We start from the raw sequence: 68,692 nt of genomic DNA on the forward strand, positions 1-68,692 counted from the left end.
AGAGGCCTTTCAAATTTTACCAAGGGGGCTTCCCTGGTGGCGCAGTGGTTAAGAATCTGCCTGCCAGTGCAGGGGACACGGGTTCGATCCCTGGTCTGGGAAGATCCCACATGCCGCGGAGCAACTAAGCCCGTGAGCCACAACTACTGAGCCTGCGCGTCTGGAGCCTGTGCTCCACAACGGGAGAGGCCGTGTCAGTGAGAGGCCCGCGCACCGCGATGAAGAGTGGCCTCCGCTCTCCGCAACTGGAGAAAGCCCTCGCACAGAAGCGAAGACCCAACACAGCCAAAAATTAAAAAAAAAAAAAAAAAAAAAAAAAATTTTACCAAGGAGGCAGTCAAAAAACTTACTGACTCAGTATAAAGGGAAATAATTGGCCTGAGATGATACAGTCTCAGAATGAGCAAACATGCATCGATCTGAACTCATCCTGCCCGTCTGTGCTTGTTTCTGGTACTGGAATTTCAAGGTAGTGAGTTGGATGTATCCCCTCCTCCACATCCTCTCTCCCAAGACCATTCGGGAACCAGCAATAAACCACCCCCCATTCTCCAGGGCGGCTTCATTGCCTGGTGCCAGGCGCCCTCTTGTGGACAGAATCAGACCTGCTACCTCTGCTGCCTCCATCCACAAGCCAGATTCCCATCCAGAGTGCACACCCCAGCACCTTTTGCCTTCCCCTTTGCACCAGCCTTTTCTGAGGCTGCCTGTCTGCCCCATGAATTCAACTGACTTTCTCTGGGTGCCTCCTAGGGAGTTGCAGAAATGATGAGTACTCAGCACCCGCACCACCTACCTTCCAAGGGCTGATCTCTGAAAAGCCCACATCAGATCCACCCTCCACCTCGTGCTGTGCTTCCATGGCTCTTCTTGCTGCCCCGTCTGCCATCCTGCAGCCCCAGGGCTTGGCCTCACTCCCTCCTTTGTTAAAGCTGCCATCGTCCTCCAGCGTCTCCATTACCAGAGGATGCCTGAAATTTTGCTCATTGATGTTCACGTTTGACGGCAAGTAGCTCTTGGTACCAGACAGTAGATCCAGTTGTGTGATTCAGAGCAAGCACTTGCTTGCTGAGCTTCTGGTTCTTCATGTGTAAATCGGGGATGCTAATGGTGCCTACGCCACTGGGCTGTTCTGAGGTGAAATGTGATCCTATGGGAGTCACCCTTAGCATAGGGCTTAGCACCCAGGAAGCCCCTGTAAACAGAGGCTGCCATCACAGCCTGCTTTTCTTTCTCTCTGCCAATATGTGATGTCCTTGAGGACTCACCTTTGTCCCAGCATCCCGCTGGGAACCTGATGCCTTCCTCAAGTAGTATTTGTTTTGAGAATAACTTTTTTTTTTTTTTTTTTTTTTGGCCACACGGCGTGGTATGAGGGACCTTAGCTCCCCGACCAGGGACCGAACCCATGCCCCCTGCAGTGGGAGCGCAGAGTGCTAACCACCAGACCGCCAGGGAATTCCTGAGAATAACTTCTTGAAGGCCTTTTGTTTCGACCCATCAGGGTCTGTGTTAAGGGGATTTGGTGTGCATATTTCTCTCTGAGAGCTGGAGGGCAGTGGCAGCCACCTAGACTGTTGCTGTCTCTCCAGCACCTGGCCTGGCACTGACCCAGTCCCTAGGACAGTTTTGATGTATGCAGGTGAGTCACGAGCACAGGTGGGAAGGAGGTGAGGAGGCAGGTGCGGGGAGTGGGTGAAGGGGTAGAGGTGGCAGCTGGCAGAAGGAGTCAGGATCTCCCAGCTTCAGTACTCTGCCTATCCTTGACCTGGGTGCTGTCACCAGCCCTGGACATTTTGCCATCCCCAGCACCTGGCACAAAGCAGGTGCCCAGTGGTTGTTTTCTTGTTTGTTTGTTTTTTTTGGATTTATTTATTTTTGGCTGCGTCGGATCTTCGTTGCTGCATGCGGGCTTCCTCTAGTTGTGGTGAGCGGGGGCTACTCTTCGTTGCAATGCGCAGGCTTCTCATTGCGGTGGCTTCTCTTGTTGCGGAGCACGGGCTCTAGGCACATGGTCAGTAGTTGTGGCTCGCAGGTTCTAGAGTGCAGGCTCAGTAGTTATGGCACATGGGCTTAGTTGCCCCGCGGCATGTGGGATCTTCCCTGACCAGGGCTCGAACCCATGTCCCCAGCATTGGCAGGCAGATTCTTAACCACTGTGCCACCAGGGAAGTCCTAAGGAGGCAATTCTAGAGTGGATGGGGTAGAGGATGCGAGGGAACAAAGTTCTAAAGGGGAGTTGCAAACCTAGGGACTGAGGTTGCAAATAGCCCAGCTCAGCTGGATTGTTTTAGGGGGATGAGGCTACACATAATGCGAGTGGGTATTGATTGCTAAGGGCCTTGAATGCCAAGTCAAGAAATCAAACGTGATCTTGGTGCTAAAGGTAGGGGGGTGCCATTGAAGGGTCTTAGCCAGAGGAGTATGGTCACTACGTGATGTTTTGAAAACCCCTTCTTTCTGTTCCTTTCTGGGGAATGGACTGTTGCGGAGTGGAGTACAGAAGGGAAGCCCAGTGAAGAGGCTGCCATAGTCTTTCAGGCCAGAGATGATGGTGGCCAAGACCTGGGAGCCTGGGGGGATGGCAGCATGGAAATGAATGTGGGCTTGCGAGAGATAGGTAGACACACCTAAAGACCTGGGGCCCTCAGTACCCCCATAGCCCCAGCTCAGAACTTTGTTCTCCCTGTAGCTGTAACTCCAGGCTCCTGTCTGCAGTCCAGCTCCACACCTGCCCACAGCACTCCCCTGTCTGGCAACCCCCCGCCTCCCCGTTACCTGCAAGACATCATTCGAACTCCCTCTGGCCTGGCCTCCCCACTCACCTCCAATCCCTTACACTCTGCAGTTCCTCCTTCTGCTCCCTTTGTCTGCAACATCCTCCCTGCTTGTCTGCCCCTCACATCTGTCTGGAGACTGCTACACTATTCTTTCACAGCTCAAACCCAACATCACCATCTCCAAGAGGCCTTCCCCAACCCTGTAGGACTGACACTCTCCCCTCCACGTGCAGGACCCTCCCTGGCGCCGTCAAGCCTTCAGCAAGGAAGGGAAGATGCAGCCCATCTTAAAAAAAAAAAAAAAAAAAAAACTGTTAACTTTCAGAACACCATTGCAGGGTGAGATGAGACAGGCAAAGGGTGGCACCCACTTAAGAGGTGTCAGCTTGGGCTTCCCTGGTGGCGGCAGTGGTTGAGAGTCCGCCTGCCGATGCAGGGGACATGGGTTCGTGTCCCGGTCTGGGAAGATCCCACGTGCTGCGGAGCGGCTAGGCCCGTGAGCCATGGCCGCTGAACCTGCATGTCCGGAGCCTGTGCTCCGCAACGGGAGAGGCCACAACAGTGACAGGCCCGCGTACCGCAAAAAAAAAAAAAGATGTGTCAGCTTGAGCTTAAGAATTTCAGCATCTTTGTTCAAAGAAGGCAATGGGAAGTTTTTTTAGTTTTGAGGGTTTGCTGTTGGTACTGTTTTCATAAAGGAAACAGAACGGAAGGAATTAGAACACAGGACAGAAAGCAGGATTATTTCCTCCTGGATGGCCTTCTTCTCTAGCAAAGACACACTGACACCTCCTCCAGCCACCCAGACCTGAGAGACTCAGGTGCCAGCAGCACTTTCTAGAAACTGCCGAGAGTCTAGGAAGTGGGGTGCAGCCTGGTGCAGTGCTGGCCGAGGAGCCCCCAGGGACCCCCGTGCTGGTTCTCTGGCCTGGGTGGCTAGGCCAGTGGGAGCAGCTCTGTCGGTCCCTGCCAAGTCTGAACTCCTACAGGGGTCACTGGGGAGAAACCTCCCAAACTAGGACATCTACCCTGAGCTGCCTTCCTGGCCAAGCCTCAGGGCCCAGCCACGACCTGGCGCCACCAGGGCAGTCAAGCACATTGGGGAAATGTCACTCAGCCCACGGGCCAGTCACCCCTTAAAACCTACCACAGCTTCCTCAAGACCAAGTGCCTTTGAGGCCCTGCTGCCTCCCCGCCTTGGCCTCAGCCCGCCTCTGGGCTTCCTTCAGTTCTGAGGCAAGCTCTCCTCCCGCTCAGAGCCTGAACCTGTGCATTTCTTCTGCCTAAAAACTCCTGACCCCAACACCCTCCAGACGAGGTCAGAGGCCAGCCTCTGCTCTTGTGGTGCCGCGTACCTCCCCTTTAGAGCCCACATCCTGTGTAGCCACCTCTCACCTCCCTCCGTGTTGGTCACCTCCCTCCATGCCCCAAGTCCCTTCCCCCAGGATGGCTCACAGGAGGCTCCACCAATAGCTGGCAGGACCGACTCAGCCATTGTTCTCCTGGAACTGCCCTATGGCTCTGTCAGGTGGTAGGGGTGGTGACAAATCCAGCCTGGAAGGGCGGGGGAGTTTCTTTCTGGGGACAGGTCTTCTCACAGGGATCGGCCATGCTATTTGGGACCCTGAGAGGGCTCTGTGGCCTGTCCCCAGCTCCATGCCACACCCTGTTGGCAAGCGAAGGGGGGGTGAAGCTAGAACCCCCAGGATTTGGGGTGGATTAAGGCAGAGCCCATGTCCATTCTCCTTTCCCAGGAACGACCCTAGAACCAGGGTTTGTGGGGTGAGAGGGTCCTGAATTGAGGAAACCTGGATTGGCCGTGATTAAGTTCCCACTATCAGCAGGAATGGGGGCCTGGCCTTCTTGCCAAGGGAGAGAGAGGACACGATGCCAGAGGTGACTACTGCCTTTATTGCCTCTGGGCTGGGGTCCTGGGCTGGGGTTCAGAGGTATCTGGGGGCAGCAGGTGACTCTGGAGCCAAATTATTGCTACTTAGCAAGGTCACCTTGGGGCTTCCCACAGTGCCCTTAGTATGGGTGGGCGTGAGCATGCAAATGATATGCAAATGACATGCAAACCAACCCAGGATCCTGCAGAGGGCTCTGGTGCAGCCGCAGGTGCTGGAAGAGTCAGGAGCCTGCCAGCCCAGGAGGGTGATGGGGACACCCAGGTCCTTGCAGACTGCAGACTGATCCAGCCCAGCCTCGGGGGTCGAGGTTCGGGGGTATGGACAGTCCCTGAGCATCAGCCCTGGTTCTGCTGCTGGTTGGGGAAGAGCAGAAGCCTGGCCCCAAGATAGCAAGAAGAAAGCAGGCACCCACTAGGTAGCCAGACAGCCCAAGGCCCACTCAGAGAGGGAAGGGACCTGCCCTGGGTCACACAGCAAGGCAGGGGCAGAGGGGACCAGAATCCAGGCCTCCTGAGCTAGACAGATGCCAGAGTGCCTCAGAGGCCAAAGCTGTGAGCAATAAAATACACTGTTAAAGAAAGAAATACAAAGCGAGCAGCCCAGTCTCTGATCCCCGGGCTGAGAGACTCTCCACCAGCTGGCTCTGGGAGGGGAGGCCTCTGAGAGCCAGGCCCCAGGTATAGGAGGTGGCAGCGTTCTTGGTCTTGAGCTGAGCTGACCAGTCCAGAAGCTCCAGAAGGAGGCAGGCAGGGCTCCAGGGTCCTTGGCTTATGCAGGTCAGGCTCAGTTATTATTCATAATCCACCAGGATGCTGAGGGTCAGAGGTGGGGAGTCAGAGGCCATCAGGTGCCCACTGCCCTTCCCCCCAGTTCCCAAGGCTGTGGAGAGGGTTAGGAGCTGAAGCCCACCTGGGAAGAACACAGTGGTGAGGGTGTCTGGAGCCTGCAGGTGGTCAATGAGGATGCGCTGGAAGGCCTTACTGCAGGCGGACTGCTGGTGCCTGGGGAGGGCCGCAGGTGGACCAAGGCTGGAGCTGGTCCCCAAGGATCAGGACCACATGGTTAAAAGCTCCCCACTCCCACCCAGTCCTGCTGCCTGGTTTCAGATCTGAGTCCTTCCTCGTAGTGGCTCTGAGCCTCAGTTTTCTCCTCTGTGAAATGGGGACAACAGTGTCCACTTCACTGGGATACTGGGAGGATTACATGAAATAACACACAAGGCGTGTGGCATAGGCCCTATGCCATAGGGTGTGGCACAGTGGTAAAGGTGTGTGTTCATTGTGCACCTACCCTGCACCTGGCACTGTGTTCAGTTCTTTACACGTCATCTCATTTAGGTGACAGGAGGATGGAACTATGATCACTCCCATTTTGAAGAGGCCACTGGGGCTCAGAGGGCTAACTCTCCTGAGGTCACACAGCCAGTGAACAGGAGAGGATGATTTGAACCCAGGCTTGACTCACTCCAGGGCACATACTCTATAAACATTAGCTGTTAGACCACCACTCATACCTTCTCCAGGAGGCCTCATCCTGCCAGAACTCGTACAGGGTGAAGGAGGCATTGTCCAGCATCTTCTGGGCAGACACACTGCAGGGCCAAAGAGACGGCCAGGCCAGGCCTGGGCTGCCACCACCTCTGCCCCCCTAGCCAGGGGTGTCTAACGAGAGCCCTGGCCCGGGACGCTCAGTCCCAGCATTCCTCGTGCTCACCCCCCACCCCGACCTTGGCCGGCCCACCACCCAGCTGAGGACTCACTGCAGGCAATGGCTCTGGGCCCCTGTGAAGTCCACGTAGCAGCACAGGGCATGGTGGAAGTCCTGCAGGGCTTCCTCTGCCACCTGCACCTGCCTTTGGGCCACGAGGATGTGCTGGCAAGAGAGGCAGCCTGGTCAGCTGGGGTGCGGTAGGGCAGGGCATGGGGTGAGGGACTGCTGTGGCCTCCAGGACGACCCCGCCCTTCTTGTCCTGCACCAGATTCAGCCAACCCTGAGGTCGGGCTCCTGCCCCAGCCTGGCCCCCAGCTTCCCTGACTCCATCCTCCTCTTCCCATCACCAAGGTTGCTGCCTTGATCCAGCCACTGTCCCACTCTCCTGCAGTACGGCACCACTTCCTCCTGCCCCCTTTAGCCTCTGTCCACACTGCTCCAGACCCAGCTTTCAGAACTGTAGACAAGGGACACTGACGCCCATGGAAGGACAGAGTTCTGCAGGGTCACAGAGCAAAGGGCCAGAACCCAGCACCTGCCTGCCAGGCCCAGGGGACAAGGGCTGGGTCAAGCCTGGAGAAGGGGGCATATGTACAAGACAGAGGCTGGGGGCAGCTGGCCGTGAACCTCCTCACCTCATGATCTCCTCCCGAACTCCCACACCCAGCTGCCTGCCCCTCTCACACACTCACCGAGTTGGGCCCCCGGGTAAACTCCTCTTCATGCAGGGGTTCCAGCCGGGGGGCCTGTGAGGGACGCAGAGCGTGGCCAGGTCCCTGGCGTGTGCCTGGCTTGGGTGGATTCCCAAAAGGTCCACAGGCACGGGGCACTGGCCACACGGCCACTCACCTTGCACTCCAGCTGGTCGATGAGCTCCTGGAGACGGTTGATCTGGAGCCGCCAGTGCATCTCAGCCTCTGAGCTCTGCCCTGGGGGTCAGGCACGGGCCCCCTCAGGCTGGGGGCTTCTTGGGATGAATTGAGGGAAAGTGGAGGAGCAAACACTGGGGCCCTGGGGGATGCCGTGCCCTCCCATCCCACCGCAGGCACACCCACCTGTGTCAGAGGAGCCAGGAGACCAGGTGGGTGACCGACTGACACTCCGCAGGGCCCTGCGCCCTGCCCGCCGGCTGCCTCGGGGCCTGCTCTGCACCTCCACCCTCTCTTCATCTGACCTGAGGGGAGTGGAGGGTCAGCCCACTGCTCCCAGACTCACGGGGCCAAGCTCTGGGGCCCCAGCACGGGCCTGGGTGGGTAAGACAGGCTTCCCGGGACACTGAGGCCCAGCCTCAAAGCCAGCCACCCCTGCTCACCCCTCTTGGCCTCCCTGCCTAAGAACAAGAATTTGGGCTCCAGGATGCTAGAACATGGAACATGATAAAAGCTGAGGGCCTTGACACATGGAGATAAGGGGCATTCATGAACCGGACCCACAGGTGGGCAGAGCTCCTCACACACCGTGGGCCATGGGCCTGGGCCTCCAGGGTATCTGATGCCCCCTCCAGCGAGCTCTGCAGGGCTTGGAGCTGGCTCACCGTCTCCCGCAATAGGAAGCGTGTCACAAACTGGTCCACCTTGGAGGCCCGCTCATACTCCTGGGGGCAGAGGGGGCATGGTCAGCATCTCCTGGCTCCAAGCATGTATTTCTGAATGGGGAGCTGCCCCCTGCGCCCCACCCCCTGCTCATCAGAGCAACAGTGGCAGCCTAAAGAGCAGAGGACATGCAGACCTGGCATAAGCAGAAAGGCACTGGGACTCGGTGGGGAGCAGACCCCGGACCCCCTCCTTGTCTGGGCCTGGCCTCTCTTACTGGGAGGTATGAGGCCAGCTCACAGAGAAGCATCTGCCATTCTCTGGCCCTCAAGGCCCTTTCCCTGTTGGGGCTCCCACCTTCAGCCATTGAGGCCGCAGGCACAGCTAGACTGGGCTGGGTCGGGTGGGGCAGGGCAATTTTGACCCACAAGGCAAAATGACAGTGTGATATGGTGCCATACTCACCAGCTGGCCCCAAACTCACAGGCTTAGTATTCATTCATTCATCCATTCATTCATTCACTCATCCATGCAACAAACCTTTACTGAGCACCTCTTACTAGGAGCTGCAGATACAAGACAGCAGGTCGCTGGCCTCACACACACACACACCAGCACTGATCCCCGTCTACACTGCCATTTGCCCCCAGCCCTTGCCAAGGCAGGCAGAGACAGGGAGGACCACCATGTGCCAGGCCCTGTGCTGCCCACCTGGAACGCTCAGAGACTCCCCAGCTACCTTCATCTCCTTGTGCCTCAGTTTCCTCACCTATAAAACAGGGATGGTAATAGCCATCTCGCTGAGCTGTTGAGAGGCTCCAGTGAGTTATCTCCTACCTAGGGCTCAGCCTAGTACCTGGCACATAAGTTCTCAATAAAGAACTGCCATTGTTTTCATTGTCAAACATAATTCTAACAAGAAACCTGCCCACTCCACCTACACACACAGTACAGGGTGGGAGTCCTGGGGAGCTGTGGTGCCCCCCTCCACAAGGGGCTCCAGAGGCACCCTACATCAAGGGCTTCATCTTCTGCCCATAACCTGCCTCAATTCAGCCATCAGATGGGCAGGGACAGAGGTGGGGCTGGGACCCCTCATTCTCAGACAGGCCAGTGGTTTCTCCAAGCCTGATCTCTAGACTTCCTGGCCGTTCTTTGAGCTTCCCGAAATCCTTCCAATAAATTCCCTTGCTGGTGCTTAAGATGACTGATCCGTTTCTGTTGTTTACAACCAAAGAACCTGGCTGACACAAGCACCCATTCTGCGTCAGGCCCTGTTTCTAAGCAGAGTTTCATTTAATCCTCGTAATAATTTACAGGAAACATAACTGACCCCATTTTGCATATGAAAAGACTGAAGCCTACAGAAGTTGATTACCTTGGCCAAGGTCACACAACTAGTTAGCGGCAGAGTCAGAATTCAAACCCAGGTCACAGAAATTCCTCTCCTCACCACTAAGCACCTTACAAGCATCGCCTCACTTACGGTCATTAGCCCAGTTTTACAGCTGAGAAACCAAGGCCAGAAGTCACAGACAGAGTAAATGGAGCCGAGCTTGGCCCGTGTGTTCTGGGAGGAGCAGCTCGGAGCCCGGAGCTGGTAAGGTCGACCCATGAGGTCACAATGTGGCCTCTCTGGGACAGAGCCTGGGCAGGGACCCCCAGCCAGAGAGAGGGCAGGGCAGAGGCAGCATGGGCCGGGCCCCCCCAGTGGTGACCAGCCCTGCCATGGGAAACAACAGTTCCCACAAGAGGACCAAAGTGCCCAAGCAGGCCCTCAAGGAGAGGCCACCTGACATGGACAGGGCCTGGCGGAAACAACAGTTCTTCAACCACCTCAAGTGGAAGAAGCCAAGTGTGAGTCCCAGGGGGGCAAGGGGCAGATGGAGTTCAGGGGACCTGGACAGGTGGACAGGAGGGGATGCTGAGACTTTAGGCCTTGTGGGGCATGGAAGGGGTTAGAGAACCCCTTCTGAGGATGAGGATCCCAGGAACCCACGTGGGTGTGGATGGGGTCCTAATAACCCAGAAGGGAGAGCAGGTAGTCCAGAAACCAGGAGGTGGATGAGACTTGGGAGCCTAGGAGGGGGAGCAGGAGGGGATTCTCCCAACAGTGGACAGATGGGTGGAGGTCCTGGCATGGCGAATCAGCCCTAGCTGGTGCCACTGGGGCTATGGGCACAGGGAGTTCCCTTATGCCCCCTTTCCATTCCCCCTCCTCAAGTGGGCAGAGGCCCTGGACAGGGGCCGGGGTGGGTGAGGGTCTCAGCATCGAGGCTGGGAGGGCAGGCAGCGTATTTTATAAACGTGACCGGAGTGAGGTCTCAGGAGGTCAGCCTGGCGGGGGCGGGGGTGAGGGTTTCCAGAGGGGAGGCAGGATCCCGGGCAAGGGGGGCAGGGTGCCTGCCTCCCCCACCTCCCCCTGCCCGGGCTGGGAGGATGGCAGGAGTCCCGGAAACGTAGAGGGGGCAGGGTCCTGGGAGATAGAACCCGGGTGGGTGAGGGTCCCCGATAGGAAGGTGGGGGGTGCTCTTTCCCCTCACGCCCCTGCCCCACCCCCAGACCAAGATCGTGCTGCTTTTCTCCCTGGACAAGCGGCAGCAGCTAGCCGAGGCGACGGCGGGCCCCGGCGCGCGGCCCGGGCGGCCGGGTGAGGACGCTGCGGGCACCCCCTTGGGCTCCCAGGCGGCGGCGCCCACGTTGCAAGGTGCGGGCGACGGCGCGGAGCGGCGCGAGGGCGCGCGTGGGCGCGAAACGAAGACGATTCTAGTCAAGCTGCTGCTGCTGGACGCACGGCTGCAGCAGAAGCGCCGCGTGGCGGGTGGGCCCGGCGCGGGGGGCGGGGCCAAGGCCGCGCAGGGCTGGCGGTGGCTCATCGCCCGTCTGCTGACCGAGAGCAAGGCTGGCCGCTACGCCTACCCTGCCTAGGAGCAGCCGAGCAAGCGGCGCCGCTGCCCTCGCCCGCGGCACTGAGTGCCTGGCCCGGACCTCTGGACCCCAGTCCATACCAATAAAGAGCGCATAGCAACCCTGGCGCCTGTAGCCCTCCCTGTCTGAGGCATCGGGGCGTAGAGCTGGGGTGGGGGAAGCTGAGGCCCTGAGCGAGACAGGGGAGAACAGGCGTATTGAAGGCAGAGCCACAGCCATGGCCTGGAGCCAAGGCGGTTTTTGCTTCCTCCTTTCTTGTGACCCAAGAGTCAGAACCCCAATTCCGGGCTGGCGGGGCGGGGTGGGGGGTGGGGGTCACCGTGCCACAGTGGAGGGAGGCTGCTCCTCTCCCCTCCAGCTCCAGGCCCGGGAGCTGACGGCTCTGCAGGCCCAATGGAAGAGAGCTTGGGCAAACCCAGGCTTGGCCACGCTAGGAGGAGGGGCCTGTTTCCAGCAGAGGCCAGGCAGCTCCAAGAGTCTCCAGCACTCACAGGTCCTTCTTAAGCTGAGGGAAGGTCCCAGGCAAAAAGCCACCACCTTGGGGAAGAACTGTGAAGGTCTCATGGTCAGCATAGTTTGAGGCTTAGACTCAACGTCCTGCCTGTGAGAGCACCCAGGAGGAGAGGCTGGGGTCCCTGGTCCTCTGACCCCTCACTCCTAACCCACTCTGCTTGGTAACCCTCAAGGCACCTCAGTGACTTGTCTCCCAAATTACCCTGTCCCATCCTCTTCCCCACATTGCAACCAAAGCCTTCTTCCACACCACTGATCTGTAGGGCAGGTCACGCTCCCGCTCAAAAGCTCACACTGGTTCTTCGCTGTGCACAGGGAAACGCCCAAACTTATTACTGGGATGTACAGGTCCAGACCCCCAGCTTTGGTCTTCGCCTCTAGGGCTTCTGAGTGACTTCCACCCTCACCCCTGCTCTGGCCATATTGCCACTTGTGGTCTTCAATTCGAGGTTCACCTCCCTAATTCACCCACAGAGGCCCTGCATGCTTTCTGTGGGCGGGACCCAGCTGCTTCTCTCTCTCCTGTGTCCCAAACCCAGCTCCGGACCCTAACCCCTCCAGCCCTGCCAAACCTGCAGCCTGCATTCCACTGGAGACCAACATCAGAATGCCCCCTTTGGGGGCAGATGCATCAGGGGTGAAGGTCCCAGTTCACTAAAACCACAGGCACAGCCTCTGCTGAAGATACACTTTTGTCAGTGTCAACACCACATCACCTGCATCAGGCTGGAGGCTGTACTACCCATAGCATCTCCCCTGCTGCTTTGTGAGAACTGACCCTTTCCTACCATCCACATGGTTATAATCAGGGTAACCACGTTCCTCAATGTGGCCACACCTCCTGGCATAAGCAATTGGCCCAAGCTGGTCCTATCAGCCCCTTCCCTAGGTCTGTAATTTAGGAGCTGTAGGAGACTATGTTTTCTACAGGAACGTGCACAGGCTGAAGCCAGTCTTGAGAAGAATATAACCAGAACGCAGAGCCAGTGCACATCTTGGGTCCCCCACAGGCCGACAGTCAGGCCCTGATTCTAGTCTTTTCCTAAAACCTGATTTCACCCTTGCCTTGGTATCCATAAGACATACAAGACCCTTGTGATAAAAGTCCGTATTTTAGCTTAAGCTCACCGGAATGGGTCTTCAACTTGCATCCAGAATGGTCCTAAAGAGAATAAAGAGACTCTGCAGAGACAAGACGTGGACTATTTCCTGTGTGTGAGGACGACCGCCTTTCGGAGGAAGTAACTGAGCCCAGAGAGAGATTAGGACTTGCTCAGTGCACAAGGAGTCAGCCTCAGAACTGAGTCTCAAACTCAGGTCCATGTTTGTAAGCCCCTGAAGGTAGGATCCCTTTGTGGGCTACCTGGGCCCTTGAAGGCTAAGCGTGTACACAGAGATCTTCAGGGTGGCTGGAGATCCACAATTAAGAGCTTTCTCTTCAGCGTTGAGAGGGAAGGGGCCGCACATTTGGCCAGAGCACATCAGATAATCCGAAGTGGTTTGGGGAAGGAATCAAATTGGTTGGGCTGAGCGGCTGAGGCCAGACCCCTGGATGTCAAAATCACTGCCCTTGACTCTGTCCCGGGAGAGAGGATGGGTCTGAGGTGTTTTCATCAGGGTAGAGGCTGCGAAAGCACGGCAGGTGCTGAGAACTGAGGTCACAATGAGTCCAAGTTCTTTTCCTTCTCTGACCACCCCCTCCAAACTCCACGACCAGGAGCTACAATACTTGGGTCAAACCCAGTTGAGAAGTGCCAGGAGACCGCCAGGGTCTCAAGGGCTGGGCTGGACTCCTGGGTCCCCAAGGGGGATATATGTCTGGAAAACATTGCCACAAGACCCCTTCATTCTCAGAGCTGCTCCTGGAGGCTTCTCAATCTCTTAAAGCGGCCCTCTCTCATCGTCCACCTCAGCAAGGGCTTACTTAGGGGGCGGAGCCGCACCACCCAGGCGAGTCCTCAGAGAGGGGGTGGGGCCTTGAGCCAGAGGAGGACCAAGAGGGACTGAGCCAGAGCCCAGTTAGGGCGGAGACTGACACTTGAACCAAAGGTTGGGCCTCAGGCCCAGGGGCGGAGCAAAGAGCTGAAAAGAGACCTCCACTCCGGCCAGAAGAGTGGGACTTCAGGACCAGAGGGCGGAGCCCAAGAAATGAGAGCGATAGTTCTCTAGCGCAGAAAGGCGGGGACGTAGGCCCACGAAGCAGAGCCAAGAGCTGAAAGGCGGGCCACCAAGTCCAGCTGAGGCGGGGTTCTCACGCCGGGGGCGGTGCTTTGGGCTGAAGGGCGTGGCCGGCCCGAAGGTGGCGTCGCTGTCCGGGAGCCGCCGGGTCCGCCGGCTGCCCTAGCTGGGCCGCGTAGCGGTGGTGGTGGACCAGGGCTCGGGCTTCACCAAGGCGGGCTTCGCGGGCGAGGAGCAGCCGCGCCTGGTACTGAAGAGATCCAGCCTGGTGCCCAGCTGGGACCGGCCCGTGCTGCCCGGGGCGCCCGGCTATGAGCTGGCGGGCGGCGTGGCGCGGGCGCACCCCATCCAGCACGGCGTGGTGGTGGACTGGGAGGCGCTGGAGGGGCTGTGGGAGCGCCTGCTGGTGGGCGGCCTGCGGGTGTGCCCAGAGCAGTGGCCGGTGCTGGTGAGCGACTCGCCGTCGGCTCCGCCCGCGGGCCGCGAGAGGGTGGCCGAGCTGCTGTTCGAGGCCCTGGCAGTGCCCACGTGCCACATAGCCAGCACCGCGTTGCTGGCGCTCTGCTCTGTCGGCGCGTTCAGCGGGCTGGCCTTGGAGGCGGGCGCTGGCGTGTGCCACGCCACACCCATCTATGCGGGCCACTCGTGGCACGAGGCCACGTTCCGGCTGGACGTGACAGGCAGTACTCTGTCGCGCTACCTGCGGGACCTGCTGGTGGCAGCCTGCCCCGATCAACGACTGCATGCCCTGCCCCGCAAGGTCATCACACAGCTCAATAAGCGCTGCTGCTATGTGTCGCTGGACTTCGAGGGTGACCTCCGTAACCCTGCCCGCCACCATCCTGTCAGTTTCTACTTAGGCAATGGGTGCTCTGTCTGCCTCAGCAGTGAGCGCTTCCGCTGCCCGGAACCTATCTTCCAGCCGGGTCTGCTAGGCCAGGCTGAGCCGGGACTGCCCACCCTGGCCTTCCGGGCACTGCGGAGGATGCCCGCAACACTACGGATACGGCTGGCCAAAACCGTGGTGCTGGCCGGTGGCTCCACGCTTTTCCCTGGCTTCACTGAGCGCCTGGAGATGGAGCTGGAAGCCCAGTGCCGGCGGCATGGTTATGGGGCACTGCAGCCTCGCCTGGTGGCCAAACCCGGGCGTGGCCCAGCAGTGTGGACAGGAGGCTCCATGGTGGCCTCACTGCATTCCTTCCAATGCCACTGGATGACCCGGGCCATGTACCAGGAATGTGGCTCCAGGCTGGTGCATGAAGTGTTCAACTGACTCATGTTGGACTGGGGGTGGGGTGCAGAGGCAGACACCTGGCAGGCTGAGCTGCAGCTCTATCAGGGGCATTGAGTGCCAGATAAAAGGCTCAGTGATCGGAGCTGGCAGAGTCGTGTGGTGATGGGTCACGCTCTACCCCTTTCTGGGCCAGGAGGAGGTGGTCAGGACCCCTGGGGCCCTTACTTTGACCTGCAGTTTGAATCCCCACTAGCCAGTGCCAGTTCAGAGAATGCCAGTCTAGGGGCCCACCCCCAGGGCCCTGTTTCCATGGCAACAAGGAAAGCGATGCCCCCACCTGTGTCCAGGCCACAGATATGGAAGTCATCATAACATACCAACCCCTCATCATATACCATTTGGATTCCCATCCCATGCCAGGCCCCAAGGGGTGACCGTTTGAAAAACTACTAAATCCCATGTGAAAGCAACCAGAAGGGGAAGCCCTGTCCTCAGATGATCATCAACTTGCTGAGCGCCTCAAAGTGAGGTCAGGCACAATCCCAGGCCTGCTCACTGTTCCCTCCTCACCCCCTCAGGTGGAGACATTTCTTAAAAAGAACACAGAGGGAGGGGCGCCTTTTGGTGTTTTTAAAATACCATCCAAGGGCCTGGAGCCTGGGCCACGAGCACTGTTTATGCTGTGCGCACGTGTCCATACACAGACACCAACACATGGGTGCACACATGCCTGCCTACTCACGCATGTCCTTAGGCTGCCCCCCAACCAAGCTCCACACTCCAGTACGAGCGTCTGGATGTGTGTGAGCGTGCCCTCCCCCACAGCCCATCCCTGCTGGGAGCTGGCCTTCCTACCCCACAACAGTTAGGTCTGGTCAATAATAAAAGCAGTAGCAGCAGCAGCTCCAGGTGTGACGTGGCTACTGCGTGCCAGGCAGAGGTCTCGGTGCTGGGAATAGAGTAGAGAACAAGACAGACAAAAATCCCTGCCTTCATTCTCGTTTAATTGTCACAACAAATGTCTGGAGGTAGGTTCTATTATAATGCCCAGTTTACAGATGAGGAAACTGAGGCCCAGAGAAGTAAAGATGCACAGCCAGAAAGTGGGAGCCGGGATTAGAACCCAGGCCTCTAGCTCCACAGCCCTGAGCCCAGTGGTGGAGGCTGCCACAGCACAGCAGACACCCCGTGCCCTCATTTTGGGCCACCCACCATCAGCCCCTCCACTCACCAGCTTGGTGGTGTCCATGGCAGTGAGCACTGCACAGTTCAGCGACTCCAGTGCAGCCAGCACAGGCCGATAGACGCCCAGGTGTTCAGAGAAGTAGTCTGAGGGCAGAGGAGGTGCTCAAAGGTTCCCAGACCCCCCACGCCCCCACTTACAAGCTGGAATTCCCCAGCAGCCAACCAGGCCTCATACCCTGAGCCCAGCCGATCCTGTTCCATGGGACACCAGCAACAGCCTCTCATCACACCCACCTGCCCAGGGGTCCCGGGAGACAAGAGCTCCCATGGGCCTACTCACCACACAGTTTCTCCGTTTCCAAATTGCTACAGGGAAAAGAGAAGGCGCCCTTCAGACCCACTGACTTGGGCCTGGTAAACTGGGACTTTGAAGCCAATGTTCCTCTCCTCTTCCTGCCCAGCTCAGGCTGACAAGGAGGCAACTTCTGACTCCACCCCAGGTTAAGTTGCTCAGTGGACAGAGAGGGGGAGCACGGGTACTATCAGCCCGCCAAACGCTCCCTGAGGGCAAAATTTCAGTCCCACTCTCTGCCTCCAAAGGGGTTTCAGGCCGGGGAGGCAGATATGAACACAGGCCAGAGAGGAGTGGTTAGAGCTGGGAAGGGGGAGCCAGGTCCCAGGTCTGTGGAAATGCAGAGAAGGCATGGAGTATTACTTGGTAGGTCAGGGAGGGCTTCCAGGAGGAGGGGCTGCCTAAGTTAGGCCTTGAAGGAGAAGAAATCTAACTGGAGTATCTGGTGGTGGTTAGGTGGTAGCACTGCAGACAAAGGGTCCAGCCCAAGCCTGAGGACATGGGAGGACATGGGAGCCTAGGATTTATTCTAAGGAGATGGGGGGAAGGGGAGTAAGAGGGAGGGATAGCTGTGCATGTGTGTGCACCCATGTGAGGAAGCAGGAGAGAAGGCAAGCAAACTCGCACTAAGGCCTGTAGATGTGGAAGCACCTGCATCCATGGATGGAAGCAGGCGGGGGCCAGCTGTCCCCAGGCATCCTCTGGTCCCTGCAGGAGGCAGGAGTTGGAAGAGGGGACACCTGTGGGCTGAACCATAGGTGATGACTCAGGCCTGGCTATTTTGGGGGTCCCAGCTGGAAGCAGTGTGATGAGCAAGGCTGGAGCCAGGGAGGGGGTAGGTGGGTGGGTAAAGTTGGCACTGAGCCCTGGCACCCCTCTCCCTCTGCCCCCCTCATCCTCCATAAGGAACCAAAGCAGCAGGAGACACAGTGGGGTTGGGACAGCCTGGCCTCACATCTACATGCGGTGCACACATCCCCCTTGAGTACTCACTCCGCGGGATGCCCATCAATACTGCTGAACAGCTCTCGCAGCTCCCCGGGGCTGAGAACCCCATCGGCAAAGTAATTCTGGAATTCTTCAAATGAGAGCTTACCATCATCTGGGCGGGGTGGGTGGACAGAGAGCCGAGTCAGTATCCCTGACCCTGGCTGAACCCCTGCCACAAGATCCAGGCCCACTGAAGGCTTTGCAGCATCTCACAAACACCCAGCCAAGTGGAATGGGATTCTGAGCTGATGGGAGGCCTGGCCATTGGGAACAAAAGGGCTGGGGCCCCCAGAGGTGCCCATTTAAGGCAACAGGGCCCACTCTGCAGGCACCCGAGGGACAGGGCAGTACACATGTGGCACTGGGTACGGACTCAATGTTTGCCAAATGAAGAAACAAATGAACAACAGCCTGGGTCACAGTCAGATCATGGCAGGGCCAGATGTCACTTGGAGGACTCGGGGCGGGGTCTCTGCCCCACATGCTGGCCAGTGTGGCTCCAGGGTGGAGGGGACCTCCGTGCTCTGGACCCAGGCCCTTCACAGAGAAGCCACAGGGAGTCAGATAAGATCTTCCTAAGAGTGGAGCCCCTGTAAGTAGCAGCAGGCTGGCTCAGGAGGGAAAGGCCTCCCCATCCACAGGGCACATGTAGCAGAGGCCGAGAGTGTTACCTGTGAGGTCTCTAAGCAGATGGGGTGGGGAGAGTGGAGCTGGGGGAGGGTCAGAACTTCCCCAGACAAGATGCTGTGATCCAAATGAGACCACGTGCCCTGATGAACCGGTTGGAACAAATGGTCTCCACCAATTTGAAGAGACCCAGGGAGAAGGGGCAAGGGGTGGGGACACAATCCTCTCTCAAGGAGGCTGAAACATAAACAGGTCTGAAGCCCCCAGCTGAAAGTGAGGTCAAGGCTGACGGGCTGTCTCAGCTCAGACCCTCCACTGGCCAATCAAGGCACCGTGGGCTGCTCTGAGTCATCTATGCACAGCAACCTGCCTGCAGGGTCCCCTAATGGCTCCTGCTTTAGCTTTCAAGGTTTTGCCAGACCACAGTCTGAGACTGCCCAGGACCCAGGGCAGGAGGAGCTGATTCCCTGGACCTAGCTTTATCCTGCCCAAGCCCTCCCTGTGTCCAGATGGTTGGTAATGTGGAAAGTTACTGAGCACTCTAAAAATCTAAGATAAAACCCCCCACAGGGCCTCATCTCCGTGACCACACCCTTCCAAGCCCCTCACACAGGGAGCCTGGGACCAAGCATCACATTAGACCTGGGTTCAAGGCCCACCACCTCAGGCAGCCTGCTTTACCTCTCTGGGCCCCTGCTCCTTTGTCTGTGAAATGGGGTGAAGAATTCTCACCTAGCTTGCAGTTGTGAGGACAACATAAGGTCATATACGAGAAGTACCCCCCAGTGTGCCAGGGCACTGCATGAAAATAAGCCCCCACCTCCAGCCTCTGGCTAAGTTACATTTCCTCCACTCTCCATCCTGCCAAACTTGATTCAAAACAACACTTCTTCCGAGAAGGACACCTGGGTTCATTCTCCTGATTTGGGTCCTCTCAAGATTTTTCTCCATTCTAGACTGTGCCCCCAAACCCCCAACCCTCCCCTGAGCCTCCCTGATGTCCGTCACCCATGCCCCCACTGTGGGACCCAGGGGAAACCACACTCACCATTCTTGTCTGCTCTGCGGAAAACCTAAAGGACAAAAGGGCATGGATGGGAGCTGTGAGCTGGGAGGCAAGAGGCTCCCACCCAACTCAACAGAGCCCCAGGCAGCTGGCCTGCCCCCTGCGTCTCCCTTCCTCCTGCCCAGCTCGGCCCTGCAGGAGCTTTTCCAGCAAGGTGAGCACAGGAAGAGCACACAGCGGGCCCCACTGCTTGCTCACTTCTGCGGGCCTGGCCTCGTGGGGGGTGCTCCAAGCCAGCTCTCTGCACCTTCACCTCCCACACCCAGAGTCAGTCCCAAGTTCTGTCTGATGCATCAGCCCTCGAACGGTCCCAGCTTGAGGAAGGTGGGGAGATGGGCCAAGATGCGGCTTGAGTATCCTGGGCACCCATCCCAGACCTGAACCCCAACTCTGCTGTGTGGCTATGGGCTGTCCCAGACTCTGCCCACTCCGGGCTGTGTCTCTGTGAGCTTGTTGAAGACCCTGACATGCAGGTAGTGGCTAGTCCTTTCTTTGTGGGTGACTGTTTTCCCACTAGCACACAGGGGAGCAGCCCAGGGTTAACCCTTCCAGGGCTGGGGCTTCCTATGAGGCCAACTCAGTATGAGGGTCTTGGGCAGGCCTGTGTGCGTGCGTGTGTGCGTGTGTGTGTGTGTGTACGTGCAAGGGTGGACAGACTGTATTCATGGAGAAGCAGACAGGAAGGGCAACAGAGGCAGTAAGAGCGGAGCAGAGTCAAGACTTGGTCCCTGTCTCCCCTAGGGACCAGAGACTCCCAGATCACCCAAAGCAGCCCAGCAAATAGGACACCAGCAGGCCTGGCAAGGAGGGTCAGGCCAAAGCCTGGACATAGAGCCCCTATCGGCTCCAGGTCCTGAATACCTCTTCCCTTTGGCTGTTTTCTTGGGTCAGTGAGGCTCAGGGATGAATGTAATCCCTAGCCAGAAGCCTGACTCAGAGAAGGTCTGCCACTGGCTCGGGATCCACACAGCAGCCCAGCAGCCTGGAGATACACGGGGGTAAGAGTGGGGGAGGGGTACTAAGCTGAGAATGAGGACACCTAGGGCCACACCCTAGTGTGCCCCTGCCTCCATGTGTGATCTCGGACATATCCCTAACCCTCCAGGCCTTGGTTTTTCCATCTGGGAAGTGGGAGGGTCAGGTCCCTTCCAGCTGGGAGGACTGTGGCCAAGTGCTGAGTCACTAGGGACAGTGGGGAGGGGGCAGGAGTACAGCCTTTCCCACTGGCAGGGACCTCTGGGAGTGGGGGCATGAGAGGCACAGGACGGACTGAGGGCTGGGGTGAAAGGTGGGGAAGGGGCTCAGGGCAGTGACCGAGGTTGGGCCAGGCTGCTCCACGCTGGTGTCCATAGGGGCTGCAGGGCCACCTGCCAGTCAGGAGAGGGTGTACAGACCACAGAGAGTGACTGTGGGCAGTCCTGACCAACTGTGGGATCCTTGGGTTGGATCTAAGGGACTCTGGGTCAGCACCAGGTCAGGAGTCAGGGGACTGCTTCCTCTTCCAGGCCCCCCTGCCTGAGTCAACCTGGACCCGGGCTGCCATCGAGGGGCACTGTGACTGCTCCTGTGATCAAGGGTTGACGGCCCCCCCCGCCCCGCGGCCAGACACATACATGGGGTTGTTCCGGGTTGGGGGGCAGGAGGGACAGTGACACTGAACCAGAGACAAGGAGAGATAAAGAGAGAAAGAATGAGGGACAGAATGGGACACAAAGGCTGAGAGATAAAGATAAGGGAGACACACGGAAACAGAGACAGCAGGGTCAGAGAGAGATAGTGAGAGAGGCAGAGACCCAGAGGCAGAGGTAGAGACCCAGAGGCAGCGGCAGGGTCCCCAACAGACCTGGAGGAAGAGAGACGGGCATAGAAACAGGGAAAAGCAGAGTGAGAGAGCCGCAGAGACGGGGGCAGTGAGAGACAGAGTCCAGGGAGACACAGGGAGAGATACGACAGAGACCTGGAGAGACACCGCGAGAGACACCACCCCCAGGGCCACAGCGCCGGCGCCCCTGGCCCGCTCCCCACTCACGTCTTGGAAGAGCGCGTGTCCTGCGGGTCCGGCTGCCGGCGCGGACGCGGGGGGTCGCGGGGGCTCCGGCGCAGGCGGCCGGATCAGGCACACAGTGAGCAGCCCCGCGCACGCCATGGCGCCGCCACCCGTTCGGCTCCGGCTCTATGCGGCTGCGGTCTCTGGACGCCACCGCCGCGGACTTCGGGGCACAGGAAGGGGGGGCGCCCGCCGATCGGCGCCGGCGCGGAGGCTGAGGGCCCCGCCCCCCGAGGCTCCGCCCCCGCCCCCGCCCGGAGGGCCGCCGAGGCCCCCTCCCAGCCCGGCCCCTGCACTGGCCAGTCCGAGAGCTTGGCCCTACGCCAGCCCCTCTCCAGGCCCTCAGCTTTCCCGTCTGGAAAAGGGGAGCAAACTCCAGCCTTTAGGGCGGCAAGAGCCGCGCAATGAATTCCAACAACACCGTTCACCTCTGCGACTCCCCACCTCCCGGGGAGAGGCGGCCACTACGGAGTAAGGAGCCACCCAAGGGGTCATTTGCACCGGGTAAAGGCTGAGCGAATGACGGTCAGCGTGGAGTACTACACAGCCAGGAACAGAACGGGAGGGGCTGCGCTCGCCCACCGAGGGCAGGTCCCGCACCGTTATAGGGTCAACAAAGCAAACGGAAGGAGCACAAGCGCGCCACCTGGTGGACAAAACCCGCAAGTGGCTTCGCCTGTGCGCGTCTGTTATCTTCTGCAAAATGGGAGTAAGGGTCGACACATCGTACGACTGTTTTGGGGGCTGACTGACAGTGAAGGGCTTAAAATAGGGACTGGCTCAGGGAAAGCCCACCTAAGGGTTTGCAAAATAGGTCCGTGTGGACCGTCTCCCAGTCACCCTCCCTTCCACTCTGAAGCTCTACTCGGGCTTCTCTTCCCCCTGGCTCTTCTGTTCTGGCCCCCTCTTCAACCCATCCTCCACACAGCAGCCAGAGGGAGCTTTTAAAATATAAAACAGCGTGTGTCACTCCTCTCTCAGGCTCACCAGGGTCCTTGTCCCCTGAATAAAGCCCAAGACTGAACGTCTCTACACCTTGGCCCTCACCTCAGGATTCCAGCCACACTGGTTTCTCTCAGGTCCTAAGGGCCCTTTGCCCACGTGGCCCTCTCCTGCTTGGTGTGTTCTTCCTCTTCCTCCTCAGTTAATTTCTTCTATCCTACAGCTTTAGGTCAAGCACCACCTTTTCCAGGAAGCCCTCCCTGATCCTCTCATTTGTTTGAGTCTCCTCCAGCAGGTCCTGAGAGCTCCATGAGGGGAGGGAACGTGTGTCCCCAGAACCTGACACGTAATCAGCCTGTTGTAATTATCTGTTGCATGTTTACAAATGTCCAGAAACATCTGGAAGGAGCATAGCAAACTGATCAGAGTGGCTCCTCTGGGGCTGGAAAAAGGAAGGGAGTTCATTTACTACTTTATCGGACCAGTTTTTAAATTAGGGTAAAAAAGGTGATGAAGCCTACCATTCTTGGGGTGGTGAGGCTCAAATAAAATGAAGCCAGGCAGGGACAGGGAGAGGGAAGTAGAGAATGGGCATTTTCCCACCAACCTTGACCTCTCCCACCCTCACCTTTGCTCCCAGTACATAGTCCCCAAACCGGGCCCAGACATCGTCAAAATATTTATTAAAACCAAAGCAGAGGGAACAGAGCTGTTAGGAAGGCAAATCAAAGTGCAGATTGGAGGGTGGGGCAGAGCAAGAAGTGGGGTGGAAGGGGCACTTCAAATGCCACAGGAGGGGCCCCTGTGGTCTGGGCTGGGGGGGAGGCCCTTCACCCCACCCCTCCCGCCCACCCTGTCAGTGAAGGTCCCCCACTCACCTCTCCCATCTCACATCCATCCTGGGGGCAGCTGGGGCCCTGCAGTGACCCCGTGGGAAGAGACCACCCCCTCGATCCACCCATGGCTGTCAGTCAGTCAGTCTGTCTCCCTCCCTCACTTTCCCAATAAATAAACCATTCAGGCCTCAGCTCCTTCAGAGTGGGGCAAAGAACAGCTCAGGGACCCCTGCCCTCGCTCAGGGGTAAGGGAGTTGCGGCATCAGCCCCGCATCCCTCCTACCCTTTGCTGATGCCCCAAGCTTGCCAAAAAGGCCTTGATAAATAAATAACGCTCCATTAAAGCTTCGATCAGAAAAACCTTTAAGACGACAGAAGTGCTCTCGCGGTCCTGCAAACGAGCAGGCCAAGGCCTCGCCACCCGGCCTGGTCAGCACGCAGGATTCTGGGGGCAGGTGGCCACCCTGGGCCTCGCGGGGCCCCTGGAGCAAGGAGACCAAAAGTGCAGTTAGAGCCCCCGCCATGCGCACACATGGGCTCATGCACACACACGTGGACACACTGGGGCGTGTTTTCAGTGCACACACAGATGTGTTCACCTTCATTCCCCGGTACATGCACACACACATGCTCACACACCACTCACCCCGTGTACACACGTGTCGGGTGTTGGGTGCATGCACATACACACCACAAACAGAATCCTTCCCTTCCTGGCTTGCTCAGCCTCCTGGCAGTAGCCAGACTCCAGAGCTAGAAGCGTCTGGAGGTAGGGGAGAGGGGTATAAATTAAACGTTTCCAATTGGACTAGGAGGACGGCCAGGGGCAGGGGGCTCCAGGGCTACAGAGACAGGGTGGGCATCCCAGGACGCCCTGGTCCCCCTAAGCCCCGTCAGAAATCCAGGGGAGTGAGGTCCCCAAAGTCACAGTCGAAGAGGTCTCTGATGCCCTCGCCCTCCTCAAGGCCGAAGTGGTAGTCGAGGGCCTCGTGCGGGGGGGACAGGCTGATGAACTCCTCGGGCAGGAGGCCGGCGAAGTCCTCCCGCACGTGCTCCAGGAGCGAGTCAGCCGCCACCAGTGGGGACAGGCGGTCCTCTTCCATGGGGGCCCGCAGGCTGCCCATCCGGGAAAGCAGAGGTTCTGGGGAGACGGGGGAGCATCACAGGCCGGGGACACCCCGGCGGGGAGGGCAGAGGGGCTGTCACACCTGCCCACCCACCCGGGAGAGGGGGGCCCCCGCCCCGCCCTGCCCACCCACCCTTCACCCACCTTGCTCCAGGCTTAGCAGGGACTGACTGGGATCCGTGGCAGGGGATGAGGGGGGAGATGATGGTGGTGGTGGCACTGTGGTGGCAGGGTCAGCTGCCCTGTCCTCCTCCCCAGAAGCTGCACCCTGGGACGGGGTCTTCCCAGGGCTGATCCCGCCCGCACTCTCCTCAGGGCACAGGAAAACATCGATGGGGCCTTGTTTGCTCTTAAGGGAGATCTGAAAGGTCTGGGTAAAGGTAGCAGCAGAGTAAACTGAGGCTCAGCTAACTACCAGCCCAGCCCAGCCTGTCCTGTTCCAGTCTAGACTCCCACGTCTCACCTCTGAGGAGTCCACGGCTTGAAGCTGGGTCTCGGGAGGGGCCTTGATCACCATAACCATCTGTTCTGCAGGGTCCGCAATGCTACGAAGGTCCTGGCAGGTCACGTAGGCCAGGGTTGGTGGAGTCAAGGACCACATGACCTTTGGCCTTTGGGGGCCACCCACCCAGACAGCTCATAAGGCAGAGCCCATACCCGCTGAGTCACTCCTGTCCTCTGCATCTCCCACTCCAGGGCCTGGCACATAGCTGGCACTCAATCCTGTCTCATGCCCCTGAGCCTCAGTTCCCACATCTGTACGAGACCACTCTCTACCCATCAGATCTTAAGGTAATAATGGCTGCCTGCAATAATTTCATATAAATTACACAAATACAGGCTTGGTACTGAGAATTTACTCTGACCCATGACCTTGGTGTCAATTAGTAGTTATCTCCAAAATGTATAAACGTAATTTGGGTATTCACTTAAAAAAAAAAAGCTTATTTTAAAATAAAGTTTCTATTTTTGTAAATAAAAGACAAAAACTTATATCTCTAACCTTGAAGTTACAACCAGGGACCGAATCACTGTCTTGAATAAATGTTTGTTATTGGTACCCTAGCTTTTCTTGTTTCATTCTGTGCAGCTTTGGAATAGGATTATTTTCCCCTTTTACAGATGAAGCTGAGACTCAGAGAGTAACTTGTCCAGTGTCACACAGTGACTAAATGCTGCACCAGGACTGGTATCGAAAGCCAGAACCCTCTCCTGAATCCAGGGCCCAGGGTAGCCTCTCTATTCCCACTTGGATGGGGCCACGGTCACCCTCCAGGCAGTTCAAGGATATCGCTGGCTGTCAGCATCCTCGGAAAGCAGACGCAGCTGCGTGGTGCACATGTGGATCAGGTGGTCCAGCTGCCGCTCGCTTTCCTGCAGTTGCTGGAGGTCCTGGGTCAATCCTTCAAGCCGCCCACCGATCCCCACTGCTGCATGGCTGCCTCTGCCGGGAGGCAAAGGGAGGGTTGGCAGCTCCCGGCCCCTCTTCCCAGGAGGCGTGACCCTCAGCAGAACAGTCTGCTGCTGCCTCTGTTCTGTAAGACCCAGGCGAGCCCTTGCTCCTCTTGGTCTGGCTCCTCAGCTGGGAAACAGCAGAGGGCTGAAGCTGGGCTCCAAGGCAGACTGGCCGGGTTCAACGTCGGGCCTGAATGTCTGTGAACACCCATGTGTCCCTCATAGGGGGCTGGATAAGTGAATGAGGGCAGACATGCCGTGGAATACTATGCAGTTGTGTAAAAGGACAAGACTGCATTAGATGTAGACATGGAAGCATTTCTAAGACATATTAAGTGAAAAGAAAAAAAATGATGCAGAGTGGAATATCTACCGAAAACTGAGAACACAAATGTGTCAGAGAGGGGAGTAGGATGACCGGGGAAAGAGGCGAAAAGGGAAAAATAAAATAAGAATTAACAAGAATAAAACAGCTGTGCTAAACACTCTCATCAACGGCAACAGAAGCCAGAACCGCGGTCACCTGGGGGTATGAGGCATGGACTGTCTGGGAGGGGCACAAGGGAACTTTCTGGGGTGCTGGAAATGTTCCTTATTCTTATCGGGATGGTGGTCACCCAGGTGAAGAAATATGTAAAGTTGCACTGAGCTACATAGGTAAGATCTGTGTTCTTGCCTGCATCTATCACCTCAGGGAAGCCAACTTTCCTCTCTAAACCTCGGTTTGCCCAGCAGTAAGATGGTGATCCGGGCAGCCACAGTGGGTATCGCTATCAGCTCCTCCGGGCTGGCCTGGCCCCGGGCCTCCACCCACCCTCCTGTTTGGCTGGTACCTACAGCCACTGGATGTGGTTCTTGGACTTCTTGGCGATGAGCTGGATGCCCTCAAGGACGTTGGTGATGTCATAGATGCGCCGTTTCTGCACCTTCAGCACCTCAGCTGCCCAGTTCAGGTCGACGACACCATCGGCCGAGCGGCTCAGCAACTCCAGGAAGCGCTTGGTAGTCAGATTCAGCGATGTTTCATAGCGTGACTTCTCCCCTGGGGACTTCACACCTGGGGGCCAGGCAGGGTAGGGTCCCTCAGCACCACCCCCACCCCCCAGCCCCAGCCAGGCTCTGGGGGATGGGGCTGGGGGGCAGATGGCTCCTTCCCCTTGGTGAGGCCAAGCAGGGAGGCCCTGTGGCAGCCTGCCAACCACAGTATTCCTCTTCCGGCTGGGGAACTCCCCACCCCCCAGGGCTTGGGGAAGCCATGCCAGGCGGCCACTCCAGCTGCCCCTTGGGGCTCCCAGAGGCCTGGCTCAGGCCCAGGCCTAACAGACCAGAGCTTAGTCTGCAAGCATGTTTGTCTGCCCACACCCCCCCAACCTGGGTCCAACCAGGAGGTCTGCCCTAGCCCAAGCTCGGGGGGTACCTTTTCCTGGGTGGCGGCCTCTGCCCCGAGCTGGCCCACTGCTCTCGGCCAGGTACTGATGGTCAGTTTCCAAGTCCAGCCTCCGCTTCACCTACGGCAAAAACAACGGGAGGATGCCCAGTAACCAGGAGAGTGGGGCCACAAGAGACCTGGCTGAGGGCCTGGTGCTCCCAAGCCGCCCCCTGCCTCAGTCTCTCTCCCAGGATGCCCAAGTGTGTGAGTGAGGGGGAGGTCCCAGGGGACACAATCCTACCCCATAGGACAGAACACTCAACTGGAAGGCAGAAGTCCAAGCCTCAGTTCCACCACCACCTTCTTGGGGGCATGTGGTAGTTTGCAAATGTTTTGATACTCCTCCTTTCAAAAGATGGAGCCTAATTCTCCTCCCCTTAAATATGGGCCAGATCCGGTAACTTGTTTTGAATGAACAGAATATGGGGGATGTGTGTCACTTCTGAGACTGGATCGTACAGGCACTGGAGCTTCCTCCTTGCTCTCTTTATTGGATCATTCACTCTCGGTGGGAGCCAGCTGCCATGTCATGCAGGCACTCAAGCAGCCCTAAGGACAGGCCCAAGTGGCAAGGAACTGAAGTCTCCCCCCCAACAGCAACACAGGTAAGCTCAGAAGCAAATCCTCCAACCCTACTCATGCCTTCCAACGACTGCAGCTGGGCCAACATTTTGCCAGCAAGCTCAGAAGAGGCCCTGAGCCAGAAGCACCCAGCTGAGTAGCCCCTGAATTCCTCACCCCCAGAAACTGTGTGATAATAAATGTTTGTTGTTTTAAGCCACTAGGAAACAGGTCCTCTGAGTAAGTCACTGCCTCTCTCTGGTTTCTGACTGTCTGTGAATATGGCAGCACAGTAATGGCCCCATTTTACAGATGAAACAACTGAAACCCAGAGAAGCTCACGGTCACACAGGCAGGAGTGGCAGAGCCAGATGCCCTCTGATTTAGTTACACCACTCGAGGATGGAGATTGCCCTGGAGGTCTCACAGGCATCTCCACTGCATCCTGATGTACCCTCCCCTCCCCTCCCCACAGGGTTTCCTGAGCTAGAACCTGGTTCAGCCCCACCTGCTGCCCTCATCACAACTAGCTGCCAAGAAATCCTGTCACCACAGCCACCAGCACCTCCCACCTGGACCAGCTGTCTTCCCATCGGTCTCCCTGCCTCCATCTGTCCCCCTCCACCTTAGTATCCTCATCTGCCACCAATTCTCCACAAGAACTTCTGCTGAGACATCTTTCTTCACAAACCTGTGTCTCCAAGCCTTAGCTCATGCTGGTCCCCTCCCTGGTTTGCCCTTGCCTCCCTCTCTCCTAATTCACACCAACGCTTCCCCCTCTGTGGGCAGGCACCTTACCCATAACCTAAGCCTTTCCGATCCCACAAGAGAAACTGAGGCTCTTCTCCCTCAGAACTGCCTCAAACCCAACCTTTCCCCACATGGTCTCTTGCTACAAATTTCTGCAGATGCGTTTGTCTCACCCAGAAGCCAGGGAGCCCCTCAGAGGCGGGCACTGGGTCTGAATAGTCTCTGTACACAGGGTCTGGGCATCAACAAACGTTTGCTGGATGAACCACCCCACATGCTGACACTCTCTCTCACGCACACACTCATGGATTCCCTCAGGGATCCGCGGCTAGAAGAGCTAACACGCGCTGAGTGCTTCCTGTGTACCGAGCACCACTAGGTAACTGCTTTACCTGCGTGCGATCATCAAACCCTCCAACCATCTCGCAGCAGGTGCTCTGAGGACTTCCACTTCCTGAGGAGCCTGCACCTCGGAGAGGTCACATAGTGAGAGGTGGAGTCAGGATCTAAACCTTGGTGGGCTGGGCAGAAGCTAGTCCGGAAGCCAGGCTCCCTAAAGCCAAACCAGAATGTACCCCCTCTCCAGCCTTGACCCTAGGGCCTGAACCCTAGTATGCTCCAGCCAACCGCACCCCTTGCCTCCTTCCTGCTCCCCATAGGGGTGCCCACCCTGAAGGCAGATCAATGCCACACTCTAAAACAAGGGCTCAAGCAGATGGATGCCCATTTCTGCTGCTGCTCTCTAGAGATGCAGGCACAGGGACCCAAAAGGCAGGGGTGAAGACAAACAAAACACTGGTGAAAAAATCTGGATGACTCAAACACCTACCCATGGGAGGGGACACAAAAACTGGTTCATCCAGCCTCTGGAATACCACGCTGCTGTCAAGATGGACTGAGGCAGGCTGATACAGAAGCCTCCCAAAGACATATTGACAGCTCATGAAACCATTTTCTCTGGTTCAGTTTCTATGACTACAGAATCCATTTCAGGGGTGACCTCTGTATGGGAGGGAGGAACATGAGGGCCATGTTGCCTTATCTCTAAAGTGCGGATGATGTGCTGCTGGAACACGGACATAAAGGAAAAACGTCAATTTCTAAAACTTGAAAAAGAAAGTTGTCAGAAGCACCTTAAAAACAAAAGCAGGCTCAGGAGGAGAAAAAAGGAAAAATGGATGGGGTTGGGATCTTGTCCCCCTCAACTTTCTAGCCTTTTAACTCTTTTTCTATAGTAAATGTGTATTATATTTAGTTTGTTTTTTAACAGCCATGACAACAGGGTAGAGGTGGACAGGAAGGGCCAGGAGGAATGGCTGAATTGCAGAGACTTGTATGCGGGAGGTACTCAATGAATGCTCACTCGTACAGAAGCTGAGCCTGTCACTTGTTTCAAGGACTGCCCCAAACAAATGCTAGAGCAGGGGGTCAGTGGAGGCCACAGCTCAGATGGCCAGTGGCTACCCACAGGTACAATGTTAGGGGGTGTCGGATGGCAAAAGCTGGGCCTATGTTTCTGGACTTCAGCTCCAAGACCGCACCAGCCCTCACCCCTGCCCACGGCAGAAAACACCTACTGGCCCTTAAGTACTGTGAGGGCAGAGGCTCCTTACTTGCCTGTGCCTAGAACCTCATAGGTGCTCACTAACAACTGTTGAATGAATGGAATGCTCAGGCCCAATGAGGCTGCCCCTGACACCACTGGGGGTGGAGGAGAGGGCATACGTCCTCAGCCCAGTCCCTGGCTGTCCCTCTGAGCCTGAAGCTCAGTTCCCCAAGGGCAGGACCCACAGCCCTGGGCCTGCTAGGTACCTGTCAATCAGCTAAAATGGAGGCTACTTGTCCAGGCTCCAAGCCGGTACCCACAGGGACAGGTTGCTGGGGTACAGGAGACGAGCCAGGTGGCCCACCCCTGGTACAACTTCCCTCCGTCTCACTCATTAGGAGGAAGGGACCCTGGGCTTCCTTCAACCTCTATTAGCATCTCCAGTATGCAAGGCATCCCAGCAGTTAACCACTCAGGAAATCTGGATTGGTCCCAGCACTCACTAGCTGACTTACTAGGGAATGTTCTAACATCTCTATGCCTCAGCTTCCCTATCTGTAAAAGGGGAAGGTTGTTGAAAGGGTTAAATGAGTTAATTGGGTAAAGTGCTTGGCACAGCGCCTAATACACAATACAGTCTCAAAACAATGGTGCCTGCTATTGTTATTATTAGCATCTCGGTGATTCCGGAAGGAAGGCCACACTGGGCAAGGGGCCAAGGGGGTTGGGGGAACCTTGCCGGGATGCCTCAGGGACCAGCTGCCACCCAGGCCATGAGCAGTTGGGCGGCTTCCACCACCTTGCCCTGGGCCCTGCCTCCTCCCACAACTTGCTCCAAGCCCTATGCGGAGACCCCATCCTGCCCATCCATGCCTCACCTTCACCCACAGGTTGTGCCAGTCAAACTGGTCTCCACACCCTGTCCTGGAGCCCACAGGGCCAAGCTCCAGGGCTCCACTCCCTTCTCCGCCTGTAATTCAGCCGCTTCTTTTGGGCCCCCTAGTCTGAACTGTCTTGAGCCTCTTGCTGCTCAGGGAGCACTTTATCAAGGCATCTCCCTGGGGCATTTACTCTCTCCTGGCACCGGGGGCCTCCTCTCCAGCTCCCAGAGGCCCAACCCACCCAGTACTTCCACTGGGGCCCAGGGGTCTGCCTGCCTGATTAATGAGGTTCCATGGCAACCAGGGTCTGGGAGGGTGGAGGATGGCAGATGGAAGGACAGGCAAAGGGAGGGGATCAGCAGCTGGCCCAGCCACCCCGCCCCTGCAGAGAAGGCCTCCCAGCCAGGCAGCCTGTCCCCAGAGGCCCGGAGGGCCAGGCCTGCACCTGGCAGTCCCAGCATCGAGACAGGAAGGAGGGTCTTCTCAGCGGCTCTTCCACGGTCTGGACCCAGGACGCCCCCCTTGACCTCCCTAAGCAGCCATGCCCACCACCCAGCCACACATTCTGGTCTGAAGCCAGCAGGCTTCAGTTCAAATCTCACTTGCAGCCTTGTGACCAGGGGGCAAGTCACTTCCCCTCTCTGGACACAGTTCAGATGGGCACAGTGACAACACCGAGCTCACAGCATGGATGTGAGTTTTAGCTGCCTTGAAGTCTGCCAGAGACCTGGCATGCAGTCAGCGATAGCTGAATACACGTGGGGCAATTATTATCACTGAGTCTGACCCTTGAGCGTCTCTGGCTAGGAAGCTGAGGCCCAGAGCACAGAGCAGCAAACAAGGACTGGCCCGAGGTCACCCTGCAGCCCGGGGCGGGGCCCGGAGGACCAACCCAGGCTCGGCACCGCCCAGCCCGGGCGCGTCAGCCCACCCTCCCCCGTCCCAGCTGCCGCCGGGCCAAACACCGCGCCCCGCCAGGGTCTGCGCGGGGGTCCAGGTAGCGCAGTCGGCCCAGTGTCCCTGGTGTCCGTACCGGCGGGCGGCCGAGCGCGGGGCGCGGCGCGCTGGGTGTGGGCCGGGGCGCCTGCGGCGTGGCGAAGAGCAGCAGGTCGGGGTCGCGGGGCCCGGCGGCGGGCGCGGCGGGGCCGGCGGGGGCCGGCGGGGCGCTGGCGTCCTGCGCCGTGGAGATGATGACGATCTGCGAGGAGTCGAGCAGTCGCAGCGCGCCGGCCCCGAGGAGGGCCTCCAGCGCCGGCGCGCAAGGGCCGCCCGTGGGGGCCCCGGCCACGGCCATGGCGCTCACGGCCCGCGCGGCCCGGGTGGCAGTCGGCGGCGGCGGCGCGGGCCCATGGCGGCAGGCCGAGGCGAGGACTCGATCCCGCTCCGGATCCCGCTCCGCCCCCGGCAGCCGCTGCCTGCAAAGTCCCGGCCACTTTTACGCGCCAAATCCTTTTTGCCGCGAAAGAGCCACGAGCCGCCGAGCGCTGCCACCATTGGCTGTCCGGACTGTGACGCAGGCGACGGCGACGGCGCCTATTGGCTGCAGCGCGCCGGACCTGCGGCGGAGGGCGGGACGGGGCGGCGGCGCGAGGCGGTCCGGCCAATCGCAGGACGGGGCGCGCGCAGGCTTTGTCGGGGCGGTGCCAGGCGCGTTCGCACTCCCCGCCCCCAGAGGGGATGACCCCTGTCCGAGGAGGGGGGCAGCCAAGCGCTCCCCGACGTACCCCATCCTGCTGATGCCTCTAAGTGGAGATAGAATGTCCGTTCTGCATATGTCACCGTCAGCTGACCCCACGTGACCCCCAGAACCCCCCACCTGTGGCCCCAACACATTCAGGGCAGATCTCTAGAAACTGCCCCTCCTCTTTTCTGGGTTCTCACCTCCAAAACCCCAGCCATATCTCCCTTCCTCAACTTGGCCCACCAATGCCATTCACTTTAAAATTCTGCACCCACCCTATTCCTCTCACCCAGAGTCCAAGCAGAAGATGGGGAGGGATGTCTGACTCAGTGCAGCTTGGGGCTTTTCTACAAGCCCTCCTGTAGCTGGAATCTCTTCAACACCCTATGCACAGCTTCTGCTTAAACTGATTCATTCACTCATTCATTCAACAAACGTTTTGAGAGCCTGCTCTGTGCCCCATTCTTGACTCCTGGCCCTAAGGAACTCACAGTTTAGTGAAAAGGGGAGGAGGGAAATAGAGAGGTAACAAATGTTTACAATATGATGTGGAATTTCCACTATTAAAGTAATTCCAGGGGGCTTCCCTGGTGGCGCAGTGTTAAGAATCCGCCTGCCAATGCAGGGCACACGGGTTTGAGCCCTGGTCCGGGAAGATCCCACATGCCGTGGAGCAGCTAAGCCCGTGGGCCACAACGACTGAGTCTGTGCTCTAGAGCCCACGAGCCACAACAACTGAGCCCTCCAGCCACAACTACTGAGCCTGCGCGCCTAGAGCCCGTGCTCCACAACAGGAGAAGCCACCGCCATGAGAAGCCCGCGCACCGCAATGAAGAGTAGCCCCTGATCGGGCAACTAGAGAAAGCACGCGCGCAGCAATGAACACCCAATGCAGCCAAAAATTTAAAAAAAAATAATTAAAAAAAAATAATAATAAATAAATAAAGTAATTCCATGTTAGATCTAACAAAGGGAGGAGGTGAGTGTGCTGAGCATGAAAATGCATTTAATCCAGAGGCCCTGGGACCTCTCCATCAGCCGTTTCTCATTGCTCCGGTCAGCTGATTTGACCAATATTGTCCTCTCCTCTGTGCCAGGCTTTGTGCCAGCACTGAGGGCAGAGATGTGAAAGGTTTGATGATTTCTATGAACTTGCCTGCCATCTGGTGGGGATGACCCATCAAAAGAAAAAAAAAGTAGCTAAGACGCAATCAAGAATGAGATCCCTAGGCCCGGCATAAAGATCCCTTCTTCCAGGGAGCCCTCCGCAGTTGGAGCTAGCTCACTTCCTCCATTGCCCAGCCTAGCCTCTGTTCTAGCACTGAGTGCACAATGCATTTCTCTCTCTGCCTCCCCTATCAGACTGGGAGCTGCATTAGGGCCTCTTCCCAGCACTGGCCTGGTCCAGAGCAGGTGCTGAGAAGGGTTATTAAAGAAATAGAGACTGATGCTAGAGGCTACCTGGAATGCAATGAGAAGGCCCTGGTTCTCCAAGAGTAGCCCTTAGGCCCCCGGTTTCAGAATCACCTGGGTGCTTGTTAACTATGGGCCCACCCCAGCCCTGCCAACTTAGAATCTAAGTGCCTAGGAATCCTCATTTTCACACGCAACCCCCCCACCCTCATTCCTGGTAATTTTTATGCATGTTCATATTTGACAACAAATTGGTATTCCTGTATAACCAAAATATATGGGGCAGCCTCGAATTACAGCCCCTATGGACACTTCTTAGCCTCAGTTTCCTCATCTGTAAAATGGGCTTATTGGGCTTCCCTGGTGGCGCAGTGGTTAAGAATCTGCCTGCCAATGCAGGGGACACGGGTTCGAGCCCTGGTCTGGGAAGATCCCACATGCTGCGGAGCAATGAAGCCCGTGTGCCACAACTACTGATCCTGTGCTCTAGAGCCCGCGAGCCAGAACTACTGAATCCACGTGCCACAACTGCTGAAGCCCGCGCACCTAGAGCCTGTGCTCCGCAACAAGGGAAGCCACCAAAATGAGAAGCCCGCGCACGGCAACAAAGAGTAGCCCCCACTGGCCGCAACTAGAGAAAGCCTGTGCACAGCAACGAAGACCCAACACAGCCAAAAATAAATAAATAAATTTATTTTTTTTAAAAAAAGGGGGGGCGCTTATTGCCCTGGCGCCTTCCAGGGTTGCCATGTGGATGAAAAGTATAGGTGTTTCATAAACTATGAGGTGGCTTAGGAACGCAGCAGGAGTTTCCTAAGCAGTTTGTGAAATTATTCATCGCAAATCCCAGACTATGTCAGCACTAGAGGGGACCAGAGAGACTAAATAAGCCTCTCACTTATGGCACAGAAGGGAAAACTGCGGCCCATTCAGAAGTGAAGCCAGCCAGTGATAGAATCTGGCCAACATGGATTCCCAGCCCTGGGCCTGGCCTGTCCCCCTCCTTTCTCCCTAGTTAGAGAAGCTCCCATAAGAATGGTAGGTCTCATTCTAAATAGCCAAGCCAGATCCTGACGAGAGGGTGAGAGAAGCCAGCAGCATTCCCACTCCAAAGGGAATTTCCTTCCTTCACACATTCCCAAAGGGTCTCAACAACAGTAACATTCACTCTGTAAAGCCCTCTCATGCCCAATAGTCATTCAACAAACATTTCTCGGGCACCTGTTATGTACCAAGCTCTGTACTGGTTGCTGGAGAAGGAAGACAGATACTACTGCCCCATTTTATGATGAGCAAACTTGAGACCTAAAAGGCATGAGCTTACCTAGCAGATGAGAGAGCTATTATTCAGGCTCCGTGAGGCAAAAGCCAGGGGTTTTTCAAAGCCCTGCCCTGCCCAAAGTATTCAAGTACACAACCTCCCAGGTAGAAGCAGGTGCCCTCCTTCCCACAATCCCTCCTGTCCTGCTGCAGCAGAAAGGAGTGAAGAGCAGAATTCCCAATGTGAAATCCAGGAAGAGATACGGGCCTTCTGTATCTATTAATACCCACTTGAAAACAGCAAAGGCCTGATAGATAGAGCCTCTTGGCCCCAAGCCCGACAGATCCTGATAAGGCTGTTCTCAACAGTTCTCAGGCTGGTAGGCTTCCAAAAAATCCATAATTACTGGGCAGCCACTTCCACTGATGATCTCCTTTCAACTTGATACTCTCATAAGTGAAGCTTGTTTATCCACGTGGTGCAGGATGGAGGCCCAGAGAGGGGCACTTGCAACTCAAGGTCACACAGCAGAATTGAACAGCCTCCCACTGTAAAACCCAGGGCCTGCCCTTCATACTCACCACCCTCTGTAAATACCCCAGAACCAGGCTCAGGGCTGTCAAGATTATAATGTGTGGTTTCCAAAACGTATTATGGTGGATAGTGGCTTAATTAATAGGTGCTCACCTCCATCACCAACTCCTTACTCCAGAGGAGTCCAAAGGAGTGGAAGCTCCTGGGCCCACAATCCTCCACCTGAACACATCTTTCCAAGAGGCAGGATGGTAGAGGAGTGATAGCATGGACTTCTAAATCAGGTGGATGGGGCTTCCCTGGTGGCGCAGTGGTTGAGAGTCCGCCTGCCGATGCAGGGGACACGGGTTCGTGCCCCGGTCCGGGAAGATCCCACATGCCGCGGAGCGGCTGGGCCCGTGAGCCATGGCCGCTGAGCCTGTGTGTCCGGAGCCTGTGCTCCGCAACAGGAGAGGCCACAACAGTGAGAGGCCCACGTACCACAAAATAAAATAAAATAAAATAAATCAGGTGGATGTAAACCGGAATCCGAGTCTGTGTGACCTTGGGCAAGTCAATTCACTTCCTTTGAGCCTCACTCATTCAATCCACAGATATTTACTGAGCACTTACTATGTGTCAGATATTGTGCCAGGTGCTAGGGAGACAGTTGGAAGCAAAACACTCATCTCTGACACCTGGAGCTCACAGTCCAGTGGGAGAGTCAGAATTATGTCTCTGTGTCTGCACAATATGCTCATTAAGAAGTTTGACAAGCGACACGAATAGTTCAAAGCTATTTATTCCACACACACCACCTCCCCTAAACGCACATTCATAGCGTAAAAAAAAATCTCCAAACATGAACATCCCATTAGGATAAGGAGAAATGATTCTGTCGTGACTTAATTTTATTAAGGGGCACAGAGGCATCCATTGTTGAGTTCTGGCAGAAGGAGGTGGGGAGTTTTATGTCTGCAACGTTACATTCATCTTGAATGATCCCTTGTCACTACACTGAATTGTTTGACTGACGGTTTACTGTCCCTGGAGTAAACTGTCACTGTGCCAGTTCTGGCTGTGTCTGTCACTGTGCCAGTTCAGAAGGCTGTGTCTGAACACGGGCCTCTTACCCATTCGGGAGGCCATCTAACATGGGAGCAAGCCTTGGGAGTCAGGCAGACCCCAACCATGTGGCTTGGCCAGATGGGTAAGTGATTTACCCCACTGAAGACCTTTGCTTGCCTCATCCATAGAACAAGGGGCAAAGGCTCCTTGACAGAATGGGTGTCAGGGTTAAATGAGAAAACAAGACAAGCAGGGTTTGCAAACTGGCCCACAGGTATGATTTAATTTACCCAGATTATGTTTTTCCTGAATTATGAATTAGTTAAAAAAAGTTTTAATTGGGAAATGCTATATAAAAATTCAAATATCTGGCTTTAACAAAAACCCAGTAATATCTGGCAATACCAGGCAGGCCATCAGGGTGCTGAGCAGTTGCTGTCCCCCATTTAGCCAGAGCCTTGACCCTCCAGGCCACGAGCGTCCCTGCCTGGCTTGCCTCACTCGGTGTGACCTTACTTGCCCTGCCATTGTGGGTACCTGGGTTTGCAATCCCTGATGCCTGTGCCTGGAACAGAGTAAGCGGCCAGTAAATGTTAACTACTATTAGTGACATCATTACAGCAGGAGCACAGCTTCTCTGCTTTGTGGGTAGCTAGAGAGAAGATATGGACGTGGCAGAGTAGGGAAACTGGGTGTTCACAGGGCTTAGTGCCAGCCAGCAGCTGTGTGGCTGTGTGGCCTTGGCCAAGTCCTCAGCCATTAGCTGGTCCATACGTTCAGTGGGGGTGGGCCAGAAGGTCCAAGGTCAATGGAAGTGGATAGGCCTCTGGTTGATAGGCGAGCCTCCTTTCCCTCGAGCCCCCATTATTCCATGAGCTCACACTCTGGGGGCCCCTCTCCTCTCCAAGGCTCGCCCAGTGCCTCTTCCCTTCTCTCCATCACTCCAGCCTCTGCGGAGAGACTGTGCTTTTCCAAGGAGAGGGGAGAAAACCAGACACAGTGGCTATGCCTGCCCTGACCAGCATGGGAGTGAGGGGGCGGGGAGCCCTTAGAGCACAGGGGCTCTGTCTTTTCATCTGTAAAGTGGGGATGGTAATAATAATGATAACAGTGTTTACCTGATGGGGTTGTTGGGGCATTAACTGTGTTATTACAGTGCTTGGGGCAGTAGCTGGCACATAGGGAGCCCTCAATAAATGTCAGCTGTTACTAAGAATGAAAGATGAATCACTGGAGCAGCTTGCCTACATCTCCTCCTGATCTTTCCAAAAGAGAAAAGAAAAAAATTCTTGTTAGGCTGCAGGAGAGTTTTCAAGCAGCAATCCCTGCACTGCCTCCCAAACTCTATTAGGTTCAAAGACAAGAAGAAAAATACATTTGGAGGGCAATGAAGTGGGTAGATGAGACAATCCCTTATTCCACTGATCCTCAGACTTTTTTTTTTTAGTTAGTTAATTTTTTTGGCTGCACCATGCAGCATTCAGGAATCTTAGTTCCCTGACCAGGGATCGAACCTGTGCCCCCTGCAATGGAAGCACAGAGTCTTAACCACTGGACCGCCAGGGAAGTCCTCTCTCAGACTTTTTTTTTCATATTTAACATCTCTGAAATTGAAGGGCATCACACAATCAGTGGCATGTCCGCTTTTAGTCGGCAGCTCTTTTCTTTCTTAGGGGTTCGAGATAACGCTGTGCCTCATCTGGATGGTGTCTTAGAAGTCAGGAGATAAGGTGAATGAAGAGCGCAGGGCCGGGGCGTCCCCGTCAGAGGCCCTCATTGTTCTCATCACCTCCAGCCTCACCAGCACGTTTGAGGCTGGCCATGGTGGAGCGAGCAGCTTTTCTTTCTTTTTCTTGTTTTCTTTCTGACACCTGCTGACCTGCATTTGGCCTCCGGGTTGACAGGCACATGGCAAATGCGGTCAGGGAGGGGAGTACGGAGAGCTCAGGATGAGAAGAGAAAGGCTCTTTATCATATATTAAGATATTCAGAGAGCAGGAGCCAGAGATATTCTCTCTCCCCCCAACTTTTTTTTTTTTTAAACAACAACAAAAAAAATCCCTGCTGGAAGCCGGAGTTATGTATGTGCCAAACAGGCCAGGGTACCCAGCAGGCCTCCTGGAGCTGGCAATGAACCGAAACAGGGGCATTGTGTCCAGGCCACTGGCTGGCTGAGGGGCATTGTTAGGGCCTGGCCCTGTCTGGGAAGGGGGGGGCGGAGGAGGCAGGGGGAGTGTGTTCCCATGACTCCCTGGGGAGTAACAACAATCGGGACCAGCTGGGAAGCTCGCATGCCAGGGGCCCGGTGGGCGGGTGGCCGCCCCCAGAGGGGCAGTGGAGGGCCGCAGGGGGTTGCGGAGGCGAGGGGGGGCAAGGTCGGGGCCTGTTTCTCAGCTGGGGGAGGGTCATTTGCTACACCCCTCTCTCTCACCACCCCCCCTCCCAAAAGCCCTGGGCCACCGAGGTGCTCTCCAAATGACACCCCAGATCTGCCCACTTCTCTCCACCCCGCGGCCCCCACCCCCGGTCCAGGCTGCCATGGTCTCTCACCAGGACCACTGCCTGGCTTCCTCACTGGATCCTTGCTGGCAACCTGGGCCCCTACATTCCGTTCTCCACACACAGCTCGAAGGATCTTTCCAAAATGTAAATCATATCACATCACTCTCCTGCTTAAACCTGCCAAAGGCTGCCTGTCACACTTAGAAGAAAACCCAAAGCCCTCACTCTGACCCACGAAGCCTGCCTGATGGGCCCAACCAGCCTCCAGGACTCCATCTCCAACACTCCAGTGAGCCCCCGCCTGGCACTCTGTCCTAGCCACGCAAACCTCCCGCCAGGCCCTGGGATGCTGTCAGCTGTTCCCCCCTCAGGGCCTGTGCACTTGGCAGATCCTCTGCGGGGTACACCTTTCCTCTACATCTTTGCATGGCTCGCTCATCATTTGGGTCTCAGAGCAAACAGCACCTCCTCAGAGAGAAGGAGGGAAAAACAGACCCTGCTGTCCTCCCTGGAAAACAGACCCTGCCGTTCTCCTCCCAAGTCACTCTATGACAGTGCCTGTACTACTGACTTCCTGGCATCTACCACTCTGAAATGACCACATCTGTATATTCATTTGTCAGTTTTCCCTCCCTGGACGACAAGCCCCAGGTAAGCAGGAACTGGCTTCTTTCATTGCTAAATCCTAGCCTCCCTGGACTTCCCTGGTGGCGCAGTGGTTAAGAATCCACCTGCCAATACAGGGGACACGGGCTTGATCCCTGGTCCAGGAAAATCCCACGTGCTGCGGAGTAACTAAGCCTGTGCACCTCAACTACTGAGCCCGCGTGCTACAACTACTAAAGTTTGTGTGCCTAGAGCCCGTGCTCCGCAACAGGAGAAGCCACCGTAATGAGAAGCTTGTGTACCATAACAAAGAGTAGCCCCCACTCGCCACAACTAGGGAAAGCCCGCGTGTAGCCAAAAATCAATCCATCCATCCTAGCCTCCAATATCACCAGGTACCTAGTACCTAGCAAGAACTCAGTCAATATTAGCCATTATTTTTACTATTCCTGTGCTCAGGGCTTGGTAAACAATGTCAGCTGCCACAGGGGCAGGCTGGGAGGGTCACTCTCAAGCAGGAGTTCTGAATCTGTGATCCATGAACCGAAGTTCCATGAACTTGGACAGGAAAAAAAATTACACCTATATTTTCACTAGTATCTAACTGAAATGTAACATTTCCTTCAATTTTAAATGTAGGCAACAAACCAGAGGCCAATTAGCAGCAACCTGGGACTTTATCTCCAAGACAAATCACAGCTATTTCCATATCACAGCTGCCGCAGGGATCTTGAGATACTATTTATGCTTGTTGCACCTGTGAAATCATGGTAGTTTTGGACCTGCCTCTAGATCTTGTTATCTAACGTGTTAAAAAAGAACACACATTACAAGGGACTTCCCTGGTGGTCCAGTAGGTAAGACTCCGTGCTCCCAATTCCGGGGGCCCAGGTTCGATCCCTGGTCTGGGAACTAGATCCCGCATGCCACAACTAAGAGTCCACATGGTGCAACTAAAGACCCTGCATGCTGCAACTAAGACCTGGTGCAGCCAAAATAAGTAATAAATACATACTTTAAAATTTTTAGAAAAAGAACATACATTATTAAATCACAAATGTTTAAAATATTTTGATAATTATTTCAATATTCAATATAATTGTTGTCTTTTGTAATCCTATTTTATTTTATGGGTTTAAAAAACCCCATTCTTGAGAAGGGTCCATAGGCTTCACCAGATGCCAAAAGGGTTCATGACCCACATAAAAAAGACACCCTAAAAAGGAGTGTCTTAAAAGAGCTGATGTGGGGAATTTCCTGGTGGTCCAGTGGTTAGGACTCCTCGCTTCCACTGCCAGGGGCCCAGGTTCAATCCCTGGTCAGGGAACTAAGATCCTGCAAGCCACGCAGCGTGGCCAAAAAAAAGAGCTGATGTGGTCTGACCTTGATCCCTCTCTTAGCTGATGTCCAGCCCACGAGGAGAGGCTGAAAGGGGAGCCCAGAAAAGCAGGGGGAGCAAGGTTTCTGACAGAGACCCCACAACCTGCATTTCAGTGCTGCCTGGTCCCGTCTTATTTATGAAATCGCGAGCACACAGGCCTGTAACAGAAAGCAGGGGGCCCTCTAAAAGCAGCAAGAAGACAGCCCAGCTTTCCCTCTGTCCTCTAGCTGGACCCCTGCGGCCTCCAGCTCCCAAGAGTGAGTCCTGTAGGAGGCCTCTGGTTAAAATTAACACCCTCTCACCCAAAATGCTTTTCAAGGCTGAAAGAAGACACCCCCCCATCCCTATGAATCTGGAACAAGGGGAGGAAAAAACGTAACATTTCTTTTTATAAATGCCCTCTAACTTGTCACAGAAAGCAACCCATCTGCAGTCACAGACTGTTGGCTCCAGGAGGTGGGGCACTGGTTTAGGAGGGTGTCAGGTTTAAAGCCTGATTCTCATAAACACAAAACACACTCACGGGAGTGGGAGAAGCGAACAACGTGGACAGAAACGCCATCTCCAGGATCCTTTCTGGAGCCTGCGAAGTGGAAGGCAGGAGCCGTGAGCATCACAGGAGGCAGCTTCTTGGCGCCTCGGCCTGTGAATCATCTCTCACATGGGTTCCCTGAATGACCTCTGATTTGGGAGTGGAGCAGCAGAAGGGCCCCAAATTCACTTCGATTTTGCGCTTCCCCTTTCACTTGGAGTTCTGTGGACCTGAGTGTTGGGCGTCATCTACGACAAGGCTCGGGACACCTAGGGTGGTTCAGGATGATCTGCCCAAGATATTGGGGGACTGGAGGGTGGAGCTGTGGGGGGGGTGGGAATTGGCTCAAAGAAAGGACTCGCTTTTTTTTTTTTTTTAATGATACTAACATTGAGTTGTGTTTTTTTTGGCTGCGCGGCTTGCAGGATCTTAGTTCCCTGACCAGGGATTGAACCCATGCCCTTGGCAGTGAAAGCACAGAGTCCTAACCACTGGACCACCAGGGAAGTCCAGGACTCACTTTCATGTCAGATTATTGATCAAAAAGAAACCAAACATGCGGAGGACAAGGAGGAAATGTCAGAGTTCTTGAGATGACAGTGCAATATACAAGTTTCTTAGAAGACAGAGATGGGTGGTCGTGCAGAGAATGTCTCAGGAAGGCTGTACTAGAAAGTGCTGATAGGTGGCACCCCTGGCTGGGGTGGAGGCAGGTAGGTGGAGATGGGGTGCAGGGGGAACTTGATTCTTCCCTGTTACACACTTTTTGTACCACTTAAGTTTTGCACTATTGTATATGCATTATTGAATAAAAAATTTTGTTTATAGCTTTGCATTGTCAAGAGACCTCATAGGAATGTAGCAGGTGCTTAATAAATACACGTTAAAACACTGTGCTGTTTCAGGAACTAGCATTTATGGAGCACCTACTGTGTGCCAGAAGCTCTCCAGCAATCCCCATTTTCCAGGTCTTGCAGAAATGGAGGCTTGGCTAGGAGGGAGCTGAGTGGGGACTCCTCCTAGGAGCCAGGGCTCTGCGCCTGCACAAGGACCACACCGCCTTCCCCCTGGAGTGAGCAGTTGGAGGCACCAGATGCTTTGGCAGGATCCAGAGAGATGCCATCTGTGAGGGGAACCTATTCTTACAGAGCAGAGACAGTGGGTAGTGGAGCTGGCCAACCCCCAGCGGCAGTGGGGGGACGTCAGGAGGGCAGGCAGCCAAGGCTTTTACCTTCAGCTGAGGGTGGGGTAGGACAGGCTAAAAAAGCAGGGTGTCTGCAGTCCTCAGGGCCATGCTTTCTTTTACATTTGGTTGATATGTTGGAAATAAAAGCAAACCTTTATCGAGTGCTTACTTCATACGCTATCACATCATTTAATCCTCCAGACCACCCTATGAGGTGTGCGCTATTAGAATGCCTATTTTACAGATGCAAAACGGAGGCCCAGAATGGTTAGGACACTTGCAAGGGACCAGCGAGGCTGGAACTGAGCCCAGACACTCTGGCTCCAAGGCTTATGTCCTTAACCACCACTTGTGCTGCCTCTCAACTCGTTGCACCAGAGGCCAGTTTTAGTTTGGGTTCCCCTAATCGCAGACCCCAAGACAAGGATTTGAGTGCAAGTGGTTTCTGTGGGAAGTGGTTCCAAGCGCTGGTGGGGCATGAGGGAGGGAGACAAGGAGGAGGTGTCATCACACAAGTGACCACTGTGGGCAGCCAGAGCTCAGCCTTGCTGGGGTATTCTGGGAGCCAGTGTGGAGCAGGCACCTCAGAGTTATCCCACCCAGTGACAACTGGGTGAGGGGTGCAGGAGTGGGGGTAGTCATCAGTCACTGGTTGAGGGCTGCTCCCAGGATGTGTTAATCCTCTAGCACTGCAGGTCTGCTGCAGGCTGGCAAAGCTGGTGCCAAGAGCAAGTGAGGGGCCCTCAGGCAGAAAGACTCAGGGTGGCAGTTGGGTGGCTGGTGTGCACTGAAGCGGTAAGTTAGACAGGATATGGGTGGAGCACCACAGCATCTGCAACAAAGCCCACTTGCTGACAGCCACCCTTTCCCCTCCCCATAACCTTGGATCTCACTCAGCCTCCACGGAGTGAACTAGGGAAACTTCAAGATCCCCTCCTCCAGGCCTGCAGTACAACACTGCTTGAGAACACGCAGTTAGAGTCAGACCAAATCCCACTTCGATGACCTAACAGCTCTGTGACTTAGTTTCTTCCTTTGTCACATGGGCTACTTGTTGGCCCCATATCATTCCCTACCACCTTGTTACTCAAGGCGTAGCTCAGAACAGCAGCAGCACCCATCATCCAGGAGCCTGTGAGAAATCTCAGGCCCCACCCCGACCCCACTGAATCAGAATCTGCGATTTGATAAGGTCAGTGACTCATGTGCATATTTCTACTAGTAATTTCCTTTTTTTAAAATTAATTAACTAATTAATTTTTGGCTGCGTTGGGTCTTCATTGCTGCACGAGGGCTTTCTCTAGTTGCGGTGCGCGGGCTTCTCATGGCGGTGGTTTCTCTTGTGGAGCACGAGCTCTAGGCATGCGGGTTTCAGTAGTTGTGGCGCCCGGTCTCAGTAGCTGTGGCTCACGGGCTCTAGAGCACAGGTTCAGTAGCTGTGGTGCACGGGCTTAGCTGCTCTGCTGCATGTGGGATCTTCCTGGACCAGGGCTCGAACCCGTGTCCCCTGCATTGGCAGGCGGATTCTTAACCACTGTGCCACCAGGGAAGTCCGTAATTTTCAAAATATAAAAAGAGATTGAAGTATGCCTATTCAAATTGGTGGTCCCCGGAGACCTGTTTGATCTGTCCAGCTTGGTGGTTTTCAAAACTCAGTCTGGCACACGAGTCTCCAGTTCCCCACATCCCTGTCATTCCCAACTGCATAGCACCCAGAACATTAACATTTATACCACTTGCCAGGCCCCTATAGGCATTTGAGTTTGCACCCCTATAACTAGCTAACATTTGCATAGCATAGTTTAGGTTTCTAAATTTAAAGTAAGGCACTGAAAAAAACATGAGCTTTGAAATCGCATAGATCTGGGTTCAAACCCTGGTTTGGCTGTCATACTATTAGTTGTATTACCTTGGGCAAGTTACTTCTCTTCTCTGATCCTCAGTTTCCACATCTGTGAAATGGAGATCCAAATACATACCTGCAAGGTCTTTGAATGGGTTAAAAATAATTAGTGCAAAGCACCCAAGAGGAAGTAGGAGCTCACTACATGGATGTAATTAGTAGAAGCAGCCGCTGTAGTCACACAAGTCCAATGTGGACACCAGGTATTACTATGATTATCCTCACTTTACTAGAAACTGAGCCTCTGAGAAGTTAAGAACCTTCCCCAAGGTTACATAGTGGTGGAGTGGGGACTCAAACCCATGTCTTCTAGCTCTATATCTGCACTGTCCACTAGAATTTTCTGCGAGGGTAGAGCGTACTGTATCTGTGCTGTCCAAAACAGTAGCCACTAGCCACGTGTGGCTACGAATAAGCACCTGAAATGCGGCTGGTTGAAATTGAGAAATGCTGTAAGTGTAAAACACACACCTGATTTTGATGACTTACTACAAGAAAAAAGAATGTAAAATATCTCATAACTTTTACATTTATTCTATGTTAAAATGATAATATTTTAGAAATACTGGGTTAAAAGATATGATTAAGGTTAATCTCACCTGCTTCTTGCCCCCCCACTTTTTTTTTGGCCACACCCCACGACTTGTGGGATCTTAGTTCCCCAACCAGGGATTGAACCCGTGCCCTCGGCAGTGAAAGCTCGGAGTCCTAACCACTGGAATGTGGCTACTAAAAAAATTTCAATCACGTGTATGACTCACATCGTGTTTCTATTGGACAGCGGAAACGCTAGAGCTTCTCCAGTAGAACACCTAAGAGGAGGAACTGCATATTCTCTAAAAAACGCATCTGCAACCCACTGCCCACCAGCCAGGAGCCCTCTGTTCCAGAAGAACGGTCGGAAAACATACCCACCAGAAAGAGACTTCAGTGCCCTCCTCTGAGTGCGATGACCCCTGAGGCCCAGGGTGGGGTGTGACCTTCCCTGGTCTCACAGAGTTAGCAGCACAGCTGTCACCGCGCCCAAGGCTCCTCAGCCTGATCTGGCGGCTCGTTCCACCATTCAAGAGTACCTAATGGGGTCTGAAAATCAGTGCTTTCGCTTAGGCAAACGGAACCCCGGGCTAATAAAAGTTAGAGTCTGAGACCCCGGGTCTTGAAAAGGCCAGATCCCCTGGGATGATTCGCTGATGGAGCCAACCTCGAGCTGAGCCCGCTGATGGTGACTTGGGTGCGGGAGCCTCCACGAGCACCTTGGGGCCAAGTTACTCGGAGGGGCGCCTCTTGCTGTAGATGAGGAAGTCCGAGAGGTCGTGCCACACGTTGCTGTCCTCGTACAGGTAGGTCATGGAGGACTGCAGAGAGGGCTGCAGAGTGGGCCGGTGGTACTCGAAGAGCCACAGCACCAGCCCCCACATTAGCCCGGTGAACAACGGGAACGGGTCCCACCTGGGCTCAGGGATGTAGCCCTTCCCCACGCCCAGGCGGCACAGGGCAAACAGGAGGCGTGACATCAGGTACATGTTGATCTGAGGGAGCGAATGACAGGGAGGTGGGGGTTACAGGTGGGCCCAGCCACCGGGAACCTTCTGCCACCCTGGGGCGCCGCCTGCGCGCCGGGGTGACTTGAAACGGTTACGTAGCGGGCATTTAAATGTGACTGTTTATGGCTTTATTATTCTTTTTCATTAAAAAATCTGAAAAATGAATATATTTACATGGATCGAAACTAAAAGGTGACTCAGCAACAAAAAAAGCAATCCATAAAAGAAAAAAATTAATAAACTGGATTTCATCAAAACTCAGAACTTTGCCCACGTGAAGAGGTAGAAAAGAAAAGCTAGACTGGGAGAAAATATTTACAAACACATATCTGACAAAAACTAGTACCTGGAATATATTTTTAGAAACTCTCAAAACTCAACAGTGAAAAAAGAAACAATCCAGTTAGAAAATGGGCAAAAGACACAAACAGTTATTTCACTGAAGAGGTTACACAGAAGGAAAACAGGCACATGTAAAAAGGTTCAATTTCACTAGGCATCAGGGACATGCAAATTAAAACCACAGTGAGATAGCACTATACACCTATCAAAATGTCTAAAATTTAAAATGTAATAAACCACATGCCAGCTAGGATGTGAAGAAACTGGACCACGCATATATTCCTGATAGGAATGTAAAACAGTACAATCACTCTGGAAATGCTTCAGCAGTTTCTTATGAAACTAAGTATGTATGGACCATATGACCCAGCAACTGCACTCCTGGGTATTTACCCCAGAAGTGAAAACTTACGTTCACCAAAAACACGTACAAGAATGTTCTGAGTAGCTGCATGCTTAATAGCCAAAGACTGGAAACAACCCAGATGTCCTTCAACAGGTATACCCATAACATGGATAACATAACCACTCAGCAATGAAAAGGAATGAACAGCTAATACGTACAATAACTTGGATGAATTGCCAGGAAATGATGCTGAGTGAAAAAAGCCAATCCTCAAAGGTTACATACTACAATGACTCCATTTATATAACATCTTTGTAAATTGAAGTATGGTTGATTTACAATGTTGTGTTTGTTTCAGGTGTACAGCAAAGTGATTTGGCTACACACACACACATATACATATATATGTATATATATTCTTTTTCAGATTCTTTTCCATTAAAGGTCATTACAAGATATCGAATATAGTTCCCTGTGCTATACAGTAGGTCCTTGTTGTTTATCTATTTTATACACAGTAATGTGTATCTGTTAATCCAAACTCCTAATTTATGCCTCCCCCACCCCTTCCCCTTTGGCAACCATAAGTTTGTTTTCTATGTCTCTGAGTCTGTTTCTCTTTTGTAAATAAGTTCATTTGTATCATTTTTTTAGATTCCACATATAAGCGACGTCATATGGTATTTGCCTTTCTCTGTCTGACTTATTTCACTTAGTATGATACCCTCTGGGTCCATCCATTTTGCTGCAAATGGCATTATTTCATTCTTTTTTATAGCTGAGTAATATTCCATTGTATATATATACACCACGTCTTCTTTATCCATTCATCTGTTGACAGACATTTAGGTTGCTTCCATGTCTTACAAATAGTGCTGCTATGAACACTGGGTGAATGTATCTTTTCTAATTAGAGTTTTCATCTTTTCCAGATATATACCCGGGAGTGGGATTGCTGGATCATATGGTAACTCTATTTTTAGTTTTTTAAGGAAACTCCATACTGACCTCCATAGTGGCTGCACCAATTTACATTCCCACCAACAGTGTAGGAAGGTTCCCTTTTCTCCACACCCTCTCCAGCATCTGTTATTTGTAGCCTTTTTGATGATGGCCATTCTGACTGGTGTGAAGTGATACCTCACTACAGTTTTGATTTGCATTTCTCTAATAATTAGTGAGCTTGAGCAGCTTTTCATGTGCCTGTTGACCATCTGTATGTCTTCTTTGGAGAAATGTCTATCATATAACAGTTTTGAAATGACAACATTTTTGAAATGGAGGTCAGAGAAGCTGTTGCCAGGGGTCAGGGAAAGGAGGGGAGACGGAAGGAGATGGGTGTGTCCAGGATTCCTAGATTTTGGAAGTTCACAGACAAGTGAAATTTCTATGAAAAAAACAAAATTGGGGAAACTTTCCCAAAATACAAAATGCTCATATCTTTAGATTCCACAATTCCATGTCTAGGAACTTACGGACAGACTAACATAAGTACAGGAAGATGTCTGAACAAAGATGTAGACTGCAGTTTGTGTGTGTGATGGCCAAAGGCTAAAGAGCCCCTAAATGTCCATCCAGAGGAGACTGTGAAATCAAGGCTGGTCCATCCCATCAGCAGAGGGCTCTACTGATGTTATAAAGGATAAGGGACTGACAAGAGAGGCCTCCAAGATACACTGTTACATGAAAAAAAAACGTAGTATGATCTCATTGGTGGAAAACTCCTACTATGTACACTGACACAAGCACAGACAAGTTCTGAAAGGCTATACAATACACAGTTAAAGTGACTGTCTATATGTATATCTATAACTGACTCACTTTGCTGTGCAACAGAAACTAACACAACATTGTAAATCAACTATACTCCAATAAAAATTAATTTAAAAAAAGTGACTACCTCTGGACAGTGGCTGGACAGTTGGTGGGGGACAGGAACTTTCTTTCCAGTTTATTTTCTAATTTTATCATGATGTATCCTAATCACCCAGAAGTGTGCCAGGCACATAGGGGGTGCTTAGTTTGCATTATTTAAAATGTGAAAATAAAATATTATTTTTATAATTTAAGGGCTTCCCTGGTGGCGCAGTAGTTGAGAGTCCGCCTGCTGATGCAGGGGACACGGGTTCATGCACCGGTCTGGGAAGATCCCACATGCCGCGGAGTGGCTGGGCCTGTGAGCCATGGCCGCTGAGCCTGAGCGTCCGGAGCCTGTGCTCCACAACGGGAGGGGCCCCAACAGTGAGAGGTCCGCGTACCGCAAAAAAAAAAAAAAAAAAAAAAAAAAAAAAAAAAAAGATATTTAAGAAATTTGAGGAAGGCAAATTGGAAAGACTGCCAACTTTCATATTGCCCAAGAAGGATGCTAAAACAGGAGCAGCAGCAATGATTAGCATTTAGTTTCATCACCTCATTAAAAAACAGAACTTTAACCCAGAAAAAAGGTCAAGTTACAGAATAAGAAGCAATTCTTTGAATGTAGTAAGTTTTGTTTTATGAAAATCTTACTCCAGGGTCATGTTTTTTTCTCATGTCACTGCAGAGTGGTGTTTTGTGTTTTTGTTTTGTTTTGTTTTTTTAAATCTTTGCCCCAGAGAGCTGCACACACATTGATTTTGGGAATCATGGAATTCCAACAAGGCACCTGGTTAACAGAGTGGGAAACTGAGGGGGAAGTGACCTTCCCAAGGTCACACAGGGACTGGTGAACCACAGACCCTCGTACATGGAAGGGAACCAAGAGCTTGTCTTCTTTGACTCCCATCCCCAACTCTATACCTGAATCCCGTCACACGCTTCACCTCCACCCCTCTCCCCAACCCACATCCAGGAGAGGGTCTTTACCTGGCTGTTGATGTTATTGTTGTTTCCAAACACCAGGATGCCCCCAAGGAAGGCAGCCACGAATGAGTGCACCTGGTAGGTCTCGCCCTGGAGGTGGGACTGCAGGGCGCAGAGTCCCTTGTAAGTGAACACAAAGCTGGCCAGGTTCCAGGAGTGAGTGTACGTGGCCTGCAGGATAGCCCACAGCTTCTCCCGGAGGCTGCACAAACACAGGGAGCCACCGTGAGTGCAAGCCCAGCCGCCCCCAGGGCATTCACCCACCTGGCATGCAAAACTGACCCAGGCAAGGAGCTCACGGGCCGATGCTCATTCAACCCTGGGCCTCTACGCTCCATGTCCTTGGGGCTGCTCCCTCACTGGATTCCAGCCTTGACTCCGCGCCACCTCCTCCGAAAGGTCTTCCCTGACCACTCTACATAAAAGAATGCCCATCGTATTTTGTTCCCTTACCCAACTTTTCTTTTCTTTCATAGCTCTTATCACCACCTGACATTTATATACTTGCTTATTATCTCCCCCCACTCCCACCCCATCCCAGTGGAAGCTACTAGAGAGTGGTGTCTACATCTGGCTTGTTCATCCTCAGCCCCCAGTACAAGGCCTGGCACATAGTAGGTGCTCAGTAAATATATTTTTTTGGAGTGAAGATGTGAAGAAATGAATGAGCGAGTGAGTATGTACCATGTGCTGGATCTGGGGATACAAGTCTGAGAAAAAAGAGATCTGCTTGCTGCCCTCATGAGGTTTATGATCTAATGGGAGAGGAAATTATGAAATGAATAATCACAACACAAAGGTCAAACTTTGACCTTGACAAGACATGATCCTGGGGTGTGAAGAATGAGGAGTCAGTGAGGTCAGGAAGGGAGAGGAGTTGCATCCCAGGCGGTGGATCAGCACATGCAAAGGTCCTGAGGAGGGACAGAGAACAGGGAGTAAAGGAACAGAGAGAAACCATTAAGGCCTGAGCAGAAAATGTGTGGGGCAAAGGCTGTGGGGGAGGGGCGGGGCCATGCTAAGTTTTGTCTTTATCCTGAGAGAAGCCAACATTTAAGTAGGACAGATGATTTGATTTATCTTTAAAAAATCACTAGGGGGCAGTGAGGAGAACCAGGGAGAGGAGCAGAGTGTATTCTGGGAGATCAGTTCAGGGCCGGCAAACGCAAGGACCCTCACGGCTGGAGAAGGACCTTGAAGTGTGTCTTCTGGGACCTGTGGAAGTCTGCCAGGTGAGTGGGGAGAGCCAGGAGTCAGGTGGTTCTCACCCCATAGGAACATGGGCCCAGCACTGACAGTTCTAAGGCAAGCTGGATTTCCCACTTGTCAAGCGTTGGCACTAATCCTCCCTTCAAAATGTTTCTAGAATCTGAACACCCCTCACCTCCACTGCCACCATCAAGGTCTGGGCCACCACAGTTACTCAACTGGATTATTGCCACAGCCTCCTACTTTACACCTACTTCTGCCCTTGACCCCTAGCAGCAAACTCTTCACTCTCTCACTATTAAAAGATAAGTCAAAGAGTGGCATTTCCCTATACAAATTCTTGCAACAATTTCCTGTCTCACTTAAAGGAAAAGCCAAACTCCTCTCTATGACCTAAAGCTGGACAGGATGGGCCTAGGTTACCCCTGTGACCTTCCTTTCTTTGTTTTCTCCCCTGCAATCCCTCTGCTGCAGCCTCCTCAAACTCACCAGGCATGACCCCACCTCAGGACCCTTGCACTGGCTGTTCCCTTGGCCTGAAACACTCTTTCCCTTGATACCCACTTGGCCAACTCTTCCATCTCCTTCAAGTCTTTACTCGAATGTCAGTTACTCACTGAGGCCTTCCCTATTTAGTTCTGCAGCCTGCCCCTCCTCCAGCTCTCTGGATCCCCTTTCCCTCTTTCCCTGCTCTAATATTTCTTTCCCACAGCCCATACAATCTTCTAACATACCATATACTTTCCTTATTATGTTTATTTTCTGCTACTCCTTGCTAGAATGCAAGCTTTACAAGGGAAGCGATCATTCTCTGTTTTTCTTTCACTGCTGTATCCCCAGCACCTAAAAACAGTGTCTGGGGGCTTCCGTGGTGGCACAGTGGTTGAGAATCTGCCTGCCAATGGAGGGGACATGGGTTCCAGCCCTGGTCCAGGAAGATCCCACATGCTGCGGAGCAACTAAGCCCATGTGCCACAACTACCAAATCTGCGCTCTAGAGACCGCGAGCCACAACTACTGAGCCAGCATGCCAAAACTACTGAAGCCTGGGCGCCCTAGAGCCCGCGCTCCACCACAAGAGAAGCCACCGCAATGAGAAGCCTGTGCACCGCAACGAAGAGTAGCCCCTGCTTGCCGTAGCTAGAGAAAGCCCACACGCAGTGGGGCCAAAAATAAATAAATAAAAATAAATAAATTTATTAAAAGAATAATAATCTTTGAGTGTCTGGCACATGGTCAATAAATACTTACTGAATGAATGAGTTCAATTAAAAAAATGATTCGAAAAAAATGATTCAGAGGGCAAAAACTAAAACAAAAATAAATTTAAAAAAGGAAAAATACAGGGCTTCCCTGGTGCAGTGGTTGAGAGTCCGCCTGCCAATGCAGAGGACACGGGTTCGTGCCCCGGTCCGGGAAGATCCCACATGCCGCAGAGCAGCTGGGCCCATGAGCCATGGCTGCTGAGCCTGCGCGTCCGGAGCCTGTGCTCTGCGGTGGGAGAGGCCACAACGGTGAGAGGCCCGTGTACCGCAAAAAAAAAAAGGAAAAATACAGGGCTTCCCTGGTGACGCAGTGGTTAAGAATCCGCCTGTCAATGCAGGGGATACAGGTTCGAGCCCTGGTTGGGGAAGATCCCACATGCTGTGGAGCAACTAAGCCTGTGTGCCACAACTACTAAGCCTGTGCTCTAGAGCCCACGAGCCACAGCTACTGAGCCCATGTGCTGCATCTACTGAAGCCTGCCCGCTCTAGAGCCTGTACCCTGCAACAAGAAAAGCCACTGGATGAGAAGCGCGCACGTTGCAACGAAGAGTAGCTCCCACTCGCCGCAACTAGAGAAAGCCTGTGTGCAGCAACGAAGACCCAACACAGCCAAAAATTATAAATAAATATAAATAAATAAATAAATAGGAAAAATACATAAAGAAAGTCCCTTACAGGGACTTCCCTGGTGGTCCAGTGGTTAAGACTCCAGGCTTCCACTGCAGGGGACGCAGGTTTGATCCCTGGTGGGGGAACTAAAATCCTGCATGCTGTGCAGCACGGCCAAAAAAAAAAAAAAAGTAGAAAAAATCTTGCCAGCTGGATTTGAGTAGTAGGGTGTCCACGTGTGATTCTTTTTTTTTTTTTTCTGGTTGTGCCAGGTCTTAGCTGTGGCAGGCGGGCTCCTTAGTTGCGGCTCACTGGCTCCTTAGTTGCGGCAGTGTGCTCCTTAGTTGCAGCCTGCAGCCTCCTTAGTTGTGGCATGCAAACTCTTAGTTGCGGCATGCACGTGGGATCTAGTTCTCTGACCAGAGACTGAACCTGCATCCTCTACATTGGAAGGCGGATTCTTAACCACTGAGCCACTAGGGAAGTCCCCCATGTGTGATTCTTATAAGCTCCAGATGAGGCTACATACATTAAAAACTAGACCACAAAGTGATTTCTGAGAAGTTTCTTGAGGGAAGTTATAGGAGATCAGAGGAAGGCCAGGAAGCCTGAAAGTAGGTCATGAACAGTTTTCCTGAAAAAGTCATCTTCAGAGAACTGGTATGGGTTACTAGGAAGGAAATAAAGGTGGGGTGGAAGAGGAAAGGGCATTCCTGGCGGGGGGTACTGCATGAGAAACGTAAGGAGGTAGAACCACATGCGGCACATGAATGAATGGCAGTGAGTCTTGGTGCCAAGGGCACCCCAGGGTGGACGTGGGGGAGTAGGGGGGATGTCCCTGAGGTCAGGCTGCAGAGGTCCTTGAAGGCCACACCTGGAAGCTGGGCTTCTCTGGAGGACAGCGAGGAGCCAGGGGAATTTTCGAGATGGGATAATAGAATCAGACTTGTGCTTTAGGAGGTGGTGGTGCAGACAGGTTAGACCCAGCTAGGAAGCTACTGCAACAGTCCTGGCACTGAGGGGTGACCACATTCTCTCCCAGTTTGAAGGGTGTGCAGAAGTGATGGGTACCTGCCACTCCGGAAGAGAAAGGTCATGACCAGTGCGTGAGGGGCCCGGACTTTGGCTCCATAGCTGTAGAAACAAAAGAAAACAGTTACTACAGCACCACTGAATCACAGTTTCTTTCTGACTCCCTGTGCCCCCTCCCCATCCCTAATCCTGACATCATTTCGAGAGGGAAAAAATAATGCTGGCTTTCAAGTTAGATCTGGGTTCAAAGTGGATAGTACAGGGACTTCCCTGGCAGTCCAGTGGTTAAGACTCCGCACTTCCAATGCAGGCAGTGCGGGTTCGATCCCTGGTGGGGGAACTAAGATCCCGCATGCCACACGGTGTGGCCAAAAAAAAAAAAAAAAACAAACCAAAGTGGGTAGTGCAAAGGAAATAATATTTGGTGCCAAAGCCCTGCCCTGTTGTGCTGTATACACTTGGATAAATCATTTAATATCTCTGAGCCTCCCTTCTCCCATCAGTTAAAAGTATTCTCCATTTCAGAGTTGCTTCTGGCAGTTAAGGACATAGCACATGTAAAAGTTCCTAACTCAACCAATATTAGTGTCTCTCCCTTTCTTTTTCTTCTTTATTGGACTTCCCCTCAGCCCACCAAGTCCTCCTGCTGTCTGGCCCCAATCTTACCAGGCTACAAGGTCTAAAAATCTTTGGCAGCCTCCTTGAGACAACTGTCATGAGTCCCATATTGTTTTCATATGAGTATCTGTGAGGTTTGCTTGAAACAGCAGAAGACTGGGAGCAAACATGTGTCCAACCACAGGGGGCTACTGGGTAAACAAATAATGGACCCAGCCGTCAGTGGAATGAATACCACACAGCTGTACAAGAACGAGGTGGCACTATATGTGCTCTATGCTTGGTTAGAGCAAGGTGTGTAAGCTTCTAAAAAGTTCTAACTTTTTATGCCTTTTGTGAATATGCTACCTAATTTTCAAAAAATAAGTCAAATAAAAAATGTGATCAAGTGACAGCAGTGTTACTGTAGTGGTGGCCACACTGAATGGCTTATTTTCACAATGCCTAGCTGTGGGCAGGGCCCTCATCCTGGCCCCAGCAAGCTCTCTGCCCCACCTCCTCCAAAGTCATGTCTCTTTCCCCTGAATAAAGAGACCCTCGGCCTCCTCCAGCTGGCCAGGGCTAGAAGGGTCCTTCCTTATACCACAGACACAAGCAGAACAATGCCCCCAACTCCCTACATCTGCTTGGCCCCCTACCCAAACTCCTCAAACTCAGGTGGGAGCCACTTAGTACCAGTCACAGGATCACTCTGCATCTTGAAAAATGGGATGCCCCAGATTAAAAAGGATTTAAAGGATATGCAGGTACAGTGTGATATCCTGGAAGATCCTGGTCTAGACAAACTTGCTATAGAGGACATCTGGGGGACAACTGGAACAATTTGTCTATCAACTGGACAGCAGTCAACGTTATAGGATTAATTTATTAGATGTAATCATGATAATCTAGCCATATAGGAAAATGCTCTTATTTTCAGAGATGCACATTGATATATTTAGGAGTGGAGCATCAAAATGAGTTACATTTCACACAGTTCATACATCTCAGTTCTCAGTCATCCAAGACAAACAGCACATGCTTTTCCACCTCCAGGCCTTTGTTCAAACCATTCCCTCTGCCTGAGATGCCCTTACCACCCCCAGCAAATTCCAGCTCAGCCTTCAAAATGGCACCATCACCTCCTCTGTAAAGCATTCCTGATCATCTGGTATTGCCGTGGTAATTTAATCATCAGTCTCCCCACTTTGACTCCAGGTCCTTACAGATGGGCCTGGGCCCACTGATGTCATCTCAGGGCCCACCCCACCCTGGTCTCACCAAAGCATGACTGATATGATCTGGCCAGACCCAGGGGGAAAGACCTTCTTCCTGACTCTGGGCGCCCATGGAAGCCAAGAGCCTGGCATTGAGATCAGGTATCCTTGGGTTTGAATCCTGGCTCCGACCCTGACTAAGTGACTTGACCATAAGCAATGAATCTTCCTCTCTGAGCCACAGTCTTCTCATCCAGAAAATGGGGACAATGGCAATTCCTACCTTGCACATTCATTCATTCAGTAAATATTTGAGAGCCTACTATGTACCAGGTACTAGGAATATAGCAAGGAACAAAAAGATAGATTAAACTTTCTGTCCCCATTGTTGCAGCAAAAATAGAAATTAGACTTTTCTTTTCTGATAGACAAGGAAAATAAAGTAACAATGAACAGCCTGGGGAAACAGCATAAACAGGCCTGAAAGAGTTAATCAATCCTAGTTTTATTTTAACTGCTACTAATCTGTAATGTCTGTAACTAGATTTGTCCTTCACAAAGCTAACCTCTAATATTCCCTGACACTACGTGAATCACATCCTGTACCTATCACTCCCTTACTCTGTGTGAATTACACCTGCCCCTAACACTCTCTGATCCCGTGTGAATTACATTATCCACCTGGTATTTATACTCCCTGCACTCCCTTGTAGCAAATCAACCCTTGTAATGTCGGCATTTCAGAAAGAAGGTTGCAGGCCAACAACCCAGAGGCCAACAGACCCAATTACCAAACAGACCCAATTACCAGGCTGCCCGAGGCCAGCTGTGACTGTTTGGAAATAATGCAAGAAGAAGATAAATGCAAGACCTTAATTACTTTGAGCCTTATCACCTACCAGACCACCAGTCCCGGCTATATAACCTTGCCCTATTCCCCAGAGACGGGGAGCCCAGTTCTTGAGGTGCTAGCCGGCTGTGTTTCCCATTTGCCTGGCAAAGAATAAAGCTTCTTCTTTTCCTCCAAATCTCTGTCTCTGTTTCTGTTTGGCATTGGTGCACAGAGAGCCAAGATTTTTGACATCACCATGAAGCTCACTTTCCAGTGAGAAAGACAGTAGAAAAACAGGATACATAAGTGAACTACTTAGTGTCAGATGGTGGTAAGTATTATGGAGAAAAATTCAGTAGGGAAGGAGGTGGGAAGTTCAGGGATGGCTTCATTGAGGAGGTGACAATCAGAGGCCTGAACAAGGTGAAGGAGTGAGCCAGTCAGACATGCATGTGAATAGAACAATAATTACAGCAGCCAACAGTTATATACATACCAGGCACTGTGCTAAGCATTTCACACATACTGACTCAAGCCTCCGACAGTGTAAGTTCTATTATCAGCCCCATTTTATAGAAATTGAGGCTTAGAGAGGCTAAAAGACTTGCTCAAGATCACGCAGGTAAGGGGCACCAGGATTCACACCAAGGTGGTCACATCCACACAACCATGCCATGCTGCCACTAAAATGCCAGCTTCAAGAGCACGCAGATCTTCCGTTTGTTCTCTGATGCGTCCCCAGTTCTGGCACAGTAGGCTCTCAATAAATGAAAGCTGTTATGCATGAAGTTTAAAGGAAGCTGAGCTCCCGTCCTGGCACCAGCCAGGAGAAATGACCCCAAGACCTCTTCTGCAGGTCTTCAATTTGCTCAGCAAATATTTGCAGCTTCATTTACATCACGACTGAGGCTTATCAGGAGTCCCCTGTGCCAGAAAGGACTTACAAAAGAGAACTGAGAAGCGGGATGAAAGCCCACGCGCAGCTTAATGGAGGGAGCACAGAGAGGCAGGGCCGCCGGCTGGCTAGAGGCCAGAGTCCAGCTTCCCATTAGACCCAAGGGCACACAGCGGCGGGAGAGGGGAAACTGGGCCCAAATGAAGGGAGACAGGGGCTGCATGGGAGGCAGTCAAGGCAAGAGGTCCAGGTTGCAAAGCACGGAAGACCCAGAAACAGCGTAGTGGGAGCCCCGGCTCAGAAGGCGCTCGAAATCCAAAATCCAGCGCCCACTGCGCCGATACTGGACACCGAGAGACCTAGGGACACACTAAGACTGCTCAGGGGCGCACAGCGCGGCGGCGCCGGCCCTGGAACCCGCTTCTCCGACCCCATCAGATCGATCCCTCAGCCCCTGCCCCGCCCCACCGCCCGACTTACACAGCCCCGTTCCGGAAGCCCTTAAGCATGGACAACGCTGCGTGGTAGCGGCGCTTGCGCAACAGTGCGTTGATCGCAAGGAGCAGAGCCCGCAGCTGCGGCGGTGCGGCCATAGCGCGGGCGGCGCGCGGGGTGGCGGGCACCGAGCAGGACGCCCGCCCTGACAGCTCCGGGTTCCTCCTGCACAACCCTCAAGCGCCGGACAGTGCCGGGCAGCGCAGCCGCGTCTTTGCGCCCATAAGATGCGTCTGCTGTCACTCATACAAGGAGAGCCAATCACAGGACTCACTCATCTCACCAGGGGAATGGGACGCAAGCACACTCCCGAATAGCGGTCTGATTGGAAGAGAGGGAGAGCTTGTACTCGGTCACAGCTGGCTCCGCCCGATTCGACCTAAAGAAGGTTAGAAACATGCTCATGGATTTGTCCAATGAGAAAGTACGTTTCTCTCGGGCTTGGAGAGAGGTGTGTCACCTGTGAGCTTGGAAGGAAGTTTCCTGAAAGAGGAGCCGCCCTCCCTGGAGCTGGGATGGTGGCACTGCGGGGAGCCAGGCCTTATCTTTACACATGACAGTTCTGATTGGTTAACATTGATCATAGCGATCTTCTCAGACCATAAATGACTTGGCACCCTTTGGGTTTCCATTTATTCTTTTTTTTTTTTTTTTTTTTTTTTTTTTTTTGCGGTACGCGGGCCTCTCACTGTTGTGGCCTCTCCCGTCGCGGAGCACAGGCTCCGGACGCGCAGGCTCAGCGGCCATAGCTCACGGGCCCAGCCGCTCTGCGGCATGTGGGATCTTCCCGGACGGGGACACGAACCCGCGTCCCCTGCATCGGCAGGCGGACTCCCAACCACTGCGCCACCAGGGAAGCCCTCCATTTATTCTTAAAAATCAAACTCCTTCCCACGGCCCGCCAAGAGAAGACTCTGTATGATCTAGCTCCTGCTTCCCTCTTTTACCTCACTCCCCCACTCTCCCCTCCTCCCGTCACTTGCCTCCTAGGTCACTCCTCTCCAGCAAAACTAGCCTCCTTGCTGTTCCTCGAGCGTGACGCTCCTGCCTCAGCGCCTTTGCACTTCTAGTTGCCTGCCTAGTACGCGTCACCCCAAGTTCTTCCGATAGCTGGCTCCTTCTCAACCTTCAGGTTTCAGCTGAAATGCCACCTCCTCAGAGAGGTCTTCCCAGATATCCCATCTAAAGTAGTACTGCCCACTCTGACTCATTACCCTCTTTTATTTTCTTCATAGAACTTTACACTCTTTGAAATTATTTATTTGCTACATGTTCATTGTCCACTGCCCCTACCAGATGGTAAATTCCATGAGGGCAGAAACCTTGTCTTATTTTCTGCTGTAACTCCAGTACTTAGCACATGGCAGGTGCCCAACATAGGCTTGTTGAGCAATATAGTTCTGGGTTATCTCCCAGAACACTGAGGGGTGACATTTATGTATGATGTCACTGTGTGGAGTTGTTACTGGAAAACAGTTACACACTGAGTGGTGGCTGTGATTTGTGAGGGTGTCCCCTGGTACACGGGCCATCTGGTATTTATCTGTGACATTATTGCCTGGGTCAGTGTCAGAGGATGTGGTCAGAGGTCAGTGAGGAGGAATTATGCTGGGCCTATTTTATCATTACAACTGGATTTTCTTTTTGGGGGGGGTAATGGTGGACTAATTTATTCAGTTAATCTTCCCTCTGAAACTAGCAACATTAGGTAAAATATAAGAATATCCTCTGAAAAACACTGAAATGCTTAAAAGCCTGGGGAATGCTCAGGCCAATTATTAGGTGAAAGCTGGTAACCAGATATTTAACAAGAAGATTGGAATATTGGAGCACCAAAGCTACTTATGACATGAGGGCTTTTGCTAATATTGAACCTGTGGGTTTCAGTTCATCAACCACATAGGGCAAGAGGGAGAGAAGTGAAAGTCCAGGGCCTGTCCAAGGTGGGGAGTCTAATAGAAGAATCTCCTCACATTAGGCTGAGAGCCCAAGGGTCTCACCCTTGAGTTTAATGTGATATGAAGCTGCACGCTCCACACCACGAGCCCCAAGGGAGTTCAGAAAAGGTTGCCTTGATACTGAGCAGAACAGGTGAAGGAAAAGGAAAGGGGAATATTTTAAAGCCCTTTCTTAGGGAGTTTTGACCGCTGATGAGTCCTTTTGTGCTCTAGGGAGTAGAGCCCAGTAGCCCAAGAATTCTCAAGCCATAAACTGGGAACCTAGTTTGAAGTAACAACTGGATTGCCCCTAGTTATCAGTGACTGGAAGTGACTGGAAGTGCCCCTAAACCTTTGACAAAAGGAAATGCAGTCTCTCTGAAGAGGGCACATTTATCAATATCTTTACCTTCAGGGAACCACCACAAATAATTTTTCAAGGTGAAACCAGCACACAGTCAGAGATAACTAGGAACCCAAGAAGGGTTCCTTCATGAAGAAAAAATAGATACAACAGATGGAAGAAACAGATAAACACAGACTTCAGGTACTGTAATTCACAGCCACAGGTTTTTAAAAATTGTACGTACAAGATTTAAAGTTAGGGCTTCCCTGGTGGCGCAGTGGTTGAGAGTCCGCCTGCCGATGCAGGGGACACGGGTTCGTGTCCCGGTCCGGGAAGATCCCACATGCCGTGGAGCGGCTGGGCCCGTGAGCCATGGCCGCTGAGCCTGCACGTCCGGAGCCTGTGCTCCGCAACGGGAGACACCACAACAGTGAGAGGCCTGCGTACCGCAAAAAAAAAAAAAAAAAAGATTTAAAGTTAGAAAATAGCTACAGAAAACAGAAAATTATTTTTTTTAAAACATGGAAAATTTGAAAAGGAACCAAACAGAACTTCTTAGGAACGTCACCTGATACTCCCATGAAGAATTAGTTACCAATCCCTGATACATGGCCCAGCATTAGGAAAGGGTGTTTGGAAACTATTTGGTTCAGCAAGTACTTCCTGAGTGCGCTCTTTTGCTAAGCCCTTTCTCACAGATATTAAGAAATTTCTGCCCTCAGGGAGCCCGGGGTAAAGAGTCACCATATAGGAACACTTACCATTGCCTGGTGCACCTTCCCCACTTTTTAAAAATACTTTTTCGGTTGCACCTCACGGCATGTGGGATCTTAGTTCCCTGACCAGGGATTGAACCCGCACCCCTGGCATTGGAAGCGTGGAGTCTTAACCACTGGACCGCCAGGGAAGTCCCCTGGTGACCCTTTTTAATGGTACATAACTCTGAGTTCCTCAGGGTTTGGCCTATTTCTTCACCTTTGCCCAGTGAAATTGAATTTATTTATTTAATGAGCACCTACAGATTATTAATTGTATGTCAGGAGTTGTTTCCCAAGTGCTTTATTAACCATTTCATTCTCATAGCAACCGTATGCGGTAGGTACTATAATTATGCCCACTTAACTGATGGGAACCAAGGCAGAGAAACAAAGTAACTTGCTTAAGATGATTTTGCTAATGAGTGATGGATCCCGGATTGGAATTCAGCCCCTTGCTCCAGAATCTTTGATCTTATCCACTGTGTTCATTTGCTAGGGCCTCCATAACAAAATACCATGAACTGGGTGGCTTAAACGACAGACATTTATTTTCTCACAGTTCTGGAGGCTAGAAGTCCAAGATCAAGGTGTCTGTAGGTTTGATTTCTTTTGAGGCGTCTCTCCTTGGTTTGCAGATGGCTGCCTTCTCACTGTGTCCTCACATGGTCACCCCTCAGTCTCTGTGTATATCCAAATCTCCTCTTCTTTTAAGAACACCCGTCATATTGGATTAAGGCCCACCTATGTGTCCTCACTTAACCTTAATTACCTCTTTAAAGGCCCTATCTCCAAACACAGTCTGAGTAGTAGGGATTAAGATATCAACATATGAATGGTGGGGGGCACAATTCATCCCATAACAACCACCACACTTTGCTGCCTCCTACCTATACCAATGAACCTAACAAGATGTCAGGGTCCAGCGTTGCTTTGTGTGTCCTTAGTTTCTTCCCCTTAAGGCTAGGAGTCTAGTTGAAGCTGCTCATGATTTCTCCTCTCACCATGGAGAAGTTAACTTTTCTGGGGTGGCTGGTGCACTCACTGTGAATGGGAACACTTGGCGTTTCGCAGACTTTCCCTCTTCCCTGCTTGGCTCCGCCCCTGGAATTGCCACAAGACTTACCGCAGGAGTCTCTAAACTATGATTGGATTCGGTTCAGTGCCAAGGTGCTGGCCCTAAGGGAATGTGACATAGGACTGATAGATTTTAGTGGTGGAAGAGATGGAGGTGAGTGGAAAGTTTGGAGCAGGGGGCAGCCTGACTGGAGAGCCTGCTGGAGGTAGGGTCTATGTCCCTGAAAGCTCATTCAGCTGTTCTATCCGTCAAGTAGTCAGTCAACAAGCATTTCCCGGGTTGCCTCTGTGCCAAGCTCTGATGGTGGCCTCCATCCAACCAGAATGGATGAAGCACTTCTGCTTAGAGGACTCCCTATTGAGGGGGTAGAGAAAAGGGGAACTTCCAATGGCTGAAGAGTATCACATGATAGGGGTAGGGGTGGGAGAAGAGCATTTTAGTAAGAGAGAACAGCATGTGCAAAGGCCTGAAGAGCAGATAAAAATCAACATGTGTATATCACCTGCATGTATCAAAATACAGCCCTGCCCTTCCTTGGACTTATGATGGGGTTACACCTGCATAAACCCATCGATGGCTGAAAATATCATTAAGTCGAAACACCTAACCTAATGAATAACATAGCTAAGCGTAGCCTACCTTAAACGTGCTCAGAACACTTATGTTAGTTTACAGTTGGGCAAAATCATCGAACACCAAGCCTATTTTATAATAACGTGTTGGATGTCTCATGTAATCTATTGAATACTGCACTGAAAGTGAAAAGCAGAATGGTTGTCTGGGAGCAGAATGGTTGTAAGTGTATTGGTTGTTCAGCCTTGTGACTGCACGGTTGACTGGGAGCTGTGGCTCGCTGCCGCTGCCCAGCATCATTACAGATAGTTAGCCTGGGAAAAGATCAAACTTCAAAGTTTTTCTACTGAATGCATATCACTGTCAAACCATTGTAAAGTTAAAAAATCATAAGTTGAACCATTGCAGGTCAAGAACTGTCTGTACATGGAAAGCTTCCAAGGTCTGGATTAGTGGAATCTTTTAATCCATCACCCTCAGAATAAAACCCACACCCTCTGATACAGTGTCTAGTCCAGAGTAGGGGATGAATAAATACATAATAATAGACAACATATTGAAAGGGAGGGGAATAATGATTAGAGAATTTCTTGGAGGACATTTGATGCAGAACAGCTCGGGTACCCTATATGAAGACCAGGCCTCTTCACGGTTATATTTCTGCAAGACCAGTCATGTACTATGTAAAGTAAAAGCAGTAACCAATGTCAAAAAAAGGATCATAAATTATTTTCTCTTTCTACTCAAGAAACTTTAATCAAAGCCCACATCCCTATACTTAATGTGAATATATCTGGATGTCAGCCCTTTAGTGGTTACAAAGTTTTCACAAGTAACCTAATGTAATTCTAAAAGACACATCATTTTGACTCATACTTAAATTTGTGAGAGTATTACAGCCAGAGAAATAAATTATACTTTAACCCTTAAAAAAAAAAACAAAACCCACACCCTCACAGCGGCTTTTCTGTCTCTCCAACCTCATCCTCCTGTACCCATACATGGCTTATTATCCTCAGTTGCCCCTTTACAGTCCTTGGCTTCCTTTCATTTTGGCCTCAGAGCCTTTGCACTTGCCCAAGATAATAAAGCTAATAAGCTCTGTCTTTTTGTTCCCTTTTGTCCATCTGATTCCATCTCATTTTTCAGGTCCGCCTCCTCAGAGAAGCCTTCCCTGGCCTGCCTAAAGTAGCTTCCCCTCCTCCCAGAAAAAAATACTTAAAGTCATAGAACATGTCTCCTTTTTTTCCTTGCTTATAGCCCATCTCACTTGCTGGACTATGATTCCATGAAGGCAAGGATTTTTGTCTTTTCATTCATGGCTGCATCCCTAGCATCTAGAAGAGTGTCTAGCCTACAATAGGTCCTCAACACCTATTTTTAAGTTAATTAAATGAATGTGAATGTATTAATATATTACTTGAATAATTTGAAAAACATAAGAAAGTTATATTGAGAAACTCTTGCCGAGAAGACATGATGAGAATCTGTGGCCATTGGATCAATGGGGACATTAAAAGAAGACAGGGAGGAGGGAACCCTGACCTTACTCTTGCCAGAGAGGCAATGGGAAGGGGGGCTCGAAGTGGGCCCTGGGTCTCAAAGGTTCCCAGGAAAAGAGGTGGGACATCGAGTCTGGGAGAGGGGGTGGGTTCTCCTTGAGGGACATTTGCTCAGAGCTAGCTGTGCAAGGTGGGGGGGGGGAATAGGAAAGGGAAGGGTGCTGGTGGCGGCGGGGAGTGGTGTTCAGAACAGGATGGGGGGTTCATGGTAGAAACGCACCTTTAGGCAGAGGGTCTTTGAGGCAATTTATCAGGAACAGTGGCTAGCAGTGTCCTACAATGACAGTGGAGCTTATTGGAACAGGTATACATTTTTTAATTTTAGGAGTTATATATGTAGTGAATATAAGAAAATGAAAACTGTGATTTTTGTCGTGGTTGCTTTGGATGAGGCTAAAATAATTATTAAATAAAAAAACAATGAGAATGTTTAGAGTCAATGTGGTAGTCCAGTTGTAGGAGGATATGCCTATGCTTGTGGGAGAGATCATGATTGTTGGCACCTCCATGGTTCCCCTCTCCTTCCCGTGCACACCCCAACTCTTCCTTGTGGCCCAGATGTACTTCTTTGAAACTACATCACACCTTGAAATTACACAATTTTTTTTTTTTTTTTTTTTTTTTGGCGGTATGTGGGCCTCTCACCGTTGTGGCCTCTCCCATTGCGGAGCACAGGCTCCGGACACGCAGGCCCAACGGCCATGGCTCACGGGCCCAGCCGCTCCGCGGCATGTGGGATACTCCCGGACCAGGGCACGAACCCGCGTCCCCTGCATCGGCAGGCGGACTCCCAACCACTGCGCCACCAGGGAAGCCCGAAATTACACAATTTTTAAGATTTAATGTCTGTTTGCTCCCCCTCACCCCTAACTCCATGAGAAAGGACCACTGTATTCCTGGAGCTATTATAGGACTTGGTACATAATAAGTCCTCAATGAGTGGCTGATGGAGCATAAAGGAAGATGGCAGAGGGGTCTGTGTGTGATGCAGGATCCAAATGAGGGGCAGGAGGACCCCTGAGAGACCTGAAAAGGCTTTCAGTGAGGCTGGGCTGGGGGTTGCTGAAGTGGGTATTGGGGATTTATGTAACAGAAATGGGGTCCCCGAGAGGCAGGGATGAAGGTCTGTGGGAAGAGGAAATGGAGGCTCCTAAAGGGTGGAAATGGGGGGTTACATAACAGCCAAGAGGAATCTCTGAGATGATGGGGGATTAAGACCAGGCAGAGATGGGAGTCATGTGAGGAGAGGCTGGTGGCTCCCAATAGGTAGAGATGGTGGTCACTGTGGGCGGGGGAATGAGAAGTTTATGACAAGGGATGGGAATCCATGCTGCATAGTTGGGGCAGGAGTCCTGTATCTGCTGGAGATGGGGGTCCTTGCGAACGAGTTGGGTGGTCCAGGTGAGATGGGAATGGGGGTTGGTGTTGGAAAGGCGGGGGTTCTGTTGTTACGGAATCCAAGCTCGGTCTGCTCGCCGCACGACAGGCCAATGATCGGGAGACGAGGTGTTGAGGCAAGGAATAGCGACTTTATTCAGAAAGCTGGGTATCCAAGAAGATGGAGGACTAACTGTGGTGTGCTCCAAGGACAAAGAACAAGATAAATTAAAAGGGCCAATATTGCCAGAACGGAGAGTTACAGGACTCCTATCACTCTGTCACAATGCGACCATTGCACTGTCCCAGAGCTCTCCCAAGCCGCATGCCCTGTCCCTTTCCCATCCCATATGAGGAAAGAGATTTGCCCCGTTTTTCTCCCGCTCAGCACACTGAAAGTATACATACTCTGTCCAGTCAGCAGATGACTTGCAGGTTCCCTGGCTATAAAAACAGACAGGCAACCCATGCTCATTGTCGACTTTCCCTGGCTACCAGGAAGTCAGCCCGCTGTTCTTGCAGCGACCCTTCTCTTTAAGAAATTCTACCTTCCTCACATTCTGCCTTGGGTCTGGAAATTCTTTTCCAACCTGCGCTCAGACCATGACATTTTGGTGGCCCATACGGGGATATCTCTTGGGGGGATCTCCTCCTCCACCTCCTCTCCATTTCTTGGGACCCTCTGTGAACAGGCAAGTTGCCAGGGAAGCAACAGAGGAACTCTGGCCAGGGCTACACCCTGGTGTGTTCTGAAGACTCACTTCACCCCAGTAACTGCCGCCCAGAACGGGTGAGGGTCCCTCTGTCTTCCTTCTGGTTGAGGATTAGGCCAATTGATATTATGCGGGCGCAGATCAGGCATTTAAAAGCCATTAGGGCGCCTGCCACCTGAAGACTCCCGTGAAAGGATAAGGGGGTCACGGAGCAGATCAGGCTGTTAGAGCATCTGCTCCCAGCAAGACAACTTATGTGCACCGTGAGGCACATACTGGTTCAAGCAAAACACTGAGCTCCCTCCCCTTGGCCGCCCCCTTCCCGGCAGAATTCCTCAGACTGTCTTCTCTGTTACTTTCACTTTTTTCTCAGTCCAGGTTGACTTAAAGGAGCCTAGGTGTTGCCTCCAAGGAGTGTCTTTTCACATTTCAGGGAATCGCCAAACAGTGAGTCACCCGGTGGGTCCCGGGAATCTCTCTCTCTCTCTTTCTTCCCCTGCCCGAGTCACACGGTGCCTCAGTCACACGGTTTGAGCCTTAGTCGCATGCTCAGGGGTCACTTCTCACGGTCGGACGCGATTGTTCGGACAGTCGGTCCATTTTGTGCATTAGTCGCATGGAGAGATCACTGGGACAAAGGGGACGCCTTTCTGTCAGCCGGTGACTCTCAGTACCCCCTTTCTACGGCATATAGGCTAAGAATGGGTTCTGGTACGTCTCGGGAGCCTCCCTCAGACTCATCCCTCGGCTGTGTCCTCAGGAACTGGAAAAAATTTGACCCTGAAAATCTCAAAAAGAAGAGGCTTATTTTCTTTTGTAACATGGCTTGGCCCCAGTATAAACTGGGGGACCAAGAACAATGGCCCCTTGATGGCACACTAAATTATAACATGATCCTCCAACTTGATCTCTTTTGCCGGAAACAAGGAAAGGACTCAGAGGTTCCTTATGTCCAGACCTTTATGGCCCTTAGTCAGAATCCAGATCTGAGGGACTCATGCCGCATGTGTCTTTCTGTTGCCGCCTTATCCCCCCGACCCCCTCTGTCTCCCTCTCCAGCAGATCTCCTAGACGACCCTCTACTCGACCTTTCCTGTCCCCCACCCCATCAACCCCCTTTGCTTCAGCCCCCACCCCCCACCTCAACCCACAGCTTCCCAACAGCCACCCCTTTATAAGGGCAAAAGCCCCCTCCCCCCTCCCCACACAAGATCAAGGACTGCCCAACGCCAGGAAACAGATTCTGATATGCTTCCCTTGAGGGAAGTAGCAAATGGAGACATGGGCACTATTAGAATCCATGTTCCCTTTCCCATGTCTGACATTTCCCAAATTCAAAACAAGTTAGGTTCCTTCAGTCAGGATCCCACCACTTTTATTAAGGAATTTCAGCCTCTCACTATAGCCTTTGACCTGACCTGGCAAGACATTCATGTAATTCTGACCGCTTGCTGTACTCATGAAGAGAAAAACAGGATATGGACATTAGCCCAAGCTTGGGCAGACAGACGAGGCAGAATTCTGTTTCCAAAGCCTGGACGGATGGTGACCCATTTTGGGCTGGCTAAATGACTCTCTTTGTAACTACACCCTCAATTTCAATCAGACTAGCCTGGAGTGGAATCCCTGGTCAGACGAAAATAAATATGATGTACATGAAGGTAGTTTCACTTTGTGCTGGGGAAATTCAAGGAAAAATACAACTAAGAAATATATTTATGAAGACCATATCCCCATAAACAGCTCAGCCCTGGGAACTAAATATGTGGGGATCGGTGTGATCACCGGACACTTACTTAGTTTAACCTCCCAGCAAGATCCTCCTCCAAAATATAACATAATTCAGCTAACATTCAGAAATTTGTTATACCGATCCCCTCGGCACTCATAATCAGTCAGAGCCCGGATTCTCCCCTTTATGTATAGATGATTACTTCCTCGGAGTTTGGCCTTCCCAATATAATCCTAGGCCATGGACCCCAGTCTATTTCTAGAGGAAAACTCCCAAAGGGTCTGGCTCTGGGGACCCACAATGGGGGTATCCTTGAAGGGCACCAGATTTTCATTTCTGTGAGGTAACAGGGTCTATCTGGATCTTCCCACACTTTGAAGGAGCTCCTGCACAATTATTGCTGTGGTCCCAGAGATGACCATTATGACTATTAAGGATTTAGCTTCCTCAGGAGGTATTCCCAACCTTGGGTACTTCCTCGAGGAGGCCTTAAGACCTGTCCGGGAGAGACAAAAATGAACCACTGAGTGGGGGCAACAAGCTTATGATAACCCAATTCTTTTTTTTTTTTTTTTAAATTTTATTTTTTTTTGGCTGCGTTGGGTCTTTGTTGCTGTGCACGGGCTTTCTCTAGTTGCGGTGAGCAGGGGCTACTCTTTGTGGTGGTGTGCGGGCTTCTCATTTCAGTGGCTTCTCTTGCTGTGGAGCACGGGCTCGAGGCATGTGGGCTTCAGTAGTTGTGGCATGTGGGCTCAGTAGTTGTGGCTTGT

The 68,692-nt window shown here is 52.8% G+C and overlaps 5 protein-coding genes across 6 annotated transcripts; 2 read left to right on the forward strand and 3 right to left on the reverse strand.

The window, feature by feature from the left end:
• Positions 1-4,670: 4,670 nt before the first annotated feature.
• Positions 4,671-21,201, reverse strand: NECAB3 (N-terminal EF-hand calcium binding protein 3). Its single transcript, XM_065892497.1, has 13 exons — positions 21,035-21,201; positions 18,988-19,012; positions 17,316-17,424; positions 16,311-16,336; positions 16,017-16,114; positions 7,858-7,994; positions 7,456-7,574; positions 7,250-7,329; positions 7,093-7,146; positions 6,450-6,562; positions 6,204-6,281; positions 5,600-5,691; positions 4,671-5,502 (listed from the first exon to the last, which is right to left on the reverse strand). Exons 1-13 carry the CDS (start codon positions 21,149-21,151, stop codon positions 5,474-5,476), a joined length of 1,077 nt encoding a protein of 358 aa, XP_065748569.1. The 5' UTR covers positions 21,152-21,201; the 3' UTR covers positions 4,671-5,473.
• Positions 9,661-10,860, forward strand: C15H20orf144 (chromosome 15 C20orf144 homolog). The gene is made up of 2 exons (XM_065893653.1): positions 9,661-9,789; positions 10,495-10,860. The coding sequence occupies exons 1-2, from the start codon at positions 9,661-9,663 to the stop codon at positions 10,858-10,860; spliced, it is 495 nt and encodes a 164-aa protein (XP_065749725.1).
• On the forward strand, positions 12,169-14,824 carry ACTL10 (actin like 10). Its single transcript, XM_065892235.1, has 2 exons — positions 12,169-12,183; positions 13,718-14,824. Exons 1-2 carry the CDS (start codon positions 12,169-12,171, stop codon positions 14,822-14,824), a joined length of 1,122 nt encoding a protein of 373 aa, XP_065748307.1.
• A 1,625-nt stretch (positions 21,202-22,826) lies between the features above and the next one.
• Positions 22,827-31,995, reverse strand: E2F1 (E2F transcription factor 1). The gene is made up of 7 exons (XM_065892954.1): positions 31,612-31,995; positions 26,829-26,919; positions 26,249-26,468; positions 25,248-25,400; positions 24,420-24,534; positions 24,101-24,326; positions 22,827-23,971 (listed from the first exon to the last, which is right to left on the reverse strand). Exons 1-7 carry the CDS (start codon positions 31,870-31,872, stop codon positions 23,724-23,726), a joined length of 1,314 nt encoding a protein of 437 aa, XP_065749026.1. The 5' UTR covers positions 31,873-31,995; the 3' UTR covers positions 22,827-23,723.
• A 13,894-nt stretch (positions 31,996-45,889) lies between these two features.
• On the reverse strand, positions 45,890-58,022 carry PXMP4 (peroxisomal membrane protein 4). Of its 2 annotated transcripts, XM_065892608.1 has the most exons (4): positions 57,835-58,022; positions 53,853-53,915; positions 49,701-49,899; positions 45,890-46,153 (listed from the first exon to the last, which is right to left on the reverse strand). In XM_065892608.1, the coding sequence occupies exons 1-4, from the start codon at positions 57,945-57,947 to the stop codon at positions 45,890-45,892; spliced, it is 639 nt and encodes a 212-aa protein (XP_065748680.1). In that variant the 5' UTR covers positions 57,948-58,022. The 2 variants fall into 2 exon arrangements, with proteins under 2 accessions (XP_065748680.1, XP_065748681.1); XM_065892609.1 differs by lacking the exon at positions 49,701-49,899 and having other exon boundaries at positions 46,138-46,153; positions 57,835-57,947.
• Positions 58,023-68,692: the final 10,670 nt, after the last annotated feature.

The sequence above is a fragment of the Phocoena phocoena genome, chromosome 15 (genome assembly GCF_963924675.1).
Source record: "Phocoena phocoena chromosome 15, mPhoPho1.1, whole genome shotgun sequence".
Classification (NCBI taxonomy): Eukaryota; Metazoa; Chordata; class Mammalia; order Artiodactyla; family Phocoenidae; genus Phocoena; species Phocoena phocoena.

What these genes read in the sequence shown, in the direction of transcription:
- C15H20orf144 (XM_065893653.1), top strand. Translation starts at nt 9,661, where the DNA reads ATGGGAAACAACAGTTCCCACAAGAGGACCAAAGTGCCCAAGCAGGCC. An exon ending in TCAAGTGGAAGAAGCCAAGT is followed by an intron (nt 9,790 to 10,494) that starts GTGAGTCCCAGG and finishes CCCCACCCCCAG; the next exon opens with ACCAAGATCGTGCTGCTTTT.
- NECAB3 (XM_065892497.1), bottom strand. Translation starts at nt 21,151, where the DNA reads ATGGCGTGCGCGGGGCTGCTCACTGTGTGCCTGATCCGGCCGCCTGCG. An exon ending in ATTGATGGGCATCCCGCGGA is followed by an intron (nt 16,337 to 17,315) that starts GTGAGTACTCAA and finishes TTTTCCCTGTAG; the next exon opens with CAATTTGGAAACGGAGAAAC. An exon ending in TTACCCGGGGGCCCAACTCG is followed by an intron (nt 6,563 to 7,092) that starts GTGAGTGTGTGA and finishes CTCTCTTGCCAG; the next exon opens with CACATCCTCGTGGCCCAAAG.
- E2F1 (XM_065892954.1), bottom strand. Translation starts at nt 31,872, where the DNA reads ATGGCCGTGGCCGGGGCCCCCACGGGCGGCCCTTGCGCGCCGGCGCTG. An exon ending in CCGCGCTCGGCCGCCCGCCG is followed by an intron (nt 26,920 to 31,611) that starts GTACGGACACCA and finishes TTTTTGCCGTAG; the next exon opens with GTGAAGCGGAGGCTGGACTT. An exon ending in AGGCCGCCACCCAGGAAAAG is followed by an intron (nt 26,469 to 26,828) that starts GTACCCCCCGAG and finishes CCTGGCCCCCAG; the next exon opens with GTGTGAAGTCCCCAGGGGAG.
- PXMP4 (XM_065892608.1), bottom strand. Translation starts at nt 57,947, where the DNA reads ATGGCCGCACCGCCGCAGCTGCGGGCTCTGCTCCTTGCGATCAACGCA. An exon ending in GGCTTCCGGAACGGGGCTGT is followed by an intron (nt 53,916 to 57,834) that starts GTAAGTCGGGCG and finishes TTGTTTCTACAG; the next exon opens with CTATGGAGCCAAAGTCCGGG. An exon ending in TTTCTCTTCCGGAGTGGCAG is followed by an intron (nt 49,900 to 53,852) that starts GTACCCATCACT and finishes GTGTTTGTGCAG; the next exon opens with CCTCCGGGAGAAGCTGTGGG.